Source organism: Quercus lobata, chromosome 2 (genome assembly GCF_001633185.2).
Source record: "Quercus lobata isolate SW786 chromosome 2, ValleyOak3.0 Primary Assembly, whole genome shotgun sequence".
NCBI lineage: Eukaryota > Viridiplantae > Streptophyta > Magnoliopsida > Fagales > Fagaceae > Quercus > Quercus lobata.
In genome coordinates, this window is record NC_044905.1 from 57443489 (window position 1) to 57515577 (window position 72089).

General features: G+C 35.2%; 3 protein-coding genes and 2 long non-coding RNA genes across 5 annotated transcripts; 2 read left to right on the top strand and 3 right to left on the bottom strand.

Annotated features, from left to right (window-relative positions):
• The first annotated feature begins 2267 nt into the window (after window positions 1-2267).
• Window positions 2268-3549, top strand: LOC115975946 (uncharacterized protein At4g22758-like). The gene is made up of 2 exons (XM_031097002.1): window positions 2268-3025; window positions 3150-3549. The coding sequence occupies exons 1-2, from the start codon at window positions 2722-2724 to the stop codon at window positions 3323-3325; spliced, it is 480 nt and encodes a 159-aa protein (XP_030952862.1). The 5' UTR covers window positions 2268-2721; the 3' UTR covers window positions 3326-3549.
• A 3342-nt stretch (window positions 3550-6891) lies between these two features.
• Window positions 6892-8601, bottom strand: LOC115975947. The gene is made up of 3 exons (XM_031097003.1): window positions 8524-8601; window positions 8041-8326; window positions 6892-7140 (listed from the first exon to the last, which is right to left on the bottom strand). Exons 2-3 carry the CDS (start codon window positions 8306-8308, stop codon window positions 6965-6967), a joined length of 444 nt encoding a protein of 147 aa, XP_030952863.1. The 5' UTR covers window positions 8309-8326; window positions 8524-8601; the 3' UTR covers window positions 6892-6964.
• Window positions 8602-21362: 12761 nt separating this feature from the next.
• On the top strand, window positions 21363-23196 carry LOC115961512. Its single transcript, XR_004085297.1, has 3 exons — window positions 21363-21513; window positions 22037-22411; window positions 22889-23196. It is a non-coding gene; the product is annotated as an uncharacterized LOC115961512 (long non-coding RNA).
• Window positions 23197-23969: 773 nt separating this feature from the next.
• Window positions 23970-24508, bottom strand: LOC115977703. The gene is made up of 3 exons (XR_004088588.1): window positions 24386-24508; window positions 24206-24298; window positions 23970-24096 (listed from the first exon to the last, which is right to left on the bottom strand). It is a non-coding gene; the product is annotated as an uncharacterized LOC115977703 (long non-coding RNA).
• Window positions 24509-66923: 42415 nt separating this feature from the next.
• Window positions 66924-69200, bottom strand: LOC115975948 (DELLA protein GAI-like). Its single transcript, XM_031097004.1, has one exon. It carries the CDS (start codon window positions 68950-68952, stop codon window positions 67192-67194), a length of 1761 nt encoding a protein of 586 aa, XP_030952864.1. The 5' UTR covers window positions 68953-69200; the 3' UTR covers window positions 66924-67191.
• Between the last annotated feature and the right edge of the window lie 2889 nt (window positions 69201-72089).

A 72089-nucleotide genomic window follows, 5' to 3' on the forward strand; every position in this document is an offset into this window, starting at 1 on the left:
AAATTGAGATACCAAAAAAATGAAGACCAAACAGCCCCAAGTCTTCAGGAGAGTTCACACCATTATATACACTGATTAGGTAGAGAGATTCATCTTGTAAAAAAAAAAAAAAAAAAAAAAAAAAAAAAAGATAAGGGGTTTTCTTAATCTTTTGTCTATCCTTATTCTATCCTATTTATTGTAACAATAAGTGTAATATAGCTCATAGTATTTATTGTGACAATCAGTGTAATATAGCTCATAGTATCATACACAATTACTGTCAGCGTAGGTGAGTGTATTTCACACACTTTTACTCTTTGTTGCTTGTTCCACATTGGTTAGGAATGAGTTCACTTATGTATTTATATGATATTATCCATCTATATTTATAACTTAAGATAGTGGACTTAGTATTAGACTCGGGCTTATTCATATCATACACATGTAATTTTATAGCTTTGCGTGATCTTTTTAAACTCTCCCTTTAAATTTCTACCATGAGCAAACTAAACACATCAAAATCAATTGTCACTTTTTTCTTCATCAATTTCTCAAGATACCTTACAGCTATGATCTTTTTAAACTCTCCCTTTAAATTTCTTCCATAAGCAAACTAAACACATCAAAATCAATTCACTTTTTTCTTCATCAATTTCTCAAGATACCTTACAGCTATGATCTTTTTAAACTCTCCCTTTAAATTTCTTCCATGAGCAAACTAAACACATCAAAATCAATTTTCACTTTTTTCTTCATCAGTTTCTCAAGATACCTTATAGCTATGATCCATCCCCGTTTGTTGACTAGCTCGCCAACATTTTCCCCAAATATCATTCACTAGGTTAGTTCTGTGATCATGTATCAAGCTGCAATTGTGGAAACACATGCATTGAGATTGTAGTCCGTTGAGTTCTATTCCCATTGTATTTGACTTATACAACACTCACTGCACTAATTGAATATAACTCCCTTATACAATTTTATATACGGTTGAATAATAATGCAGTTGTTTTTTTTAAACACTAATGATAATATATTGATACATACGAGGTATACCGTTCACCTACGATAAGGATTACCCTCCATATTAAAGTCGACATCTCAAGGTCAAAAGGCGCATACATCATTCAATTATGTTACTTTATCTAGATTATACTTCGATAACCTCTCTTCATACAGTTCAATAATGCATTTATTTATACCAACTTAACTTATTTTAGTACCACACTATTTGGGAAAATGATAAGACTATATAATTTTACACAATTTTGATTATAATTCGCTACATGACAAGTTGTAAATGGTAAAGTTGTAAACCCACTTATAAACCCACTACCACACACCTATTGCTCACAACTCGCCACATGGCGAGTTATGGCTAAAGTAGTGTAAAATTATGTGATCCTAGCATTGCTTCACTATTATGTGATCCTAGCATTTCTAAGTAGTTGATATTGGATAATCACTTCTACATGGATTAAACACTTTATCTCCACCACTCATAGTTTACATCAAAATTGTGGCAAAAGTTATGGTACAAAAATTGCATCCATATAATTTCTCTAATTCATAATGAGAAAGTTTGTAGGCACAAATTTGTCTCACAACTCTTTGCTCAAGTCTAATGTGGTCAACTATAAATAATGGAATTATGTGAAAGTGATTATTTATCATTCATAATTGATAACATCGGAGTTGTGATAAGAATTGTGACACAAAAGTTGTGGGAATAACTAATTCACAACAAGAGGCTTTTTTTTAAAGGAATCATCATGCCACCACTACTACCATTACCTACCCTTTGAACAAGTCTTCCTCTAAAATTATGAGTAATTTTTATATAGTCTCAGAGCACAATGATGTTATACTCCATTTTTTCACATTTATGAAGGATCCTGTTAATTAAATTTATTATGAGATCGATTATGAGTATGAGAGGATTGAATACTACATGTCTGTTTGGTAAATATTTTTTTTGCCAACTTATTTTACTATTCCGTTTATTTTTGCTACTATTAATAGGATTCACTGTACTATTTCAGCTAATTTTTACCTTTGTTTACGATACTTTTAACAAAAAAATTTTAATTTCAATAAAATAACCGAATCTCAAACCGACCTTATGCAGACCTTATGCAACGTGGACCAAAAGTACTACCAACTCTGCTACAAACTACAATGGTATTAATTATTAATATTCCCAAAAATTACACCATGAAATCAGCATAAATTGTGTACCAGTTGTGTACTACCGACTCCACAACGGTATTAACTAGGTAAAAAGGTTATACGTGGAAGACGTACCCAAATTTGCGTGAGCAACCGGATATAAAAAAGCCAACACTCTCTCAGTTGTTCAACTTGCTACACAAACCTGGGTTTTCTTTTTAAGCAGATATTCTTCTCCTTTGTACAGGCCCTAAGTCCTTGCCCTCTTTCCATCCATTCTTTGATTTTTGGATGGTAGAAACGTGTCGTTCTTTCATGCACTTTCCTCTTCTTCCTCTCTCTCAGAGCGCAACTGTGCGTTCGCTAAACGCGTTGTCCTCCTTTGGTTCCTGCAAACAAGCCTGGTATTATCGCTGCCTAGGCCTTGACCCCTGAACCCCCCACACCTCTCTCACACAATTTCTTTCCCTCTTCGAAACTCTGCATATATATATTTTGTTTGGTTCCATTTGGATAATCGAAAACCAGTGAAAGTTAGAATTCAAACAGAAAAAAGAAAAAAAGAAAGAGATGAAGAGCAACGTTGTTACTGAGAAAATGGTGCAGCAGAATCAAAAGAAGAATAATGATAGCCTAAACGTGAAGAAGAATAATAATAGTCCAAAGGCGAAGGGTGTGAAAGGTAATAGATTCTTGATCACAGTCAATGTTCTTGGAAGCGCAGGACCAATGAGGTTTGTGGTGAATGAGGATGATCTTGTTTCCGGGGTCATTGACAATTCTCTTAAAACCTATGCCCGCGAAGGCCGCCTTCCAGTTCTTGGTTCTGACGTCAACGATTTCATTCTCCATTGTGCTGATGTGGGATTCGATGGTATTATCACCAACCCTTTTCTTAACCTTTGTTCCTTTCGAATTACAATTCGATGGTTCTTAATAATTGGATTCGATTGGTTTTTGTTAATTCTGATTTCATTTTCATATGGAACATTTTGTAGCTTTAAATCCAGGGGAATCAATAGGTGCCCGTGGAGGGAGGAACTTTCTGCTGTGCAAGAAACAGAGGCAGCCACAGATGACAGAAGCGAGGTCGGAGATGATAGCTAAAAAGCGAAGTGGGAGCTGGAAAGAATGGCTTAACAAGTCCTTTAACAAAAGGATATTGACTCATTAAGCTGTGTTTATTATAGGAGCATCTACTTTCTTATGATATGTTAGGTGTGTTCCACTATGTCTGTCTCCTCACGCTTCATGATTGTGATTGTGAATGTGACCATGCTTCCTAGCTTTGATGCTTTTATAGAGCATAACGCAACAGTAAATAAAAAGAAAAAGATATGTTCTCAACTATGAATTCCAGAAAATATGCCTTAGTCGTTAGACTTTGGTTTGCGTGTGCATCTTGTTTGGCATAGAATCTTTTTCAATCTCTCATTGTCTTCTTTTGGTTTCTTGTTTCAATCTCCTTTATCTTGTGGGAAAGGAGCGTTTGATATGATTCAGAAAAGCAAATAATCAGGAAGCTAACTGGGGGAGGTGGGCCATTAAAGTAGTACTTTACGTTTTCATTGAAAAAAAAAAGGAAATTGACTTCTTGAAAATGGAGGATGTTGTTTCATCCAACATGACTAGTTTGAGACAAAATTTCTCTCCAATTTAGTTTAGAAAGAAATTTTTCAAACTTCTTATATTTTTCTATTTTTTAGTTAAGAATTTTGAAAATCTAATTGTTAAATTTTAAGTTTTTTATATTTTTAATATGCATATCAAATTTCATTTAAATTAGATGTTATTTATTATTTAATCAATAAACTTATTTTTTATACACAATTTTAGATTACAAAAACTTGAAATTTTAACATTTGTTTGATGACATAGTAATTGGTTTTTGATTTTCTGGAAATAATAAGAACATGCAATCTAACGGTTAGATTTTCAAAATTCACACTAAATACAAAGATATATGAAGAATTTGAAAGGTTTTTCTCCAAAATTTATTCACTTGGTAGCTAGTGCTAGTCACTAAAAATAAAAATAAGAAAAAAAGAAGAAGATGTGATTGGAATTGCACAAGCTTGTATCAGAATTGGGTAAATTGCTAAGCTATTTTTGATGAAATGGAGAAGTAGTTCAAGTTTTATATGAACTGGAAAAAGAAAAGAAAATTATTGTGCAATTACATAAAATTTAATATCAGTTGTTTTGATTTAGAATTAGCAGAAACACATTCACACGAAGAGTAAAATAAAACATTTATACCAAATAACAATATTTAACATAATTTAGTCAACCTCATATCTACATTCACGTACAACATCAATCAAAATCTGTTGTCAATGATACGGATTATAACCACTTAATGAAACCTTGCAACACTCGCAGCTCACACAAAAACACTCAAAAAACTCACCAACATAAACAAAACCTCTCACAAACACAAAATTCACAAACCCAAAGCCCCAATCCACCCAATAACTCTCTCACACTCACAAAACAACAAACTCTCAACACATAACCGCGAGTATCTTTCAACCTAAAAAATCTATCAAATTATTCTTCAAAGAAACACTCGCATTTGTCCATCAAATGCAATGACTAACAACATTAATTTAAACTCATAAAATCAATAGCTGAACTGAAGAAAATACCGCAATGGAGAAGTTTCATTTGTAGAGGACCCACGCTCCAAATTCAGAAAAGTTCCAAAACCAACAGAGGCAGAATATTAAGAGAGAAAGTTGTTCTCTAAATTTGTGTGCAAATGAGGGGGGGATAGTGCTATTTGTAAGCATTTGAATTTGAAAACGACCATTGATCATAATCATTATCATGTGCGCCACAAGATGATGATAAGGAGTGCATGATCATCATGAGTTTTGCATGACGATGATAAATTAAGCAACCTAAAATTCCTGACCTTAGCTCAACAAATAGAATTTTTAGCTTTCCATCTTTGAGAGCTTTGTTAGAGACCATCCTAATGTCTGATTTTGGTGTTGTCTCATTAAAAATCTCCTGAAATCTATTTTACCATACCACCAAATTTTATAATCTTTCCTAATGAAAAGAAAATTATAGCCCTTGGAAGTAGGATAGTAAATAAGAAAATTTCATTGGAAATTTCAAATTTGAATTTCTTTCCTCTTTCAAGACAAGTTTCCAGTGAGAAGGGACATCCTAGAAATTTTTTTCATATGGAATCTTTGTGGGCTTTGCTGGATATATTCCCCACCTCCGATTAAGGTGCTTTGATGTCATTGGAAAGCTCATGATATCTGCCACAGGTTTTGCAATACGGCCTAAACATTCGGAAAGTTACGGCCTTCAAAAGCAGGGTAGTGATAAGATAATTTCATTGCAAATTTAAAATGTGAATTTTTTTTTTTGAGAAAGTAAAATGTGAATTTCTTTCCACTTTGCACACAAGTTTTCCAACCAGCCAAACATCACCCTAAAAAAAAATTCTGGATCACCCATGTGCGGCTTATGTCAACTTCATGCACAAAGTTAGTACTTGGAGTTGATTTCTAAGATTTTGTGGCGTAATCTTCATTATCTTTCTATATTATATGCAAATTTTCCAGTAATCTAGACTTTAACCCACCGTCCAAATAGTGCTTAACCAAGTTATAGAGAATTTCGTAGCCTAAAAAAATTAATTATTTAAATTTTTTTTAGGTTGCAAAAAATGACATGGCATTATTTTAATCATTAGATAAACTAAACATGTATAGCAAGTTTATGTTGAACTTAATAGAAAACATGGACGAATGAGTGACTAATGCAAATAGAATATAACTTCATAAAGTAAAATACAAATTATAAAAGTTCAAAATATAAAATCCAAAAACCCCAAACTTTAAGGGTGGGTTTGTACTTTAACCTAGCTATTTCCTCAATGTAGTATTTAAACTAGCTTGGACTCCATACTTCTTATGTCATTATTGTTTAGCATAATTAATGGTACATAATGTTGGAATATAATAGTTTATAAAATTATTAATTTATTAATCCCATAAGCTTTTGGGATTAGTGGTAGGTTATCGTTGTATCGTAGTAGAGATCATACCAAAGATGTTAGATTAATGCATATATTATTAAATTTACTTTTTCTTAACAATGGAAGAAATATAAAAATAGATCCAACCCTAGCTATTTGGGTTGGATACTCCCTAATCAATTCTTTAAATCACCAGTTAAACCTTCACTGCATTTCAATCCTTTTACCTGCCAATAAAGTAGGTGCACTCTAATGTCAATCATATTCTTAGAAGTCCATAATGCACCAGTAATTTACAACCTTTATTGAACGTAATAAGCCTCCATTTTGAGAAAGTCATGTTCTTATTCTCTCATCAAAAGCAGGTTTCTTTTTCATCCACCTTCCCCAATTATCATCCTCTCCATTTTTATATCCTCTAATATGTTCCGAATCTGTATTTATCAATTTGAAAAGTAGCAAAAACATAATTGTAACTCAACACTCATGGAATTCAAAAGTTACCTTTTTTTTTTTTGGCAATATACCATTTGAGTGAAACTCATTCCATTTCATGTTTCTTATTAAAATAGTTGAATAAATGTTTTTAATAGAGATGTCTAGGAATCAAAATTCCCCCTCTTCCAACTATCAAATTAGAAAAGAAAAAACAAGTCGGATTACCAAAAGCATTAAATGATGCATTATTATTACAATTGCGATTACAGTGAAGCTTGATAACACACATTTATTTAGGCATGATCGACATGTTTTAGCTTATAGATATAACATCGATCTTCTTAGCTAATGAAAACTTTTCAAGGCACAGACATCTTAATGAGATAATACCTTGAAACTAAGGGACCTGTTAACCCAATCCTTCAATCTCCCACTTCCCTTTTGATCTATCATCTCTGACATCTCTTTCGTAATTTGCGACTCGCTCTTCTTCTTGTAGAGCCCAAAGTTCCTTTCCCCATGAGTTCCTATCCGTTCCCATGGATTCAAAGCTACAATAAGATTCCATAATAAGAATTTATTAGATTATTGTAACCCTAAAGATTTGGCTACAAGCATAGAATGGAATAAGAGCATATATATATATATATGTGTGTGTGTGTGTGTAACCTCCTCTCACATAGAGGTGAGTCTGAAGCTTGTGGACTTTACTCCTGTGTGAGAGGGTGGTTAGTTGCTAAGAACTTATTCTTAGCATCGGTTTTTGACAATTGTATCATGGTACCAATTTCTTTTAATTGATAATGGTAATTGATTACATTTATCCCCGACACAATATTCTATTAAAAAAAGAAGAAGAGGAAATTGAAAATGTTATTAAAACCAATCACAAAATTCAAAAGAATACAAACCCTCACATCAAAAAACAAAAACAAACAAACAAACCTATCAAAGAGAAAGCAAGCCATCAAAATAACCTTAAAGTTTGGAAACAGACTTTTTTTTTTTTTTTTTTTGGAGAAGTAGTTTGGCAACAAACCTAGTTGCAGCTTAATGCTACAATTTCACTTAATATTTTTTTATTGGATGTAAGATTTAACAAATTCACCATTGGCTTACATTTTCTTTTAATATCCTTAATGTTTGCAAAATTTGCACAAAATTAAAAATCAATAGTTATGTCATTAATCAAATATTTTAAGTTTTAAGTTTTTGAAATCTAAAATTATGCAATAAAAAAAAAAGTTAATGGATCAAATAGTAAATAACATCGGATTAACACAAAATTTGATATATGTATTAAAAATATAAACAATATGCAATTTAATAGTTAGATTTTCAAAATATATAATCATCCTAAGTTCTTTAATTCAAGTTGTAGTTTTAAGCTATAACTAAGTTTATAACCAAACTTAGTCATTTAAAAAAAAAAAATGAGTTGGAGATAATACTCTCGAATTTGGCTGCCGGATAGAGAAAGAAATTGTTGACATCAGAACCAAGGACCGGAAGCCTGCCTAAGCGTGCATATGATTTGAGAGTAGTGTCAATGACCCCGGCAACAAGATCATCCTCATTCACCACAAAACTTATTGGTCCTACACTTCCAACAACATTGACTGTGATCAAGAATCTGTTATTCTTCACATTTGTTTGAGCTTCTTTATTCTTCTTATGCTTCAGCAGCACTGATTTCTCTGACACGGTCCTCTTCAACATGTTTTTTGTTTCCTTCGCCTTTCCGAAGATCCAAATGAAATCAAACAAAAAGGAAGGCTTAGAAGGTGAAAGATATAGTTCCTTGAAATCTCCAATACCCCAAATAGATTTAAACAACAAAAGTGACAAAAAAGAAGAATTGGGGACTGCAAGAGAGAGTTTGAAAGAAAGGAATAGATGGGGTTTAGGGGTCGAGGCCGAGGCTGCGATAGTACCAGGATTCTTTGCAGGAACCAAAGGAGAAGAGTGCTTGTTGGGAGCGCTTGAACGCTCTGGCAGATAAAGGATGCAGAAAGAGCATCGAAGGACGAGTTTTTTCCACCGTCCAAAACTGAAGGCAGAAATTATGACGGAAAAGACAGAACGTGAAAGGGATTGTTTGGAGAAGAAGAAGAAGAATAGAATATCTTCAACACCAATGGCAAATGTTTGATTGCAGCAAAAGAGAGCACGTTTGTCTGCTTTATATTTTGAATTTTAGTTTATTTTAATCAATATTGTATTTAGTCTATTGCTTTATTCATTTATCTATGGGTATATGCAAGATTGTCAAAATCGGGATCCTATGTAGGATCGTTGAAGGTAGGTAGGATCGTGAATCGTAAGATCTTACATAGTTTCAATTTAAAGCAAAAAATACATTGATAATGGCTTTATATATTGAATAATCTCATAAATCATAAATTTATCCATAAAAAAAAACTTAGATTTGCATCATATGATGTAATTTGCATGTTATACATTGCTAAGTTTATACTAACAAAACAAATATATTTAAATTTTGACCCAATGTATTTCAATACATGTTTAATTAGCAACCAAATACCAAAATATTTATCAAAACATATAGAAAATATTTTCCAAGTTCTAAGTTCCAATTTTGAAATCCAAAATAAGTTAGCAAATGGAAATTAGCTAACTACAATATGAAATCCAAAAGTAAGATGAATATTAAGGTACATGAAGTGAACATTTAATTATTCCTGATAGGCCAATAACGTATTGACTTCTTGTGATGAATTAATTGATTAATTAGCAAAGTTTATTAATTAATCAAATTAACATGCAATGTACGTGGGAACATAAACAAATCACCAATAAACTAAAGTATGCAACAGAAATTAAATTGACACGGTAATTTGTTTACGAATGGAGAAAACCTACACGACAAAAATCCCACTGGGTGATTTTAAGGTCACTACTCCCAAGAATCCACTATTATCAAAACAAGCGATTACAAGTAAAGGAATCACAGTACCTTATACCAACCTACAATTGAACTTTTACCCCAATACCCAATTAGATTTGTTCTGTAGTGACAATCTCTCCTTTTAATGCACGGCTCCCAATACGTGACTAACCAATTGCGCGGATCCCAGTATGCAACTTCAATCTCCAACTAAAGAAGGTTATTGGTTGCAAAGTTTTTCAGTTCATCACACGATGAAGATTGAAAAGCTCCTTGGTTACAAAACATTACGATGCACAAACACAGTAGCTTCTTCATAAGAAAGATGAACTAGGACAAATTCTGTCTCCGATCACAATTTGCTTGAACAAATTTTGCTCAACACTTGTGCAACTTATGTCACATTTGACGGACTTTAAAATAATCATTTTATATGTCTAGGGTTGTGAGAAAAGAAAGTCCAAACATATATCATGAATTGGATGAAAAACAAAACAGAAAATCTGAATTTCATAAACCTCAACAGATACCTTATCTGTCGAGTTGTTGTCAAGCCATGGGTTGGAACAACTCTTCAAGGGTCGATAGATGCTAGCTGTCGAGTTTTAATGAACAACACTTTTCACACTTGAATTTTGGACAGACTTGCATGGCTTTAACACTTGAACTTGAAACCTTGTTTCTTGAAGTATTAAACATATCCTAGATCTACTCAAATACAAGTAAAGTTTGTTTTCTCAAAGGATTAGCCAATTACATAAAATAGTGATATATATTCCTAATAAGTGAATCACATATGTCCTAACGATCTCCACCTTTGGCAATCCATAACAAAATCACAATTAACAAATGAGATATGAAAGAAGTCATAAATCACTCAACTCATATTCACTTGTTGAATACAATAAAATCTATCCTAATACAAACTCTTGAAAAACTTTGCAAGAAGAAAGTCTATGTCAAGAAAGACTTTGACAACCTGTATTTCTGAAATACTTTAAACAAAACTCATCACGGCATCTTAGTGTGAAATAGAAATAATAAAGTGCATACATAATATAAGAAACATGTGTATAAAGAAAGAAAAGAAACAACATATGGAGAGATAGGTGGAAAGAAAAAAACATACATCACTATATAAGGAATGTAAGAACAATGTATGTCAATAATGGTCACAAGACCCATGTACAAGACAAAATGTATTTCAAAGAGAAAGAAAAGAAAAAGATACATCAGATCCTCACTACATCCCTCATATAAATACTCCCCCTATCAAAAATCTCCTATACTAATCCTCCCCCGAAGTATGACTACTTTGATAACCAAAACTACTTCCCCTTTTTGTCACATGTGACAAAGGGTAAGTGTATCAAGTAAACATCTTGTCAGTGCCAGAAGAGTTAGCATCTCCATCCTCATCATCATCGTCGTCGAAACCATCATCGTCCTCAGATGCCTTGGATGCCTTGAGAGGAGGAGAGGGAGACTCCACAAAGCCACCAAGGCAAGCCTGCCACCTAGCAATATAGTCATAATAGGTGTTCACCTGATACAACTTAGTAGAGAGTGTATGAAGGCAAGCATCCATGCACTGAAGTTGCGCCATGATCGCATCCAGATTCACACCTCCCGCTGAAGTAGAGGGAGCGGAGATGGATGGAGCTGAAGGAATGGGAGGAGCTGCCGTACCGAACCGCCTTGAACGAAACTGCGCCTCGCTGCATTTAACGGTACTAGCATCTATAGCACCCATGACATGGAAGGGCTCAGAAGAAGGAAAAGGAACATCAAAATGGCGTAAAAGCCTCATGATAGCTGAAGAAAAGATGAGCTTATCACGGGTCGCCGAATCCTTATACACATCTATAAGAGAAAGAATGAAATGAGAGGGAAAGTCTATACTAAGGTTCTCTAAAAGAGAAAGCAAAAATCGAACACGGGGCTCTGTAATAAAGTTATAGTGAGAGAGAGGATGAAGTACAAAAGTCATGACCATGTTAAAAAAAGAGAGCCTTTAGCAAAGCCCATACAAGAAATAAACTGACGATCGCCCCAATCAGATGGATGCTTACAGAAAGCAAAAATGAGCTTGTCTTTAGACACTGTCTTAAGACAATCACAACCAGGGTAGTTAGGATGCTCTACCCTAGGGACACGGAGCACATCAGAGACAATCTCCAGTGTGACAACAATGCGCGTAGCTTGAAGTAATGAAATGAGGTATTGAACAATCGAATCCATGCATGTTGGAGTAGAACTCCTAGATCAACACGGATCAACATGTGACTAGGACGTCACACAGTGACTCCCAACCCCGACTATAGATGACAGTGGGAAGGTCAATGCTGAAGAAGTCCGACAAGACGATGTGGATTTCCGAATGAATGCTTTGTTAGGGAAAGTTCTCAAAGAAGTCTGATCTGGCCTTCTCATCACAGAATCGAATAGAGAAAGGGGTAATGTCAGCAGAAGAAGATGCCTCGGAATGAAGAGGGTTCTGGGACAGAGCAGATTTACGTTTGGGTGCCATAGAAGCAAACTAACGTAAACGAAAAGAGGAAGAGAGAGAGAGAGAAAAGACAATCAGAAAAGCCCCAAGCAGTTCAAATATATCAAGATATATTGAAAAGAAAGAACTTATGCATGGGAATGTATGAACATGTGACATGCAATAGAAAAAGCATCATGGGCTCAGCCCAATCCAACCCTACCAGTACACAAGCAGATAACAGATATAGCACACATCTAAATGCATGAAAATACAGTTATAATGCTCATAAGATGCAATGCACGAAGTTTTTAAGATCAAATCTTCAAAACCCATCCCAAAAATTTTGCAAAAACCTCTTTGATTTTGAAAAACCCCAAATTTTTCAAAAATCCCAAAAACTTAAGTTAAAAAGCATAAAATGCATGAAAATGAGGGATTTAGACACTTACCAAGTGAAGAAAACTTGATTAGGGTCTTGGAATCCTTGAGAGAGAGGTTTAAGGTGAGAGAGAGAGATTTTAGAGGTGAAAGGACACAGATAGATCGAGAGAAATTGAGAGAAATAAGATTTGAATCGCAAGTGCCCTTTATATAGCACCTCAGTAATTCTCGACAAATCGAGAGGTGTCGAGGATCTGTCGAGCTTTAAAGGGTTCAATATAAGCTGCTATCGAGCATGTGTTAAAGGCAAGGTAAAGCTCGATGGATCAAGGTTTCTGTTGAGGTTCTATTGAGGGGATAGAAACTTTTTCAATCGATCCACCTAACTATCGAAAGGTGTCAAGATTACGATAAAAAGCAACTAAAGAGCTCAACAGATAAGCTAGGTGTCGAGCGATGTCGAGGATCTGTCAAGGTTACTTAAAAACAAATTTTCAAGAAGGAAAAAAAAACATAGATATGAATGCAATCAAGCATGCAACTCAACCAAAGATCCAAACAACATTTTAATCTCTCAAAATCATCTCTCAACAACAAAAGTTAAGCACATAGATCCCAAAAACACACACACACACACACATACACAACAAGTCTAACCAATTTTATATTTCAAAAACAAGTTAAGACAGTTTAGTGAGCATACATTAACACATGTATTCCTTGTGATGATTAAATCACATTGTACCTGCACATGTATCAAGAGTAGCAAAGAATATTGCGTGTAGCAAAGAATATTACGTGTTGTGTGTGAAAAACATCGCAAGATTGCATAAGTGTCTACATGTTATGACGATTTGAGATATGAGAAAATCACTTTAACTCACACACAATCATAACTGTTTGATGGGGATTATCACCTTCGAGATACATCCTATAACTCCCAAATCTCCTAGAATACATGCTTGCAATCATATTTAAAGCATTTTATTCTTTATTCTTTTTATTTTCTTTGCATATTTTTCTTTTTGAGCATATCATGCATGTGCATATAAAAGAGAGAAAAGAAATACTCAATTATGTTAAGCATTTGACATTTCACTTTTGCTATGCCGAAGCATACAAATGTCATTTCATGATTGGTAGACAACAATGGTGAGATGGTTGTTTATGCCTTTCTCTTAGGATTTTCTAGTCCTTCCCATCAAAAAGAGTGATACGAGTGTTAACTACAAGAGATCACTTAACCTTACTCATCACAAACATGAGCCACAAAACTCACTTGCTTAGTTGTGTATAGAGATGCTCATCTAAGCTACAAAAGATAAAAAGTTTTAAAAACTTTGTTTCAATGGCCATCCATGGTACACAAGTACCAATGTATACAAACATACACTGTTTTTATATATATTTTTTTTAATTTTTCAATTTTTTTTTATGAAAAACAAAATAAACCAAAACTGAAAAGAAAACAAACAAAAACAAATTAAACAAAGTAATGCATAAAACTAGACTAACTCAAAACAATAAAGCAAAACACACAAGTAATGCAAACAAAAACAAGAAGAGGGGAGATAAAAGTGATAGAATCACTTGGAGCCTCTTTCCTTTCACACCTTAGAAGAACCTTTCCTTTGAGTAAACCCTTGAACTGGCGGTGAAGGGGAAGAATTGAAACTGTTCAAGTTTGAAAGAAACATGAGGGCTTTGAGAAGATCTCTAAGAAGAGCAAATGAGGATGGAAACTGATTTTGGTTTCCCGACGCAATCATATGGTTGCTCTGTTGAGTGGCTAACCACTTATAGCAATTAAGTTGAGTATGACCAGCTGCTCCACAGTGATGATAGAAATGTTGCTTTTTTCTGTTTTGGCTTTTCAGAGTTAGCCTTCTTAGCCCTAGGGTTTTTAATCTCTTTCTTATCAAGCTTAGGGGGTGCTCCTAAAACAGACTTACCCTTATCTATGTTTTCACTAGCTAATTCATTTTTAACAACATTGTTCTCAGTTTCAACATTATTAGTAGGAGGAACAAAAACAGTAGCACTAGTAGAAGCAATGCTAGGAGAAGAGAGATCATACCCTAAACTGGTTCTATCGGAAGCAGATTTCTGAAAACTGAGCATCTCATCGAGCTTTGCACTTGAAGTCCTCTCCAATTGAGCTCTAACTTGAAACAACTCCGATTCAAGTTTCTTGGTCTTCTCAGCCAAGGAATTTTTCTCAAACTTCGGTACTCCAATAGTCTGATTGGCTTCATCAAACTTTGTAGAAAGCTCTTCTCGTTCCAGCTCTACATCTCTAAGCTTCTTGGTGGTCAACCTATACACCTTCTCATACTTTTCTAAGACCTTGTATAATTTTGCATAGGCTGTGTGGATGCCATCTTGTTCATTCCTCTTCTTAAACTTGGACTCCACTAATTCCTGTTCTTCATCCACATCTTCAACAATCCCTTCAGTAGGATTAACAGTGGCAGTGAAGGCATTTGGGATTTCATCATCCTCATTGTCGAAATCATCCTTAGGTTCGATGTCACTCAATGTAGCAGCAAGTGTCTTGCTCTTCCCAATAGTCTTTAGATATGTGGGGCACTCTTGTTTCATGTGATCGAAGCCTTGACACCCGAAGCTCTTTGGTCCTAAGGGAACAGTATACTGACCACCATTCCTAGCATCCTTCTTCCCTTTGTCTTGGCTTTTAAACTGAGAGGAAGTAGATTGCTTACGGTCCTTGTCGAAGCCTTTCCCATTGGCATTCTTCATGAACTTCTTGAATTGCCATGTAATATAGGACTTTATCTTAGAATCTTCATCGTCTGAAGGCTCATCAGTATCACTGCTCTTGGCCTTCAATGCCATGCTCTTGCCCCTACTCGACTTGCCAATTCTTGTTAAACCTAACTTATAGGTTTGCAGATTACCAACCAGCTCTGTCAAAGGAATCTTGTCGATGTCCTTTGATTCCTTGATCACGGTGATCTTGGCATGGAATCTCTTGGATAGAAATCTGAGTACCTTTCTCACAATCTTAGGTTCAAGAATGGTTTCCCCAAGATTGAAAGTTGAGTTCACTATGTCCTTGAGTTTGGCATATAACTCATCAAATGACTCATCCTCCTCCATCTTAATATTTTCAAAGCTTGTAGTGAGCCTTTAAAGTTTTGAATCCTTGACAGCCTTAGTTCCTTCATAGGTTGTCTAGAGGATGGTCCATACTTTCTTTACAGTTTTAGTGAAGGATATCTTATTGAATTCCTCATTAGTGATTGCACTGAACAAATCATTCAATACTCTACTGTTAAAGTTTGCCGCCTTGATCTTGGTATCATCCCAATCAGCCGACACTTCCTTGGGCTTGGTCCAACCTATCTCCACAGCTTACCACACTTTCTCATCTAGAGACTGCAAGAAAACTCTCATGCGTACTTTCCAGTATACATAATTAGTACCATCAAATAAAGAAGGTATAATGAGAGTCTGTCCTCTATCCATGACAAACAGGGGTCAATGGATCACACAGCAAAGATTAACCTTAATCAAAGTGTGCCTGCTCTGATACTACTTGATAGGCTAAGAACATATTGACCCCTTGTGATGAATTAATTGATTAATTAGCCAAGTTTATTAATTAATAAAATTAACATGCAATGTAAATGTACGTGGCAGCACAAACAAATCACTAATAAACTAAAGTATGCAGCAGAAATTAAATTGACACGGTGATTTGTTTACGAATGGGGAAATCCTACACGGCAAAAACCCCACCGGGTGATTTTAAGGTCACCACTCCAGAGAATCCACTATTATCAAAACAAGCGGTTACAAGTAAAGGAATCCCAGTACCTTATACCAACTTACAGTTGAACCCTTACCCCAATACCTAATTAGACTTGTTCTGTAGTGACAATTTCTCATTTTAATGCATGACTCTCAGTACGTGACTAACCAATCGCGCAGATCCTAGTACACAACTTTGATCACCAACTAGAAAAAGTTATTGGCTACAAAGTTCTTCAGTTTATCACACGATAAAGATCGAGAAACTCCTTGGTTACAAAACCCTATGGTGCACAAACACATCAACTTCTTCATAAGAAAGATGAACTAGGGCAAATTCTGTCTCTGGTCACAATTTGCTTGAACAAACTTTGCTCAACACTTGTGCAACTTGTGTCACCTTTGACGGCCCTTAAAATAATCCTTTTATATGTCTAGGGTTGTAAGAAAAGAAAGCCCGAACATATAATCACGGATTGGATGAAAAACAGAAGAAAAAAATCTGAATTTCATAAACCTCGACAGATACCCTATTTGTCAAGCTGCTGTCAAGCCACAGACTGGAACAGTTCTTCAAGGCTTGATAGATGCTAGCTGTCGAGTTTTAATGAACAATACTTTTCACACATGAATCTTGGATAGACTTGCATGGTTTTGACACTTGAACTTGAAATTTTGTTTCTTGAAGTATTAAACACATCCTAGATCTACCCAAATACAAGTAAAATGTGTTTTGTCAAAGGATTAGCCAATTACATAAAATAATGACATATGTTCCTAACAAGTGAATCACATATGTCCTAACAATTCCCATTCTAAGGTTCTTATAATTACCGTCCTAAATTCCTAATCATCATCATCCATTTCATCATCTATGTAAATATTATATATTTGTATACTAGAGCTGCAAAAGATATCAAGATACAATTTCATACTCAACTATTCAAGTTATACTACTCGACAATAATTAGAGAACATGCTCAAAAAAATCAATCAATCAATATATAAATACAAGCATAACTGATAAAATTATATATATATTTTTAGTAATATTAGAACACAAATTAGTATATTGGTGAAACAAATTTAACAACATTATAGCTTAAAAGGCAGCAAAGTCAACATCGAATAATGTTAGGAACCTAAAGGTTCCTAATGGGGATGGATATGAATTGTAGGGAGATTAATGGGAATTATAGGGAAATTGACTTAATTCGAAGTAGTCACCTTCCATAGAGAAAGATAGATTAAGAGAAAGAGATACACTAATGCACTTAAATAATGAATTGGTTTATTCTTCAATTGATATCTAATATTGAATTGCAATCATGTATTTATAAGAGACTAGTTCTAATGTCATTGGCCCACATGGCTCAAGATAATTGGCTAGTTAATTCAACATGTGCTCTATGAATTAAGCCATGTGTTAAATGAGCTACATGTGCTCAAATCTTAACTAACTCATCCTAATCTCAACCAACTACCTAACTACCTAACTAAAGGGATTACAACGATTATTTCATATTCCTAACATTTCCCTCCCCTTGAAAACACCTTGCCCACAAGGTGTTGTTGTAAAATGACACCTTCATTAAAGGAGATCTTCCAATGGACCAATACCTTAGTGACATTTTGATCACCATACTCATGCATTTCTCTTTGACAAGCGGTCCCATGCACAAGAAGGTTTCTTCCTCGTAGAGCTTCAAACTTTGCTCGAATTCTTAAGCCTTCAATGGTTCTTCAATCTTCAAGATCTCATTGGTTCTTTGAATCTTGGAATGTTATTGTATCCTTAAGACCTCATTTGATTCTAGAACCATTAAAATTTTTGGCGTTTGCATCTTGGATTCTTGGATCACCGACACTTGGATTGCCAATTCTAGAATCATAGACTCTTGACTGGAAGCCTCCATTGGTGCATCAAGAATTGGTTCTTCAAAGATCATCATCAACTTCTTCATTGGTTCTTTGGGCTGAACTTCAAAGGCAGCTTGTACATGGATATCATCATCCGCTTTGACACAAAAATCAATGTCCCCGCTTGCAACAATAGTAGTAGATTCTTGGAACTTAATTTGTTCTTCAAGTTCCATTGAATCAAGAGATTGTAACTCCTCTTCCATCATATTCTCAAGATCCTCTTGCAATCTTGAGAGCTCTTCTTTCATGGCCTTTTTAGATTCAACCAAGGCCTTGACTTTCTCTAAAACATCCTTGACATCCTCTAAAACTTTGTTCACTATTTTCCATATTTCTTTCCAAAGTTCTCTTGGATCACATTTGCTCGTCTCAAGATCGACAGCTCTAATACCAAATGTTAGGAGCCTAGAGGTTCCTAATGGGGATGGATATGAATTGTGGGGGGATTGATGGGAATTTTATGGAGATTGACTCAATTCAAAGTAGTCACCCTCCATAGAGAAAGAGAAAGAGAAAGATTAAGAGAGAGAGAGAGAGAGAGAGAGATGCACTAATGCACTTAAGCAATGAATTGGTTTATTCTTCAATTGATATCTAATGTTGAATTACAATCATGTATTTATAAGAGACTAGCTCTAATGTCATTGGCCCAAATGGCTCAAGATAATTGGCTAGTTAATTCAGCATGTGCTCTATGAATTAAGCCATATGTTAAATAAGCTATATGTGCTCAAATCCTAACTAACTCATCATAATCTCAACCAACTACCTAACTACCTAACTAAAGGGATTACAACAATTATTTCATATTCCTATCAAATTCTTCATTTAGAAATGATGAAGCATTCCTTAATTTTGATTATAAGTGAACTAGAAACTAGAAAACATTTGCTTAGGTTAACATAATTTTATAAAATAAAAAATAAAAAACCATACCATCACAATATGAAAAAATAAAAACCCTTAATGTTTCATCAAAACAAAAAATTTATCCCATAAAAAAAATTAAAAACAAAAATTTATGTATTTTGTAGGATCTGTAGGATCCCATACGATCCTATGATCCTACGTACGATCCTACCAATTTTACGATCCTAGTCTGATCCTAAACATTTTGGTGAGGTGAGATCGTAAAATCGTGCGATCCTACAATCAAGATCGCGATTTTGACAACTATGGGTATGTGCATGATTTTTTTTTCTTTTTTCTTTTTTCAAAATTGAAAGTGAAAGAACCGTATTGATAATTTAGGGACAAACCAGGATTCAAACTTAGGAGAGGCCAAAGTTCTTTGTTCAAAGATTTTAAAAAATTGAAATATCAATACTAGAGGTTGACAACAATGCATTATTAGAATTAATTTTTTAATTATTTGTATTTTTTATTTTGAAAAAAAAAATCACAAATGAAAATTTATAATCAAGAGTTTTGTAAGTCAATTGGCACATCCTAATATTTTCAAGGTCTAACCAAGATTAGTTCGATTCTTTATTCTATCGACATTACAAATTAAAATATATATATGTATATATATATATATATATATATATATATATATATATTTATACATGTGTATTCTTTTCACATAATCCTATAACTAATAACTTCATAATGCTATATATATATATATATATAGTTAAAAGATTCTAAAAAAAAAAAAATGCAAAAACGTATAGTTAAAAGTTCAAATCTATGTCAAGCATTATATTAATAAAACAGCTAAAATAATGGTTAATAAATATCATGCATTAATATTCAGCGAAAAAAAGGGTAAGACAATTATTGGTGTCTTGGTAAGGTTGAGATTTTTTCCTTTGAAAAATTGCATGTTTGAAAAAATAGTGTAAAAAAAAATTAAAAGAGATCTATTAAACAATCACGTGATAATGGATGGTAACTTTGAGTTTTTAACTAAGTAAATAATAAAAATTTTCCTATCATTACATTAATTTAGTTATGTCAAAAAATTTATTACCAATAGTGTAATCTCATACATGCTTTGGTGGCAGTTTAGGTAAGACACAAAACAATAGATTGTTGTTGTTTCACACATGTATTACCATTTATGCATGAATGTCAAGTGTGTCCCAAAGTTAATAAAACATTAATATATATATATATATATATATATATATCTACCATTCAAAAAATAGATAAATTTTTTCCACTTGTTGAATTAAAGACATCAACTGATCCAAGTTGTTCGTGATTAACTGGTGTGTGGATGGAGCGATTAGTGATATAAGAATTGTCTCTATGTGCTTGTGGCTATGAGGTGGAGTCATTTGAGAGGGCATAGAGCTCTCAAATAAGATGGAGAAATTGGGTAAAAGTTATTAGGTTTTTGTGATTTGTTTTGCTAGAATTTATAATTGATTTGTTGTTATTGTTTTTGCTTAGACCAGATTTATGATTAGTCCAAAAAATTTTCTTATTATCAGGATATGTGTTTTTTTTTTAAAAAAAATTCTTGTTATCTATTTTTTAGATTTATGGGTTAGCTTGTCAATTTTTTGGGGGAGGGAGGTCAACTATATAAATTTTAGAGCTAAAAGTAAATTTTTGTGTAAATATACATACTATGGAATTTTTTTTCAAAGGCTTGGGGGGGGGGGGGGCATGGCCCCCCTCAGCCCTAAGGCAGTTCCGTCCCTAGTAATAATCAACTTTGATCAATGTTTACCAGAAGGAGAAAAGAAGGACTGGTCTAAAAATTGTTTGAGTATGCACCAAGGAAGTCAATCTCGTACCAAAGGCTGTACCGATTTGGCCAACAAAACGATATATTTCGGTACCAGTCAATACCGGTATACCTTTTCGGGTTTACACTTATTTTATATATTTAATATATATATAGATGTGCTACGTCTACAATATTTTCTCAACACTTTTACAACAAATCATATGTGGCTATTTTTTATTGGTTCTAATTTGAACCTACCACTAAAATAACTTTTTTGTCCTACCAATAAAAACGCATAACAACTTAAAATTTAAAACTTAGTGTGAAAGTATTGTAAAAATATTATGAATTTTTTTTGGGGGTACACGTATCTCAATTCTCAACTACCCTCTGCCAACAAATTGTTTTTAATAACTCACTTTTTTTTCACCTCCACTCATTCTCTTTTACTTTTACAATTTATCTTTCTTTATTTTTATCTTGATTTTATCTCCTCCACATGTTTACCTCCACTGAGTCTTATCTCATTTCAAATTTCAAAAAGCTTATCTTATCTCCTTACCATTGGTCAGTCATCACGTGGGCACCCAAAGCAAAACTCTTTGAGAAACAGTAAAGACATAAAAAAGCGAAGAAGAAGCAGAAGATTAGAGGAACACAGACATTGCAGAGACCACAAAGAAAAATGGAAAGCTAAGCAGAAAAGAGACCGAGATACAAGAGAGATGCATCAGATCATGAAATTTGTGGAGAAATTATCTTAGGTGAGTGAAATATTACAAAGAAATTTGTGTTTTTATTTCGGGCCGGTATCCATTTTCCGGTCGAAATCTGGTATTTTTGCCGATATAGCCGAAATGCTTTCAGTATTGTCGGGATTTAAACTAGTACGAAATGAGGGTGTTTCTGTACCGTTTCAGGCACCAATACAGAAAATATTGGTCGTACCGTCTGGTACGGTACGGAACTGACTACCTTGCTATGCACATATATGTTTTGACAAAAATTATATATGAAACATATTTAATTAATAGGTATTAATAAATCAAAAGTTAAATTGGAGAATTCATTAAAAAAAAATACATCTTTTTTAATTAAAAGGCTAAATTGCAAAGTACACCCCTAACGTTTGGGGGTGATTGGATTTTACACCCCAACGTTTCAGAACTTTGATTTGACACCCTAACGTTTGGTTCCGTTAGCAAATCACACCCCCAATTAGATTTTGCTGTCAACTGCCAAGTCATCTTGCTGATGTGTTTTTTTTTTTTTTTTTTGCCAAATAAGCTCAAAACGACACAGTTGCAATAGAGATGATGTGATGACTTGGCACCTGCTAAACGCACCGTATTGCCCAAAGAAAAAACAAACAGAAAATCTAAAAATCCTAAATCTAAACACACGAACCATCCCTGAGCTCTTTAACCCACGAACCATCCCTTAGCTCAGCAACTCATGAAACCCAACCCTCCCTTCCTAACCCTTATGAACCCAGACCACCAATCGGCTCTGATCGCATGAACCCAACCCTCCCTTCCTAACCCTTATGAACCCAGACCACCCATCGGCTCTACAACCGGCTCCTTGCATCGTGAACCCAGACGGAGTAAGTTCATCGATGGCTCTAGGTCAGCTCCAAGGCGGTAGCAGCGGCGGCGACGGGTACAGCCAAAAATTCTCTATGGCTCTCTTTCTCTCTCTCTCTCTCTCTTTTTGGATTTTTGTTTCCATTGCTGGATTGGAAGTTTGGGTTTTTTTTTTGTTGGGTTTGCTGGAGCTTGTTGTTTAGGTTTGTTGAGGTTTTTGTTCAATTTTTTTTGTTTTGGGATTTCGTTGCTGGATGCACAGAATGTTTGGGGTTTTTGTTAATTTTTTTTGGGTGATGGATTTGTTGCTAGAACTCTCTATGTGTGTGTGATTTAAACTGATTTACTTTGCTATTGGAACTTTGAGTGTGTTTATGGGTTTTGTAGCACTTTGATACTGTTTTTTCCCATGTATTGGGATCCCATTATGTTTGATGGATCACTGAGAGAATAGGGCCTGAATTATACTATCTTATATGTATTTGTATTTGCAGTCAATTTTGAAGTCTATTTTCATTGCAAAAGAATGATAATTTTTTGTTCAAATGGACAGCAATTTCAAATGGGCAGCAATTTCTAATGCAGAAGCAAAAGCCAGTGCCTATCAAAATGCTGAAGATGAAATTTGAGGAGAAGTAATGTTCTTACTTGAGGTTAAGGAAAAAGAAAGAGCACTATGGGAAAAAGAAAGAGCAGAGAAGTGAATTGAAGTGAAGTGAATTGAATGTGGTGTTTAGGTATACATAATATTCTTGGAATTAAAGTGAATTGAAGCCTTGGAATTGGAATGAAAGGCACAATTTTGATTTTGTTGTATTATTATTGTTAACTTCAGAAATTATAAGCAAGTTTTTCCCTTCTCATATTGATTTCATTGTATTTTAAGCAACTGTCACTCACGTTCATTGCATATTTTTGAAGTGTACAAATTAGAGCCTTAAAGTGCAGCTTAATCCTAACTAGTTCAGCATTATAAGCATCCCTTTTTCCTCATTGTTTTGATACACCTCTCACTTTAAGGTTCAAAAAGGAGCATACAGTTAACTGCTCCAAGTCTTTTTCAGCAACACAAGCATTGGTCTCCTGGTATTCTCCTCACAGGCAGCATTTTACACAAACATTTGAATATTCCAAACCCGTGAGCCTTAATGTTAACACTGATGCTAGTGAATCTTCCAACTTCATATCAAAACTCTTAACAGTATCCCTATGCTCAAAACTCTTTAACAGTATCAAAATTCTTATCAAACCACTAACCATTAATACTCCCTAAGGTAAAAGAAAGAACAGTACTGATCAGACCACTGTACATAAGATCTTCACCCCCTAGCCAGAACCAACATAAAAATAATCAAAAGTTCCAGAGTTCCATAAAAATAATCAAATGTTAATCATTCTTCAATAACAACAATACAATCACAGTCATTACCTAACATATTGCCAAAACCTGATATATTCAATATATGACCAAAATACTAATAATTCTTCCATAACAGCTAACAGTTGTTCTCATAAAGTTTCTGCAAATTATTGACCAACGCAAAACAGTATCACAAATATCATATAAGCTTATGAAAAGCTTTACAAAACAGTGACCACAAAAATGTTCTAACAATTAATGGTCCTACAAACTACTTTTGTTGTTGCTCCTTAACCTTTTCCAGCTCCACTTCCAGCTCTTCCTTTTCCAGCACCAGCTCCAGCACCTTTTCTAGATCTACCAACTCCATTGCTTCCAGCAACACTTGTTTGGGTTGAGACCTTTAATAATAGAAACATGGTAAGTATGCATGCACAACAAACTAAATGACCAAATATTGGCAATTTGCAAATAATAAGCACAATGTATATAATATAGTATGGAAAGTACTATAGTTGATCGGCTTCCAGCAACACTTGATGGGCGACAATCCTCTTCCACTCTTAAGCCCATAAACACATGATTGCCTCCTGTTCTCCTAATCTACAACAAGCTTAAAAAAATTGCAATTAGCAACTATAATAAGGAGCATATACCAAAACTTAGTTAGCAATAAGCATGTACGTATACATGATTTTGTCTCTCTACAGTAGATGTTGCCCCTTGTCTCTGCTCAGTCTGGCCCTCACTTGCATCATTAGATTTGGGGGGTACTTTGCATCCTCTTTTGTTGTGACCTAATTGTCCACAATTGGTACATTTTTGAACGGCAGATGACTTTTTCAACTTATGTGAAATCCTTCGTGCCTCATCGGCAGCTTTCTTCCTCTTGTTCTCTTTTGGTCTTCCAGGCTGTACTAGCATCTTTAGAGGTAGAATCTTATCACTAGCTTCCTTTGACCAAAACTCCTCACCATTGGTAGGCTGGATAAGATGTGAGTAAGTTCTAAGGTAAGTCTCAACCTTGTAGTAGTGATGCACATAATTTTCTGCCTTTTCTTTCTTGTAAGCAATTGCTGAAACCGCATGCTTACAAGGGATGCCTGTTAAATCCCATCTATAGCAAGCACATGTATGCTTATCCAGATCAACTACAAACTGCTTTCCCTTACAATGCACTTCAAACTTTGATCCACCAGACCATGTGGATGTGCAATCTCTAGTTGCTTCCTTGTTAACTTCTAATTTATCTTGAATCCTAGGACAAATTGGGCCAGACTTCTTCAACATTGTATCCCTATTTCTTGGGATCCTTTTCATAAGATACCTCCTAATCATCTCACACATAGTCAATATGGACTTATCTCTAGCATCGATTATCTTAGAATTAAATGACTCACAAAGGTTGTTCAACAACATGTCACACTTAGGCCAAGTACTAAAAGCATGTCTACTCCAATGTGCACAGTCAATACCCATCAAATGCCCATAAGCATTGACATCTACATTTCTCATCATCTCCATCTTTGCCTCAAACCCAGATCTAGTGGTCTCTCTTGCTGCTGCCCACATTAAATCCTTCAATAGTTTACCCTTGTGCTCCTTATTGAAGTTGGCATATAAATGCCTAACACAAAACCTTGTATGTGCTTCAGGAGCAACTGTTGCAAGAGCAGGAAGTAAGCCCTACATTAAAAAAAAAAAAAAAAAAGGTTATTACGTAGATATTAAATAATTTGAACACTAAATTTAAATTTAAACAATGAATGCAACATTAAACTTACACAAAAAAGAAACACATACCTTCTGTTGGTCAGAAGTAAAGGTCCAGCCATGTTCTCTCACAGGACCAATATCAGCTAACAACAACTTTAGAAACCATGACCAACTGTCCTTGGTCTCACCCTCACAAACAGCAAATGCTATTGGGTACATCCCATCATTCCCATTAATCCCAACAGCTGCCAATAGTTGCCCCTTCAAAAACCCTCTTAAATGACAAGTGTCAAGACTAATAATTGGCCTACATTCCTCCAGAAATCCGGTTCTACAAGCAGCTAGGCACACATACATTCTCTTGAAGTGCAGTGTGGGTGTGTGTAGATTTCCAATGCAATCTGCCTAGCCCTAAAGGCTTTGTCTAGGGAAATGTCTACTTGAAACTGATTTTTTATACCTTCCTTTATCTCAGCACTTTTGATGTTAGGTCTTCCTCTAAACACCTCTAACCATGCAACTGCAATCCACCTTGCAGAAACCATCCTACTATGAAAGGCCCTAGAACATGTATGTTTTTCCCGATAGGTTTTCACAAGCAAAGAGTTTTCTTCACGGTCCCATGAAGCATAAATATACCACTCACAATTCTCACATTTGTAACTCACCTTGGGAGACTCATTCTTAACAATTAACAATGGATATCCATGCTTGATTCTATAAGACTGCACAGCCTTCTTAAACTCCTTGTGGTCACTAAACAACATCCCTTTCTCAGAGTTTACGTTCGATTGGTCATAGGCAGTGGTTTGGACAATGTGAATGGATGGAGCAATGTAAGTGGATGGGTTAATGGGGGAGGATGGTCTTTCATATCTATCAAATTCACTGTCACCTACCAAATCAGCATAGTCCTCATCAAAAAAATTGTCATCTACTCCAACTCCCTCGTCAACTTCTTTATGAAACTCATGCTCATCATCACCTTCATTACCTTGATCCTCATCAACTACATGCTCCACATATATGTGTATCAACCTTTTAGGTGCAAATTTTAACCAGTCACGTAAAACCCTAACATCATCATCTTTTTTCAATGGAAATAGGCCATCATGAAGTTCCATATGAGGAATTTGGTAAAAAAATTCTGCTACATTTGTAATACCAAGATCTTTGGCATACTTAGGCATATCAAAAACAGCAAAAGTGTCAGGATCAACATCTGAGACCCTTGATTCAATCCCTCTAGCATATTCAACATATGTATCACTATGTGTAATGAATACCCCTCCATGATGTATTGACATATCAAATGTTTGATCCATATTCAAAGCCCTGCACACACATATAAATGCATTACTAAAATATTACATTTAATTAATAAATTATTAAAATATAATTCACATACATGTGCGGACAAGAGCTATAAAGTAGAACACATGGACCACTCAGTTGGACCACAATCATTCCACTTAGTCAATTTACCAAGTAAAAATGTGCATTATTTTACACCATTCAATACCCACAACTCATCATCACAGGTTGACCCACCAAAATTAAATATCAATAAAGTAAACAGTTTCATACAAAACACAACCAAATATATCATAAACCATTGACAAAATTCTGTGCATCCAGTTTCAAGTAATAAAGTAACCGGTTTCAAGTATCAATACAATATATATCAATAAAGTATCCAGTTTCACTTTCAAGTAACCCAATCACTCTGTGCATCCAACAACGAAATCCCAAACAAAAAAAATGGAACAAAAACCTCAACAAACCCAAACAACCAAAGCCCCAGCAAACCCAACAAAAAAAACCCAAACTTCCAATCCAGCAATGGAAACAAAAATCCAAAAAGAGAGAGAGAGAAAGAGAGCCATAGAGAATTTTTGGCTGTACCCGTCGCCGCCGCTGCTACTGCCTTGGAGCTGACCTGGAGCCATCGATGAACTTACTCCGTCTGGGTTCACGATGCAAGGAGCAGGTTGCAAAGCCGATGGGTGGTCTGGGTTCATAAGGGTTAGGAAGGGAGGGTTGGGTTCATGCGGTCAGAGCCGATTGGTGGTCTGGGTTCATAAGGGTTAGGAAGGGAGGGTTGGGTTTCATGGGTTGCTGAGCTAGGGGATGGTTCGTGGGTTAGAGAGCTCAAAGATGGTTCGTGTGTTTAGATTTAGGATTTTTAGATTTTCTGTTTGTTTTTTCTTTGGGCAATACGGTGCGTTTAGCAGGTGCCAAGTCATCACATCATCTCTATTGCAACTGTGTCGTTTTGAGCTTATTTGGCAAAAAAAAAAAAAAAAAAAAAAAAAAAAAAAAAAAAAACACACACATCAGCAAGATGACTTGGCAGTTGACAGCAAAATCTAACTGGGGGTGTGATTTGCTAACGGAACCAAACGTTAGGGTGTCAAATCAAAGTTCTGAAACGTTGGGGTGTAAAATCCAATCACCCCCAAACGTTAGGGGTGTACTTTGCAATTTAGCCTAATTAAAATTATTTAGAGAATATTAAACTTGATTTAATCACAATTTGTTTGGTATTGGACTGTAAGATAGAACTTACAATACAAACTATTCTTAAACAAAGAGATGACAATTTGCAAAAATTATTATTATGAACTCAAGTGCTATTTTCTTTAAAAAGACATGCTTTATTTTATTTTATTTTAATTTATTTTAATTTTTGGGCAAAAAAGGATCTTCATTAAAGAAAACTAAAGAGCCAACAAAATTCCAAGACAAAGCCGGTTATAGTCCATACTATTAAAAAAAAAACGAATTAAAAATATTAAGCAAGTCTACATGCAGACTGTCATACAACAAAGTCAAAAGCCTAGTTTGCACTCAAATTCGTCAATCCATCGACACGTTTCTTTGTTTGTTGTGATTTTATGTGTCAGGAAGCTTTATCCAAAAAGATAGTTCTAATTAACCTAAAACCATTTTTTTTTTTTTTTTTTAAGAATCTTCTAATTAACGTAAATTAATAGTATATAACTTAGCACTATTTGTAGCTCTAAAAACCATATTATTATAACTATTTATTTTAGAATGATGACATGTTACTTGGGGGAAAAAAGTGACTTTCAAAATTTGATACAGCAATATTCTTGGAGAAAATTAACAAAGAGTCAGTCACTTTCGATTTAGGTTATTATATATGTGTGTAGGGATAAAGGTCCAGGATCATATATTGGACCTTGGGCTTAGTCCGAGGACGGTGAATCGTCTGAGGAGGAACAAATAGTCATTAGGGGTTCTAATTTAAAGTCTCATAAATAAGAAACGAATGGAAGGTGGTCCGAGGAGGAACTCCTCCTCGGATATGATGAATACAACTCAAATATCTATTTCAACAATTAGAATGACCCTCTAGAAAGCTCCAATGATAAGGACGTGCTTCATGAACATACGAGAATGAAGGAAACCCAAAAATATTTAAGGAAAAGCTGCTATTACCGTATTAAATGCACTGCAGCTACTTTTCTGGCTGCATTTATGTGGAAAAGACTTCAGAATAGTACTGCCTTGGCTACCACAACTTACAAAAAGCCAAAGAGGGTGTCTGATAGGATAGGTATTCAAGTAAGAGCTCAGACGATCAACAAGTGTAGGATCAAGATGATCCAAAGGGAGTTATATAATGTGAGAGACCCTCCATGAGAAAGGGATGGAAGAATAGAGAGAGAACACTGTAGCAATCTAAATTTTTTTTATTATTCAATTGTGATCAATTTATACAAGTGTGACCTCCTCGAACTGAAAATCCATTGATATCAGAACTTCTTATTTGTGTTTGATTGTCATTCAATTCAATACTAACCATTGTTCAACTCATTAGGGCCTAGTTCTTTGACCCACTCTCTACAAATTTATTGTATTGGGCTCATTAGACCAAAATCTCATACATCTTGGGCTTGGGCCGTAATTCGGGTCCTTACAATATATATATTCCAGAACAGTACCCGCACCAGCAAAGTTTCAAACAGAATACTATTTATACACAATACCAGAACACTGTGCATAATCACTATTCAGAAAAGTAAGGGGACAATTCACTATTCATGAACAGTGACCGTTACTGTTCATCAAACAGTGCCCCGACAGAATCATTCAGTTTACTGTTTGCTTTCGGTGGAAAAGAAATTCAACCAGAGTAAAAGTAATTCACCCTCCGTGATTCTAGCAATCTCCTGAAGAATCCAAGGCTTCCTCTAGCTATATAAGGAACCCTTTGCATCAGTCTTCAGTAGGTCCAATTGCAGTCCTCCTTCCAGAACTCAGAAACCTCCTCTCTCTTTACTTTGTAAACAGATGACTTTCTCAGTTTATTTTCTAGTTTACACTTGTAACACCATAGTCATGGCCTTCACAACTGTAACCTTTTATTTATGCTTCCGCCCCCAAATAGCCTCAGTCGACCCTCTATCCCTCTATAACCTGTAACTTTCCCCCCTTTTGGTATCAGAGCCATTTTTGGCCGATCGAAGTGTGTAAGTTACTGTAATATTTTGAAATCAAGTTGGCCGGTATTACCGCCATAGTTATCCATTATTTTGTGGTTATACATTATTTTGAACTATGTTATCTCTTACAAATATTATTTTGTTTTACATCTACTTTCTGATAGCACTTCCACTCCCATACATGATATTCTTCATCTATTTTTTCTTCTCAGTGTTTGTATATTGTACTTTCTTTTGGTGGTAGGCTGAGCCTCCCGTTTAAACATTTGTTTATTATTCTGTGATTACCTGTTCAAGCTAATCAATTGTTTCCCAGTTACCAAATTCTTCTTATCTTTGCTTTTAGCCAAAGTTTGTTACAGATGTGTACTATTGAGACGTTTCAGTCCAGATCTGTGTTGTTTGCAACCCAGTGAGTCCAGTAAATCCGATAGCTAAGTGTGTATCTGAGCCAAACAGTAATTCCCGTTAGCCAAGAGAGTGTTAGGGTATGAGCGGAAGGATTAGATCACTAGTGTAAGGATTGTGGCTGTAGGAGGTTGTAGTTTACACAAGAAAAGACATCTATCTCATTGAGAACACCCTGTTTCAGATCTAAGGTTAGATCCAGAAATTTGGACATAAAGGTTCCTAGGATATAATTGTTTATCTTAGGCTTTTAATCCAGAATGATGAATAGGATGTTTAGAAGGAGTAACTCATCCACCAGCATTAGATCTTGCAGTACAACCCTCCCTGAGATTCCTCAAGATGATGGAACGATCAATTCGGAGTCGTACCAGCTTTTAGATCTAGATCAGAAGTTAGGAGATTGGAACATACCAAAAATACCCACAAACCAAGTCTATAAGTCATCATCGTGGTCCTTGAAAAAGACTTTCAAAACAGACTACCATGTTAAGACTATAGAGCAAATTTATAGCATCAACAAGGAGTATGAAACATGCTACTTGTTATCCTCTGTAGCAGTGAAAGCTCATAGGAAAGAAGATCATAAATTCCTCCATATCGGTTTAGTCCAGGTTGGAGTAAAACCATTGATCGGAGAAGGGTTAAACAACTCAACCCTTATGGCCCTTAGAGACACTCGTCATGTTAGGTTCAATGATAGCCTCTTAGGTACCATGGAATCCAATTTAAGTGGTGGACCAGTTCATTTCAACTGTTTCCCCAATTTCACTGTAGCACTTGATGACCCTCACATCATGAAGGTCCTCACCCTCAACATCAAGACCCATGGAACTCTCATGTTACATGGAACCAGACAGTTAGCCCTTATATACCGAATGTATTATAAGTACATCAGAACAAACATGTCTATCCAAGCCATAGACAAGAGGAAGGTTGGTGAAACCACCCTTATCCAAACCACAGACGTTAGATCCAAAGTTCAGGTACCCAGAACCTTGAAATGGTCTGAAGTCACTTTCCCAGCTAATTGGACTCTAGATAATGAAAATCATCATCTACATATCCAAAACCCAGATAGGAACCCAGATCTAGATTTTGTCCAGCAATTAGCCGATGGTACGATTAGACTTAGCTTTGACCAATCTAGGTTTAGGACACCCTTAGAGTTTGATAAACCCAGGTCTAGATCCCTGATAGATCTACACCAGGAACCAAGGTCTAGATCCTCAGTAGATCTACGCCAACCCTTTAGGCAACCAACTATCCTTCTTAAAGATAGGCCTGCATCCTAGTGTAGCTCATCTAGGAACCTAGCTCCCTTCCCTAGCTCTTAAAGAGACCTAGGACCAGAATTCCAAGGTGTAAGAACCCATTCTCAGGTTAGTACCCCTTGTTACACAGCCAAGCAAGACTCAATTGCTGATCAAGAAGACAATAGCACTAGTCAAGATAGTCAAAAGCCTCCTTCACCATCAGGAACTGACATGCGAAATCTGCAAGATCCTTTTCAGCCAGAAACTGAAATTGATCATCGGCTCATGGTGATAAGGAAAGAGTTCACCCTTGATATGGATGCCTTAGGCAAAGAATTTGAATCTGAGAGAAACAGAGTCAAAAGAGAAGCCTACAGAGCCAACCATACCAGAGAACAGAAGGAAGAAGTTTTGGAAAAATGGAAAGCATTCATGAGAGAAGTATTCAGTGATTATCCTTTCTTTGAATACTTTGAGAAACATTTTAAGTGGCATAAAAAGTCTTGTGTCATCACCAAAACTAATTGGACCATAGAAGACAACAAAAAAAACAAAAGTGTTGTTAGGTCTAGTCATCCTCCCCAAGAAGCCATACTCTTTAACCACCGTGGTACTGAGAATATAGTTGCCTTTCCCTTTAAGTTTGTAACCCCTGAAGAAAAAGTTGTCAAGAAGGTTATAGAGCAAAACAACTATACCAACCAGTGTTTAGGAGTCATAGGTAAATAGCTTGATAGGATAAAAGATCGGATAAATAACAAGGTCATCCTCCAGCCAGGAAGCCCTAGCAAACCTATCCAAACCTTAGAAAAACCTTTAGTCAAGCTCCCCACAACCAGACAAGCCAGTCTCAAACCTAAGGATAAAACAACCTTAGAAATAGTTACCCAGAAGCTTGAGGAACTTATCAAGAAGGAAACAGTCACCCCTTCATCAAACACCACCTCAACCAGTAGGGAACAACCCAGAGATAACAGGCTTATCACTTTAAGAGCCCATAAAACCTCTAATAGTTCTAGTAGAACCTCTTCTAAAACTGAAAATGAGATAGAACATCTAGAAGACCAATTCCGAGAATTACAGGTAAATAGGCTTTACCAACCCAAGGTAAACCCGACCAGCCTAACCAAGAATTGGTACTCCAAACCTACACCTCCTGACCTCCAGTTCGAGGAAAGGAATAGCCAGTTCACAGTATCCACTGGTAAACTTTATGAATGGAACATAGATGGTTTATCAGAACAAGAAATCCTAAACAAGATCCAGCATATGACCATGGTAGCCAATAACTACCTAAATGATGGAATGCAAAACACACAGGTCATAGAGCTCATAACTCTAGGATTCACAGGAAAACTGTTAGCTTGGTGGAACAACTGTCTAACAGAAGAGTCTAAGGAAGACATTAAGCATGCTATCCAAAAAGATGAGAATGAGAACCCTATCTTTGATGAACACATAGAAAGAGGTGTTCCCAATGGAGTCAATACCCTGATCTATACGATCATGAAACACTTTGTAGGAAAACCCAACAACATCACATCTAGGATTTACGACTAGTTGAGTAACCTTAGATGTAAGAACCTTGGAGAATACAGGTGATATAAAGATATGTTTACCACCATAGTCATGCATAGAAGCGACTGTAACTCTCCATTTTGGAAGGAGAAGTTCATCAATGGTTTACCCACATTATTTGGACAGAATGTCAAAAAAACCCTTGCCGGTCCCTTAGGTGTCATAGATTATGATAACCTAACCTATGGAGACATCTCTAGCATAATCCGGAGTGAAGGAATGAAGATGTGTAGAGATCTCAAAATCCAAAGTCCGGCCAGCAAGAGCAAAGCCAAGTACGAAGTAGGAAACTTCTGTACACAGTATGGCTTACCTTCAGTCATCCCCAAAAGAAAATCCAAACACAAAGGAAAAGAACCCTCTGAGAAGTCCCACAGAAAGAAAACAGCCTCCAAGTACTATAGAAAACAGAAGTTCGAGACTGATGATTTCTATAAGAAAGGAAAATCCAAGTCCACAGGAAAGTTCATACCTAAAACATCAGAAAAATGTTTTACGCGTGGAAAAAGAGGACATTTCCAGAAAGAGTGTAAAGCTAAGGCAAAATCTCTTATCAATACCCTCATTAGTGACCAAACCAATAAGGAAGAAATCTTCAAACTCCTAGAACTTGACCGCTCAGAAAGTAAGTCTCCTAATAGTTCTAGTGATGAAGAGAAACACCAATTGTATAAGTCATCCTCTGAAACCTCTAGGGTCTCCTCTAGCTCCTCTAGTGGCCCGGATGAAATCCTAGCTTGCAAAGATAGTTGTTGTAGGAACAAGACTATCAATGTCCTTTCTAAGCAAGAAGAACTCCTCTTAGATCTCATAAAACAGATCGAAGACCCAGTTACCAAAGCTCAAAGACTTAGTGAGTTCCACAAAATCCTAGTTAAAGAAGCCAGTACATCCAAACCTAGGATTCAGGAACCCAAAGTTGATTTGGAGAAAATTTACAATAGGTTTACCAAGTCCAAAAAGGAAATTACCATCCAAGATCTCCAGAAAGAGATTAAGGATACCAAGTCTAATGTGAGAACCCTTAGGCAAGAGTTAATTATCCTCAAGGTAGATCACAACCTCATGGACCAGAGAGTCAAACAATTAGAAAACACTTCTCATTAAGGCAATGAGGAAGGAACCTCATTGCAGAACCCTTCTGATGAAGAAGCAAATGAAACAATTAACCCTACAGTTGATATGGTATAGGAACCATCCAGTGAGACGTTCTTACAAACTATCAGCAGGATTAACTTCCAGAAATGGCACTCTAAAGTCAGGATTGTCATCAGCAAAGATTTTGAATTTGAGGTAGTAGTCTTAATAGATTCAGGAGCTGATCTCAACTGCATTCAAGAAGGAATCATTCCCTCTAAATACTTCAGGAAAACCAAAGAAAGGTTGACTTCTGCAAGTGGAGGAAAAATGCAGATTGAATTCAAAATCCCAAAAGCACATGTTTGCCAAGACAATACGTGCTTCAAAACCACATTTGTTCTTGTCAAAAATATGACAAATAGGGTCATCCTAGGAAACCCTTTCATGTGTTTGTTATACCCTTTCATCACGGATAGTGAAGGAATCACTACCCATCCTTTTGGCCAACTAGTAAAGTTTAAGTTTTTTAGGAGCCCAAAACCTAGAGAGATTAGCAATCTCCAAGAAGTTTCTGTCTCTAAGACCCTTAACCTCATCAATGCCAAAATATTTTCATCAACATTTTCACTTGGTCCAAATCAAGCAAAGAACCTTGATCAGTTTGTACCTTCCATCTCATTTGATGATTATTTAAACCTCAATCAGTTTCATAAACTATCATCATATCCCATTGCATACATTCTAAATAAAAGTATTTGCTCTATGACATCTCATGATTTTAACAAAAATATTTTTAAAGGTAACCATTATGTTAATTCATGGCAGAAGTGGAACATGTCTTCTTCAAGTTCAAGAAGAGACAAAGGAAAGGCACCTATACAGGGATTTCCTCAAAAAATGCATGAAGGCGCTTCTTCTGGATTAGAATCCAGGAAAGCAACATCCCTTCAAAACTCTGTTCCAGCAAAAATAACATTTTCTAGTGGTTATATGGCTATCACCTTACAAGAAGTTTTATCCAAGGCTTTACAGTTCAGCAATGGAGTGTACACAGATCTCCCACCCTCCATTAAGATCATCCTTGATAACCTTCAAAGGGCCTTTACCCAAAACAACTTTAACCTCTTCAAAAGAACCTTCAGAGCACTAGAATTACACCTAGTAAACCTTGAGGTAGGAAATAAGGTTAATAAGATTCTCATTAGTCAACTCCTTGGCAAGGAGGATATCCATTCAATGGATAGAATGACAATCATGGGCACTGATTATGCTCGGTTAAGTCTTAAGACTCAAAACCAGTTAAGAAGTGTTATTGCCAACTTGCCTACCGACATACAAGTTCATATCTTGGGAAGCAAGGCTATGTTTGAATCACGTGACCGATGGTTTGAGCATTTCAAAATACTGGTCACCACTCATTTCCCAGTTTATGGTGAGGAAGTCGATCACATTGATGTTGCCTTCATCCAGTCAACCTGGGATGAGTACTTTGGAAGCAGTCATAGGATCTATGAAAAGAAACATCCTTTTCTTGGTCTAATAGTCAACTATGAAGATAGGGCAAATGATGAAGATAGAGATCCAAGCTGGCTTTCAAGAATGTTTGAATATGACTTTATCAGACTCATAAAGTTAACAAGCCATAATCAGATCAACCAATTTCCCCAAATAATTCAACAGGTTGTTACAAAGATCAAAAGTCCATTTGTTTCCATCAGATGCTGGAGCACTCTCCTACAATGGGACAGTAACAATTGGATGTCAGTTCAACCTGCTCACCACCTTGTACTCATCAATGGGTACACCCACAATGGCCTTTGGTATGATGGAGACTCCTACCTATCCTATGAAGACCCATATGCTCTTGCAGGATGTTGGAAGGACTACTTCAACAATGAACTCCTAGATGTCACTAGTGAATTATGGAAAAATTACCATTTCACAGGAAACACTGGCAGGATTTCAGTCTTTACCACTAAGCCATATTCTGAAACCTTCCTTACTCAAAGGCTTGATTATGTTAATTTCAGTCAGGCAACTACACAAAATGCGGATTATAAACCTCTCATGTATTGTGGGTTTTTTAATTTGTATGACAAATACCATGAGCATGACTATGATTACAATCCTCCACAAGATCCCTATGATGGGTACCCATCTGGTACTTCTGACTAAGAAAGTCCGATCAACCCAGAACATTTAGAGTCAGAAGAAAGGAACTCTCCTGCCTCTTCAGAAGCATCGGTTAATCGTGTCCCAGTTGATCCCTTCCAGGATTCACAAAATCCTTTTGATGGTTACAACTTGGACAATGATTAAGTAAATTCTAGAACAGCTCCAAGATGCTCCAAGATGCTCCAAAATAGCTCCAAAGCCCCAGAAAAGCTCAAGAACCACCTTTGCAAAATCTGGTTACTATTCCAGAACAGTACCCACACCAGCAAAGTTTCAGACAGAACACTATTTATACACAGTACCAGAACACTGTGCATAATCACTATTCAGAAAAGAAAGGGGACAATTCACTATTCATGAACAGTGATCGTTACTGTTCATCAAACAGTGCCCTGACAGAATCATTCAGTTTACTGTTTGCTTTCAGTGGAAAAGAAATTCACCCAGAGTTGTACTCATCAATGGGTACACCCACAATGGCCCTTGGTATGACGGAGACTCCTACCTATCCTATGAAGACCCATATGCTCTTGTAGGATGTTGGAAAGACTACTTCAACAATGAACTCCTTGATGTCACCAGTGAATTATGAAAAAATTACCATTTCACAGGAAACACTAGCAGGATTTCACTCTTTACCACTAAGCCATATTCTGAAGCCTTCCTTACTCAAAGGCTTGATTATGTTAATCTTAGTTTATTTTCTAGTTTACACTTGTAACGCCATAGTCATGGCCTTCACAACTGTAACTTTTTATTTATGCTTCTGCCCCTAGACGGCCTCAATCGACCCTTTATCCCTCTGTAACCTATAACTTTCCCCCCTTTTGGTATCAGAGCCAAACAGTAATTCCCGTTAGCCAGGAGAGCGTTAGGGTATGAGCGGAAGGATTAGATCACTAGTGTAAGGATTGTGGCTATAGGAGGTTGTAGTTTACACAAGAAGAGGCATCTGTCTCATTGAGAACACCTTGTTTCAGATCTAAGGTTAGATCCAGAAATTTGGAGATAAAGGTTCCTAGGATATAATTGTTTATCTTAGGCTTTTAATCCAAAATAATGAATAGGATGTTTAGAAGGAGTGACTTATCTACCAGCATTAGATCTTGCAGTACAACCCTCCCTGAGATTCCTCAAGATGCTGGAACGATCAATTCAGAGTCGTACCGGCTTTCAGATCTAGATCAGAAGTTAGGAGATTGGAACATACCAAAATTACCTACAAACCAAGTCTATAAGTCATCATCGTGGTCCTTGAAAAAGACTTTCAAAACAGACTACCATGTTAAGACTATAGAGCAAGTTTATAGCATCAACAAGGAGTATGAAACATGCTACTTGTTACAGAACCCTTCAGATGAAGAAGCAGATGAAACAGTTAACCCTGCAGCTGATATGATCCAAGAACCTTCCAGTGAAACGTTCTTGCAAACCATCAGTAGGATTAACTTCCAGAAATGACATTCCAAAGTCAGGATTATCATCAATAAAGATTTTGAAATTGAGGTAGTTGTCTTAATAGATTCAGGAGCTGATCTCAACTGCATTCAAGAAGGAATCATTCCCTCTAAATACTTCAGGAAAACCAAAGAAAGGTTGACTTCTAGTCAGGCAAAAAATCCTGGCCCTTTAGTACCCTTTTCTTCCAGTCCAGCAAAAGCTTTACCTGTGTCACCATCCGTTGTTGCCAACCGCTGGACTGAAACGTCTCAATAGTACACATCTGTAACAAACTTTGGCTAAAAGCAAAGATAAGAAGAATCTGGTAACTGGGAAACAATTGATTAGCTTGAACAGGTAATCACAGAATAATAAACAAATGTTTAAATGGGAGGCTCAGCCTACCACCAAAAGAAAGTACAATATACAAACACTGAGAAGAAATAATAGATGAAGAATGTCATGTATGGGAGTGGAAGTGCTATCAGAAAGTAGATGTAAAACAAAATAATGTTTGTAAGAGATAGCATAGTTCAAAATAATATATAACCACAAAATAATGGATAACTATGGCGGTAATACCGGCCAACTTGATTTCAAAATATTGCAGTAACTTACACACTTCGATTCACCAAAAATGGCTCTAATACCAAAAGGGGGGAAAGTTATAGGTTACAGAGGGATAGAGGGCCGACTGAGACCGTCTGAGGGCGGAAACATAAATAAAAGGTTACCGTTATTTGGTATCTACCATCCCAAAATCAAATTATGAAAGGCCCCAAGGACAACACAATTACAGCTCTACCTTAGCCACACCACCTCCCAAAGCAGTCACCCCATACACAGTTGAAGGACCTTTTGGCCCAATAGTGCCCAGAAAGCCTTCTTCCCTTCCTCCAAGAACAGGAAGATCTTCTTATATCAGAAAACCTTTTGTTCAGCACATCTCTCATATTGAGCCACACTTAGTTCATATAACAAATCCGCTAGCATTAGCAATGGAAGTTTTGCGTTCAGAATGACATTTCCTCCCCAAAAGCCCCGAGAAGAACATCAAATTCTACAAGGGCATTCTAACCCAAGAAAAGTCTGCCTGAGTAGAAAATATTATGGATACTAAGAACCCTTCAGAAGTCCTCTATCATAAATTCATAATTCAAAATTTTGTGAGCTGCAAAGATTAGGGACACCCTTCCTCACTCAGAGCACTTACAGTACTCAAGGGATCAGAACTATATATATATATATATATATATATATATAATTTCCACACTTTTCTATTCGCTGTAATATATTTTGTTTTGCTCTAATATTTAATTGTTTCATTAGGTATGCGTGAGAGATAGGCAATGGGAAGTATTTGTATTTGTGTCACGCACGACCGATTTCATGCCAACTGTAGGCGCAATTCATTGCTTCATGCAATGCGTGAGAGGTTAGGTAAGGCAGTGTGTGGCTGAGGGTTGGGGTCACTGATACTTTCTTCTACTAATGAATTTGCGTAATGACTCCCTCTTTTAAAACAACAAAAAATAATAAAAACAAATTGAATTATACTTGTTTAAAATTTAAAGGACCAATTTTCCATTTTGTATATTTGAATTTTGATTATTTCTTTCGTCATGTGTGGTTGATTATAAAATAAACTGCCTTCAAAGTATTGCCTCCAAAAATAGATTAAAAAAAATCTGTTTCCTTTGTCTTTCATAGAAACAAAAGCCATGGTTCATTTTGCAATGAAACTAATGTGTAACACATGATTAGTGAGTGTTGAAATCAAGACATATTATCAAGTAATTCGTCTAGTGCTTCCCATGCTCACATGGGATTCATGAGGTCTTGGGGTTCAAAACTTCTACTCAATATCGGGTCACTTTTAAAGGATTTCGTATTGTAATTACCTGGTATGAGTTAGGGCTGTCCAACCCACCCGCCCGTACCTAACCCACTACCACCCGATTTGACTGCACCGGCAATCGAATGCGGGTCTCGAGCTCCAAAACCCAACTCTAGCGAGTCGGTTTCGAGTCCCCTCCTTCAAAACCCATGAAACCCGACCCGCCCAAAGACCATCAGATTCTGGCAAATTCTCAAGCTTTCCGATGAGCTTTTTAGCTTGATTTAACGGATTTCAGCGACCAAAACAATCAAATCCGACAACAATACGCTAGATTTGGCGATTCTCAGTGCAATTTGGCGGAAAACTCACCAGATCCAATGAAATCTCCACCAGATCCGGCTAGATCACACCGAATCTTGGACAGATCGAGCGAGATCTCGCTAATTTTTGGTGTTTTTCGGTGGTTTCCAACAAGTTTCGACTTCACTCAAAATCGATGCCCATCCAACGAAAAACCAACCTGTGAAACCTAACCCTCTTGCGAGTTGGGAAGCTGCCCACCCGATCTGTTATGAGTCAATTGCGAGTTGGGCACAAACCCAATCCGCCCGACCCACACAGCCCTAGTGTGAGTGGTATAGGAAGGCTATACACATTCTACTAAATAGTCATGCTCTCATATGTAATAATGTGTTAGTGAATAATCTTGTAAATATGAAGCTTGATTTAATTATATATTATATTATATTTTTATATGTATACTTGTCTAAAAATGTATTTATGGAAACTTGAGATTGAATTATATAATTTTGTCAAGATGTTCATATGACATCAAATTATTTTTTCTAATTTATTGATAAAATAATAATCCACATGTTCTAACAATTCATTAATTTGTGAAGGGATAAAAAATTTTAGTAATTGTTTTACTATATATGAGGGAAAAAAATAAGAAGTTATTCAATTAAGTAACTCATAAATAAACTTGAGCTTGTTCAATAAGAAAGTGAACTAAGTTTAAATATGTAATCTTGTTTGATGAGGTGCTCAAGCTCAGCTTAGCTTGTATTTAAAATAAAATTAAATCAACATAAGCTTAAACCTTTAATACGCTTGGCTTGCTTACAGCCTTAGAACTATGGTTGGAATTCAAATGAGAAAAAAATTTCAAACAAGAAAATAGATGGGGTTTTTTGGGATAAATACAATAATAGCATTTCAAACCTATGGCATTCGCTCAATGTATGGATGTAGGGTGATTGAGCCACATATCTCTTATTTAATGATAAAAAACTTTACTAGTTGAATTAACTGAAACGTATTTGTTAAGAACTAAAAATATTTGCATTAGTCTTTTTTTTTTCTTTTTTTTTTTCATTTTCTTATAACAAGCTGGATTGAAACCTAGATTCTCCTCATGAGTACAACTGGATGGCATTGTTGAGCTGCACCATGAGACCATGAGCATATGGCTATCCATAACTCCCAATTTCATAACAATTTGTCAGTGTGGTTATAGTTTTATTTAAAAAGGAATCTTGTTAAACTATCTTACAAACATTAAGATAATTATATTAAAAATTAATTAGTGTCTTGATCTGATATAATAAGAACAACCATTATAGAATAAATGTCACTAGGTTGAAATCTTATCACATCTATCATCAAAATCCCCCCCCCCCCCCCACCCAAAAAAAAAAGGGGTGCTAGGCAAAGTAACCATAAGATAATAGAGAATATAGATTCATAACAAAAAGATCAATGAACAATAGGAGTACAAATCATAATCAAAGGATGGATATTAGTGTTGGGATAAATCCCTGTCTATGTGTGAATTAAATTAAATACAACCCAAGCAATAGAGGTAATAAAAATCTATGGAAGCGATAAAAAAATCAACCAACAAGAACACCAAGAAATTACGTGGAAAACCCTCCAGTGTAGAGGGAAAAACCACAAGGCAAATCCGATCAATCCACTATAATAAAATAGAGATTATCAAGTTATACCCAAAACCTGAGTTCACAATAAATTAGAAAAATACAATAATACCTCTAGGAACAAATACAACTTCACCACAAAACCCGATAGCAAGATCTTCCACTCTGAATACTTCAACTCTCTGTGGTTGTAGCACCCAAATAATCGTCCTAGAGAAAATTCCAATTTATCTTCCTTGTGTATCTTGAGCAAAAGAAAAATCACATTTTCATTTTTCTCTTAGTGCCGCACAAAGCACTAATCTTTTTCCTTCAATCAGCTTCAAATTTGTGATTTAGTCTTTAGTCTCTCTCTGAATCTCTCTCTCTCTCTCTCTCTCTTTTACACGTGAAAGTACATAATATGCTTTATATAAAGCATTCAAGCCACCTGACACTCCTAATAGTACTTGAATTAGGAGTCTTAAACCTTGTAGTCAAGTTTTCCTATTTCCCCTTGAAATAGAAGTCTAAGTGGGCTAAACTTTAGGTGCCATGCACCTCAACAATCTCCCCCTCCAGCCCATCGAGGAAAGAGATCTTCATCCCAACTCTTCAGTTAGAATTCATGCCAGTTGTTCTGGCACAAAGCTCAAGCTTCTTTTTTGTCACAACCAACTTATAAGTCTTATTCTTGTGCAAGTAATTTATCTCTTCTTGCATAGCCTTCATCTAGCTCTGCTTGTCCTTATGAGACTCTACTTCTTGAAAGCATTCTAGCTCCCCCTCATCGATAAGCAAAATATACTCAGAAGAGGAATATCTAGTCAATGGACAACACTCCCTAGTAGACCTCCTCACTTGAGGTTCTTCCATCGCTAGTGGAACAAGCTACTCCCCTTATTCAACATCTTCAATATCTTGAGCATCATCACCATCAACTCCTATTGGTTCATCACCATTAACTGCTATTGGTTTATCACCAAGATTTTCATCCTGCACCTCTTCCCTATTGTGGCATGATTGGAGGAAGAAGAGGTAGGTGTAAGGTCGGGAACACCTACAATAGCATCCTTTGTCTTTTCAATTTTCTCAAGGTCTGCCAAAGTTTCATTCACATGAAAAACCACATCTTAACTTCTGATCATCTTCTTTTTCTCAGGATCCCATAACTTTTAGCCAAATTCTGCATCTCCATATCCAACAAATATACAAGGAGTGACTTTGCTATCAAGCTTCAATCTTTGTTCTTTAGGCACATGTGCAAATGCCTTGCACCCAAATACCTTTAAGTGAGAGTAAGAAACATCTTTCCTAGTCCAAATTCTCTCTGGAATATCAAACTCCAATGGAACTGATGGAGACCGATTAATTAGGTAACACATAGTTTGAACAGCTTCACACCAGAATGACTTAGGCAAATTAGTCATTCCTAACATTCATCTGACCTTCTCAACAATAGTGCGGTTCATCCTCTCTGCCACACCATTTTGTTGTATGGTACTAGGAACCGTCTTCTCATGTCTAATACCTTTCTTGGAGCAATAACTCTTGAACTCATTAGACGTATATTCAACTCCGTTGTCAGTACAAAGACACTTTAAAGGCTTCCCTTTCTCTCTTTCCACCATGGCATGAAATTTCTTGAAGTGCTTAAATACCTGTTTTTTTTTTTTTTTTTTTTTTTTTTTAAAAAACACCCACAACTTTCATGAAGCATCATCAATAAAAGTAACAAAATACTTATTTCCACCTAAGGACTCCACACCAATGGGACCACATACATCAGAATAAACGAGATCTAACACATTGGACTTTCTAGTAGAGGGAATGCAAAAAGACACTCTATGTTGTTTTCCAAATAAACAATAATCACAAGATTTAAGTGACATACCTTTGGCAAAAGGAATGAGAGACCTCTTTTCCAAAATCTGCAACCCCTTTTCACTCATGTGAGCCAGCCGCCTATGCCACAAGTTAGGCGTAGAATCTTCCTGAGTTGCACTAACAACATCTTTGCACACCTTTACTTGTGTCTTGTAAAGTGTACAACAAATCTTCCCTCTAGCAAGCACCAATGATCCTCTAGAGAGTCTCCATCTACCATCTCCAAAATAGTTGCCATAGCCTTTTTTATCCAGAATATAAGTAGAAATCAAATTCAAACGCATATCAGGCAAATGTTGCACATCCTTCAATACCAAGGTGTATCTAGTGTTAGTCTCAACACAAACATCTCCAATTCCCACAATGTCAGCATAACTGTTATTACCCATCTTCACTCTTCCAAATTCTCCTGCTTTGTATGAAATAAAGAGCTCCTTTCTTGGAGTGACATGACAGGAAGCAGCTGAGTCAATCACCCATTCAACATAAGGATGTGAAACATTGCGGCATTCATCATCTCCTATAGAGAGCACCACATCTTCAATTGTCGAGATAGCAGTGGTATTCTATTCCTCCACCTTATTCTAATTTTTCTCATCTTTCTGTTTATTCTTCCAAGGCTTGCAGTTTCTTCTTATGTGACCTTCTTTGTCACAGTAGAAAAACTTGAATTTTCCTTTCAAATCTGATTGACTTCTGGATTTACCACGCCCCTTAGAATTTCTAGTCTCACTCCTCCCCCTGTTCTCTATGACAAGAGCTTGTGCATTATCCTTGCTCATATCTTTTCTTCTTGTTTCTTGATTGAACAAGCTATCCTTGACTATTGCAAGTTGTAGCACTCCAATTGGAGCAAAGTTGCTAAGTGACACCACCAAAGTCTCCCAACTATCAAGTAAGGAACTCAGAAGTAATAAAACTTGAAACTCATCATCAATTATTAGCTTCATTGTAAACATCTGATTCACCAAGTCTTGGAACTCACTCAATACTCAGCAACGGATCTCCCTTCCTTAAGCTTCAAATTCACAAGCTTTCTAGCCACAAAAACTTTATTTTGAGCTGTCTTTCTTTCATAGAGACCCTTCAACTTTTCCTAAAGAGCTTTTGCATTAGTCTCTTGAGATACATGATGAAACACACTCACTTCAATGTATTGTCTAATACATCCAATGGTTTTTCTATTTAACTTCTCCCAGTCTTTATCAGACATCTCACTTGGCTTAGCACTATCACCCTCAATAAGGTCATGCAAATCCTTACAGTAAAAGACATCCTCCATCATCGGCTTCCAAATCGAATAATTTGACATTGTAAGTTTAATCGTAGTGCTCATATTCATATTCATATTTTTCATTCAATTCAACACAAGATAATCACATCCAACAACTAAAGCTCTGATACCACTTGTTAGGATAAATCCCTGTCTATGTGTGAAATAAATTAAATACAACCCAAGCAACAGAGGAAATAGAAATCTACGGAAGCGATAAAAAAATCAACCAACAAGAACAACAAGAAATTACATGGAAAACCCTCTAGTGTAAAGGGAAAAACTATGAGGCAAATCCAATCAATCGACTATAATAAAATAGAGATTACAACACTCAATTTATACCTAAAATCTAAGTTCACAATAAATTGGAAAAATACAATAATACATCTAGGAACAAATACAACCTCACCACAAAACCCGATAGTAAGATCTTCCACTCTAAATACTTCAACTCTCTGTGGTTGTAGTACCTAAATAATTGTTCTAGAGAAAACCCCAATTTATCTTCCTTGTGTGTCTTGAATAAAAGAAAAATCACCTTTTATTTTTTCCCTCAATGCCGCACAAAGCACTAATCTTTTTTCTTTTAATCGGCTTCAAATTTGGGTTTCACTCTTCAATCTCTCTCTGAATCTCCCTCTCTCTCTTCTATATGTGAAGTACGTAATATGCTTTATATAAAGCATTCAAGCCACCTGATGCTCCTAATAGTGCTTGAATTAGGAGACCTAAACCTTGTAGTTAAGTTTTCCTATTTCCCCTTGAAATAGAAGTCTAAGTGGGCTGGACTCTAAGTGCCGTGCACCTCAACAATTAGAAGATTCACATTGAAATAAATGGAAAAGTTCAGAGTGGATATTATCACATTGAAATAAAAACTCCAAATTTCACAATGCAAAAATGTAATTTTCAGCCTTGACTTTGACTTTAATATAGGACGAGTACCCCTTTGAATTCAACCAAGGTGGTATTTTCTACGTAATTTTATTTTTATTAATTTTCAATTCTATCTTATGATTTTATCTTTTTGTCATGAGTTTTATAACTCAATTGATTGGAACCTTATAGTGTTTTATAAGAATGTTAATGGGCTGGTTTCCCTCTTATTGTCTTTGCTCTTTTGGGGTTTGGGCCTCCCTCCTCTTAAAAACATATATTACTTATCAAACAAAAAAATAGCTGTTAAAAAAAAAAAAAAAAAGTTGGCATATTATAGTATTTCTAATTGAGACATTTAGGGTTCAACTCCCCCCTCTTCCGTTATAAATATCAAATTATGAAGAAAAACAAAATGTCTCTCTACACCTTTATTATTAGTAATAGTTAATAACTAGTGCAATGCACTAGAAAGCTTAACATAATATGATTTTTTTTATCCTTTATTTTTTTGTTTAAATATGAAATTTTATAATATTAATTATTAATGGACATTTATTATGATTGTGTTTGTGCATAGAATTATATATTCTAGTATTAAGCATTTATTATAATTGTGTGTATATCTAAAATTATATAAACTACCATTTAATAAAAATATAATGTGCCCTGAATTTAATTGAGGATTTATATGTCAAATATAATTTAAATTCTAATGAGAAACTTTTTAGCTAATCCCAGGGTCAACCTTCTGAAAAGACCGGCTCGTCCCATATAGAGGACTCAATGCCAAATGCAACCTATCATGTCTACTCCAATGAATCGTCTGTCATCTACAAAGACGAGTAAGGACATTACAAGTCCATCATCTAGTACTCGTCTGTCACATAAAAGAATGGACAAGCAAGCACTTACAAGCTTGACTTTGGCACCCATCTGTCACCCTCATAGACGGACAAGTGAAGATAGGCATACGAAGCCTACTACACTACTATGCTCACATAGTAGCTATTACTTAAGACTTTCCTACATTCTCACAACCAATGGTAACGGAAGAACTCTCATCCCCTATCAGATGAAGGATAACCCCCAATCCCTATAATTCAACTAAGGTGGTCATCAATAGACTCCTATATAAACACTAAGACTCCGCAATTTCAAGGTACATGAAAAACACAATTCTCAAGCTCTTTCTTTTGAGTTCATTGAGAATACTATAAGTTTCTGACCTAAGCTTCGGAAAGTCTTAGGCCGGCACCACATTGATGCGCTTTGAATGTATCTTTATTCTTTCAAGTTTTTGACACTTCACCTTTTACTGACGTCAAATTCAATTAAAATATATATTAAAGTAATGAAACATAAACTTGTTTGGAAGATTGACCTAGTGAAATCAACCAAAACTCAAACATTTTTTATACAGATTATTTTATCTTTTTTATTTTTCTTATACTCAGGTTCCACTTTTTGTATTTTTGTGGTGACCCAATTGGTTGTCAATTGCAAAAAGATTTTGTCCATCTAATAAAAGAAATCAAACAATTAAACTTTTAAATATTTGAAGGCAATTCAACATAAGAACCCACTCAGTCTTACAGCTTGCTTACACCCTAAAACCCTAACTTTTAAATCTAAGGTTTTTTTTCTTTTTTCTTTTTTGAGAAAAATATAAGTGAATATAAATAGATAGATCAAATTTATTATGTCTCCTTTTTTTATAAGCAATTTATTATATCTCCTTAAAATCATATATACAAGCAGCCTAGCTAAAGTTATCTGGAAAAAATATAGCGGACCATCTTATAAGCAATAGAGTTTTGGTTCTTCACATCCCCTTGTTGAGTACAACTTTTAGTGAGAGTGTGACTTCTAATCACAATAGTAATTACTACTTAACCCAAATTATAAAGGATAAGTGATTCATCCTTTTCTTTTGTTTTTACGTTCTGGACTCTTTTTGGTTAAACCCTAAATTATTTTTCGTACTTAAGAGTACTTCAAGAGAAGGCGAAAACCCCAAAACCGCAAAACATGAACAACAGTATTTATAAAAGAAGGAGATCAGCTGCAGCAATAACTAGTGAAGAAACAAAGACTAAGGCCATGGAAGAAAACTACGAAATTGCTTTGTTTGTCTTCATCGACGGTGCTGAGGGCCTGGACTGCCCTAGTATGTATCCAAATGTTTCTAAAAGGATCTATAATGTGTGTTTTGGGTTCAGCCTGAACAAGTATACTGTACTCAGCTAGCTAGAGGCTTAGTTCCTATTTGGAAACATGAAGAGTTGTTTCCACTAGGCAAGCCTGGCGAGTTTCGTGGGTTCCTCAACTTGGAAGTGGTTAGGCACTTTCCAAGTCAGACCCAGGAACCTCTAATGGTCAAGTCGTAGTAGGCCGGGCTCAGATCCCTTTACCATGGAACCTGTACAAGAAGAAGTCTGGCCGGTATGGACTTGTGAGACTTGATGGGTCGGTGCTTAAGCTTGAAGGGCACGTATCATTGTCAATGCAGCTGAAGAAAATTAGAAGAAATTCTTATTAATTAGTTTGCTTTCTATTCTTATTTTAGTTTTTTTAGGTGTATTTCATCCAAATACTGATTGGGTTACAGTCTAATTATATTTTTTTCACAGACTTAAGTCCTATAAGTTCTTTCTTTTATATTGGTATTGATGCAACAAAGGAGGTTGCCGGTTGCTCTCTCTCTCTCTCTCTCTCTCTCTCTCTCTCTCTCTCTCTCTCTCTCTCTCTCTCTCTCTCTCTCTCTCTCTCTCTCTCTCTCTGAACATATATTAGTTTATAACCTCATGTATATATGCAAATAAACATAATTAGATGCATGTTAAATTTTATATTTAAGTTAGAGTAAACACTTGTGGACACACTATTGCACATAAAATATACACACTCAATTTTAAAGTCACGATTTGTGTAAGTTTATATGTGTAAGACATATTTTTGTATTATGTGAATATATAAGAATTACTATTTCCCTTACAACAACAAATTTTTCCTGTGATTGGACGTAGTTTGCAACATCAATGCTTGCTCATTCCACTACGACAAACTTGAGTTTTTTCAACATTTTTTTATCTACGGTCACTAAAAATGTTTAGGATATATTTGGATTGTTGTTGGTCATGACATCCGATGTCAATGTTGTTTATGAGTGTGTTAAGATGCCTTAATAGGACAGAAACAAGACCCCTACAAGTTTATTCTTAAAAAAAAGAAAACAAAAGAAAAAAAAAATGAATCAAATAAAACTGGTTTCTGTTTTTGATAAATAAAATAAAGATGGTTTCTATTTGGCAAGGAACAGAAGAAGTGCTGACATAGGAGCTTGACTAAGGTTGAAGAATATTCAATAAGCTAAGTTCGTTATTTTGAGGAGTTAATGAGTTTTAGCTTAAATGATACTTCCTCCTCCTTTAGTTAATGAGTCTATAACTTATCAAGAAACAAAAAAATTATTTTTGAGGAACAAATGAGGCATTTAGTGATGTTAAAATTCAAGGAAGAGTAGTCGCTTAGCCAGTAGCTTATTACTGTAGCAGGTTACTTAGCCTTTTATGTAACCTTCTATGATTGTCTATAGCTTAATATTTATGGTTATGGAATTTTTTAGAAGAATTACAGGCAGACTAGCCTTAAGGTGTGTTTATAGTTTATATAGTCCTTGTGGGTTTGATACTCAATAATCCTAGTTTGTACCAGGTTCGCATGTCTTCTTGTTTCTCACTCTTGTTACCTTTACTATGTTCTAACCCTTATTCAAAGCTTACCTGTCACAGAAAGCTAGTTTTCCAATTCAATTGTGACCATAGGCCACAATTGTTTGTTAATAATTGGGCATCGGGCCCAATCCACATGTGACTATCCAGCTTGGTCCTTATATGCTAAAGACCCAATATTTGTTTGTCAGATGGGCAATTGCCATGTGGCACAAAAAACGAAAAACCTACTACTTTAAGGGATTCTTCTTCTCAAAAAAAAAAAAAAAAAAAAAAAGGTTTATGGAACATACTAATGGTCCGTTTGAATTGAGCTTATTATTGCTGAAACTGAAAACTGAAAACTGAAAACACTGTAGTAAAATAATTTTTAAATGTGTGAAAAGTACCGTGGGACCTATTTTTAATATTTTTTAATGCGTGAACAGTGTTGTTACAATACATAAATAGTACTGCTACAGTGCAAAACAGTAATTTTTGTCCACCAAAGTCAACATATGCGGGCAAAAGAAAAAAAAAAAAAAAACAAAGAAAACGCAAAACCAAAACGTGGACGCAGGAAAACGGGGAATCCAAACGCCCTCCAATAGTTTATGGAACATAGTAATTAAGCAAAATGTGCTACTTTCGAATCTCCACTTGGCAGTTGAGTACAAGGTTTTAATAGCAAAATTTCTTATGTATTAACTACCAGGGCTCAAATCCCCCTTTTCCCAATTATCAAATTATAAATATATAAAGCTATGTTCTTGTCATGATGTTTAGTTATGTATCAAAAAAAAAAAAAAACACATTAGAGTTTATGATTAGTGGCAGGGAATAGGGATTAAGTGAGTTGGGTGTTGTATCTTGTTTACACTGTTTGTTCAAATTTCATTTTTAATGTAATTCTATTGACAAAATCTTACAAATTAGAAATTTTTGTTTCCTACATTACTATCTAAGAAACCCAAAATTGAATTTCTTTGTGCGTGTGAGTGTGATTCAAGCAAATAAGCGCTATATTATTATAAATGGAAAAATGTGATTCATGTGGACATTGTTGTATTCAGGTACTTCGATTGACCAAGGGATTGCATACGTGCTGATGCTTCTGGCACTGCTGCTCACATACCTCATCCTTCCACTTGATGCCTCTTCCTATGGCTTCTAGGAAGGAAATATAAGATTTTTAGATGATAGGTTAAAGCAGGAAATTGCTTTGTGCATAACATAGATATATGATATTGGTGATAATTTTCCACTCTTCAATTGATTGTTGGTGGCGTTCATTAATTTTGGCAAATTAATTGAATGGCATTATTATTTTGGTGAATGATTTTTTTGTCATGGGCCTGGCCTTCTTGTTAGGAAGTGGCACTTCTCCATAAATCTGTTATTTGAGGATAATTGATGGAGCACAGTGGTTTTTAATTTTTTTTCCTTTTAATTAGCCATTTTGAAAACTTGGAACTATTTGAATGGAGTTTAATTTGGAATTGCACAATTGTGTTTATGTTTATATTTTGAATCAGGTTATTAAATTTGAATCAAGTGAAGGACTGCATCCAAATTAGGTTTTTTTTATTTTTAATATTTTTTTTTATTTTTTAAATACTTATTTCGACGGTTACAAACTGTTGAAATTTATCTCAAAACAACATATATTTCAACAGTTTTTAATAATATTTCGACATTTAATAATTGTTGATAAAGGTGAATCACATTTTTCGACAGTCACATAGGATGTAGAAAAAAAGTTTTGACATAGTTTTTAGTGGCGGTTCTCAACGGTCACTTAAACCGTCGAAAATGCTTTTTTCGAAGGTTTCTAATACTTTTTTCGATGGTTTCAACCGTTGAAAATGACAAACTTTCTTGTAGTGTTCCTCATGTTCCCTAGGACAAGGAAAAGCCCCAAAAAAAGTGAATACGAATTACTCACAGATGTGACCATTCCATGGCACATGTACTCGAGTCTCTAAATGTTTAGGGCTAGTTTTCTATAGACTAAATTGACTAATGCCCCATCAAAAAAAAAAAAAAAAAAAAAAAAAAAAAAAAAAAGACTAATGCAAGTCACCTAACAATACAATTTTCACTTATTTGGGCATGAAAGGTTGTGGAAGGACCAACCCCCCCTGCCAAGACCAAACAAAATGGATTTTTAATCCAACTTTGATAAATAGATGAGGATAAGTATCCGCATTTTAGCATTTTGGCATTTTCAACACTGAGATCAGTGCTATTAGTGGATCCTGTGCATTGTTCACGAGACCCACAAGTTGTCTAATTCAGTAAATTTTTCTTCAAAATTGGATCCCACGATATTGTTCACACATTTAAAAATTGTAGTAAATTATTTTATTACAATATTTTCAATTTTCAATTTTCAATAATAAACGGTATCCAAACAAACTTTAAATCAAGACAACTCACTCCCCACTAAATAAAGCCTAAACTTGTCATTCACAAAGATATTGTTTGGATTGAGCCCAAATAATTATTTTTATTATATGGTCCAATTGCAAATGAAAAGGCCCAAGGGAAAAGTGTGGGAGTTGTGGCTTCACGGGCAAAAGATAGCGTCTCTCTACATATTCTTGGGCTCTATGGGAAACTTGTTTAGTGCGCTTGGAGTGTGTACCCATTAACCCCAAAAACAGTATACTAACTAGAAAGGCTTAATTCATGGGGAAGACACTTGTATTTTTTTTTTTTTTTTCCTAGATAAAAATTCTACTTTAATCTAATTTAAATGTATATATGTTGGATATAAACTTAGGTTCATGACCTCAAATATGTATTGCTTAATCACAATTAATGCTCACTATCATTAACCCATAAATTAAGAATAATTCTAAAAATACACCCAATTGCATAAGAAATTATTCACTCTTACTGGAGGACTCACACTTCTTGTGAGAGGAGAAAGAACTCCTCCATTAAGACTAAATAATTTTTCCGATCACATAATCACTCATATTGTGATTGAGTGTGGTAATGGGTACGTCAGTAGGCAGACTGTAAATATAATCCCATAGATGTCAATCCCCTTATAGCAACAAACCAAATCGAACCGGGCTAACTTTATTAGTCTACTCAGCCCCAAACAGAACTAGCTAAAACCTTTGAGTAAATTTCATTGCCCGAAGCTTGGCTTCTGCTAATTCCCACTTCTCTAAACATGAACTTATCCCCTTCAGAAGGATTTTTCACATCACCTCCCACGTATTGCTATGAAAAAAATAGAACTCCAACATTAGTTAGCTTTCACCCAGTATTTGATTACTGTAGATTAGTGGTCAAAGTTAAGTTTGCTTTCACCCTTTATTTGCAAGGCAAAGGATGCACCAGCAGCCATTGTGGCTTTCTACGCTGACCTGAGTTGCGGACTTGACCTCCAACTTGAACCTAAACCCATGCACACGCCAATCAAAACCCGACAAGTGGCAAGATAACAAAAAGAGAACCAACCATGTTCTTTCGTGCAATTATTATTTGGGAAGAGTAGCTAATTCGAGTCCAAATCTTCTGTCCCACTTTTCCTACTCTATTTTATACTCCACCAATAAAAACTTCTCACATGTTCACCTGATTAATTAAATACTACAATTATTAACTTATTAATACTACCATTATTAATTAATGGTAGTATTTAATTTATCAAGTGAATATGTGGGAAGTTTTTATTAAAGGAGTATAGAGTGGAGCAGGAAAAGTGGGATAGAAGATCTGAACTCAGTTATTGAAGTCTACAATATTGTTATTTGTGGTTAACATAACATCAAGCCGTTATTGAAATCCATACGACTGCAGTCACTGCACTACGGAATTTAGACAATGATTTAATTTGTTTATCTTAATTTTTATTTGACTGTATCTCTTCGAATTCATAATATGTAAACAGCAAAATATAAATAAAACACTTGCCAAATCATACTTCTCTTCTTATTTTTCTGGCTAGGAAAAGTCAAGAACATTTTGGAATACACTTCAATAAAGACACCAACGTAGAATTTGAATGTAAAGCAAGCCAAGACAACAAGACCAGTTGCGATATCAAATGCATCTTTGCTATATAAAGTTGTATTTCTGGCTTTCTATTGGGGAAGAGCTCGGTTCAATCTCGGATCTACATGGTATAAAACTACTTTTCAAAGCCAATTATGGGAGAATTTGAGAGTAGTAAGAATTTTATGTGGATAAGTCGAACCATGGGTCAATTTGTTGAGCCACTTAGCAATCTTTCCTTATCAATTAGGAAGCTTCCAAACAATCAAACATCGTTCTGAAAAGACAACAGTTCATTCTTTCATTCTATGGTGACTTAGATTCATTTCTTGTGCAATAAAAAAAGCATGCAGATGCAGTTTACAGAATTCGTAGGATGACCAATGAGAAAGTGACAGCACCGTTGCACTAATTATTTGCATCTCTGATTTCATTTCAAACAGACAACTTTGCTACAGTTTGCAAATTGCCCTAGCTCTTTCTTATATTTATTCAGGATAATCATAAGAGGTGGTTGAAAAAGATATGTATAAAATAAAATTCTTAGTAATGTGGGTCTTGCTTTGCTTGATTGTTTGTTCACTTTTGTTTTTTGTTTTTATTTTTGTTGTAATTGACTAATTTCCTTTTATAAGTGCAGTCCATAAAATGACGAGATATCTTTCGTTAAGTGATAGCTGGATGTAACTAATGATGGAAACCTTTCCAATTGTTTGGTAGTTTAGATCGAGCAAGGTAATTCTATCTTTTAATCCAAAGAGATCTCTTTGTTTTTTTGTTTTTTTTTTAAATGGATACTGTAAGAATAATTACTGATAATCATGGAAAAGAGTGAGTGGGAGTAGTTGTTGCAAAGCCTTTGCACTTCAAGGTGGGAAATGTATAAGTCTTTGTAATGCTTTGTGGCCCCCCATGTTTGCCCAAAGAAGAAAAAGCAATGCATCTTTGGTGGAAGTTGTCAATATGATAGGAGCCGCTGGTCATTGTCAAGAACCCTACGCCGTAGAACTTTTTACTAGGCTTATTCGAGAGATATTGATTCTTAATAAATCAATTAACGGATCTGTAGGATCAGATTAGAAGTCAATGCTTGTTAATTGTCACTAATCAATCACTGCCCTAGGTGCTAAAGCTTCAATACAAGGCTTATTAAGATCACATTGAATTGGCTTATTATTACTGAAATGCGGGGGCAGAAGTGGTTTTTGAACTTGGGGAACATTGGATTAAAAAAACCTTCATGCCAATCCAAAGTTTAAAAAAAAACAAAAAGAAGAAGCTAGTTTATAGTGATCATTAACAAAATATCAATAAAGAAAAACACAAAATAACCATTTCTTAATATGTTTCAACTATATTATTTGCTAGAGCTCGATGTTCTTTAAATTCTAAAAATTATCTATGATTGATTTTGTATTAAATTTAGCAGCAATCTCCCTTTCAGGTATATTAGAAAATCATCTTCCATAATCAAAGAGTTTTTTATGAAATTGTTTAAGAATTTTCAGAAATTAGAATATTGGCATTAGAGGTTAGAAATGTTGTATCACTAGTATTGGCTTTTTCATATTTACAAATCAAATATTGGCAATTCATTGAAAGGGCCTCAAAAATTGTAATTACCTTTCTCATAATTTACAAATCAAATGAAAGATATTTGTTCTTTCATTATATATTCAATATTTTTCTAACTTATTTTTGCAAATAAAAAAAAAATGTGTAGTTGGCAAAAAAATTTAAAATGCTAAACAACTTAACACACTTATTCCCACATCAATATACGCTTCATAGCTAGAAATAATTCTAGTTTTCTGGTTTAATTTTATTTTTAAGAAGATAGGCTCTTTATGTTTTTCATAGGGCCAACTCAATACATTTTGAAGAAACTTATTAGTTTCTTCCAATATCCCACTGATAGTTCTCGCTAAACATTTCTTCGCAAAATCATCAATTTGATATGTGTATTTTTGACAACTTTCACTTCAATTGAATTGATTTCTTTGTACTAATACGATGATAATCATGCCAAAATCTTGAAATATTAACCATGTTATTGGCATGTTAAATAGCTTTCATTCAAAATATAGCTACATTACTATTACTATGAGGATTTTCCATATGTGTAGAGTTTTTTAATTATAAAATAATTTATTTTAGATGATCTTTGTTTCATTTAGAAGCCTTATTAGAAAATGGCCTAATAGCTTGACCATTAGTTTGGTTCTATGCTCCAAGCTCCAACAGCTTGACGAAGAAGATGGTGTTGGACCGTTTTATAAAGTGATGTGTGTCTGTCCCAGCCAAAAAAAAAAAAAAAAAAGTAATGTGGTGTCAGAGATGTTTTTGCTCTAAAGTACTTATGAGCTGGCAAGCACTTTGTGGGAGCTGATTGCGCACTTCTACGAGTAAGAACACGCGATTGATGGAGAAATTATAAGATTTACATTATAGATAAGTGATGCGGTTCATCATTTTATTAAAAAATTTTACCTATTTAAAATTATTAGTTAGAAAAAAAATTTTAAACAGAAATTAATTACTAACTCAGTAATTTTAAACAAATGGAAGTTTTTTAGTAGAATGGTGAATAAATAACATACTCCGGACTCTATAATTTCTCCCACTGGTGGTGAGCTCACTTGCAACTGTAGCCCGTAGGGCTTGAGGATACTTTGGTATTTCTACCGTTCACAACTCACTCTCATTACTACTTGAATGAATTGTGGCACAAATTGTATTATTTTATGCATTTTTAGTATTCCTTAAAAAGATATGGGTTGATAACCGAACCTGCAGAGCAAAGTAATGTGAGCCAAGAACCCAACAGCTTATGAAAAATAAATAATTGAGCTGATATTTATTTGTGCGTAATATTATTTCATGTCCATAAATTGCTGATTATTTTCTCGTCCAATATAAAATTGTTGTATGGCCAAAGATAAAATAAAAATAAATTTATATTTAAAAAAGTGTGATATCAACAATCGCGATTCGTGACTAATCTTATTTTTACAAAATATTATCAAAACACTAGTAGGCTTGTAGCTTCTTCACATTGACTTTGGATTTAACATAGTGAGTTTTAGATAATCACCCACTAAACATATTCTTTTACGAAACAATGGTGGTCCATTGGAGGACGAAGATGGTTACTATCAATCTATTTGGTATTGTTTATTTTGTTGAAACTGAAAATTTTTTGCTAAAAATATGGTACATAAAAATAATAGTTAACTGAAATAGTATAATGGAACTCATTAATAGTACTAAAAAGTACAGTGAGACCTATAAATAGCAAAAATAAACTGAATGGTAAAATAAATTAGTTTTTTAAATTGGAGCCAAACGCACACTATTACTAGTGCAGAAATTTGGTCCACTATAACTACCTGGTTTAGTCTCAAAAGCAATGGTTTTTTAAAGTGGCCTTTTTAGTGTATAAAGTGGGGAAAGTCTACAAATATAAAAAAATTTCAAATCAAATTTGCTTGTGACAAATGATTAATGATACGGTGAAAAAAATGATATTAATGGTAATGATCCAAATAAGAATCAATATAGACTTATAATATTAGCGAAAGGTAACAAGTATTGTCAAATGTGTTGTGTACGCAACAATAACGTTATAAGTATAAAAGAGTAATGCTAGAATCATAACTTCTGCCATAATTTTTACTATAACTTATCATGTAAACAAGTCATAAGTAGTGAAGTTCTACCACTTAGGTTTTACCACTCATAATTTGTCAAGAAAGTAAAGTTATTGTAAAAGTTGCAGCTAGCATTTACCTGTTTAAAATGACTTCCTACGTGACAATTGATATAGCATTTACCTGTTTAAAATGACTTCCTACGTGACAATTGATATTGGGAGCTGGCAATAGGGGACAAGTGAGCCCACACCACATGCCTAGCTACCAACCTTAGCACTTCCCAACCTTTCTCTACCATCGGCTAAACTGTGACACTGCCTCTTCCAATCACCTTTTTTAGAGGAATCCTTCCAATCACTTACAGACTGTTTGGATACAGTGGCTGAGGACAGAAGATAAAGGATTAGAAAGAAAATAACTTCCTTTCATCTGTTTGGTTTCTCTGATGGAAGGGCAGCAGAGAGAAGCACAATGGAAAATGCTTCTGCCGGGCCCACAAAACTATGTCCGTCCAAAATAGAAGAAAACGGATGAGGGGGTGAAATTGTTTATAGCTGGATTAAATGAATTGCCCAAAATGCCCACGTTTACAGCTGCAAAAAATTATATACCATAAAAAAGTGGAAAAAATGTCATAAATATATAAAGCTAAAAATACACATATTTTCTTTCCCTCCCCTTTATAAACCAAATAAAGGAAAGGAATGAAATTCTGTCCTTTCTTTTCTGTACCCAAACACACTTAAGTAAGCTAATATTCTCTACCTTTTCTCTTCTCTTTCCCTTCTCTCTCTCTTTTCCTTTCTTTTCCCTTCCCCTGACTACAACCAAACGTAGTGTTAATTCACACTAACCCTATTATTGCCTAACCATAGCTATAATAATTAGTGTTAATTAATAACAGATAATATCTTCACAATTGGATCACAGCTTGAATTTTCCCTTTTTTTTTCCTAGGCATCTTCATGATTAGGTGATAGACGACAATTAATTGGACAAAACTAATTTCAATGAATACTTTTCTTCCTTCCTTCACAATTATCATTACTAGTTAAATTAAAACTGTTTCGGAGTGGATATCTATGCCGTGGGGCACATTCCCACACTCTCATATCCATGTGAGTGTGGGGGCATGCGTGACCAAGATACAATATAATTAATTCCGAACTTCATGGGAGGATAAGGCTTTAGATCAGATCTACAGATCTACCGAGGTAAACCCACTCTATCAACTAGTCTCCAATCTAAAAAAAGTAAAAAGTCTATCACATTTTATGCTTGTGAAAAAAGTTTCATATCATAAAATAAGAATACAGCATACGCATGAGTTGTACAATACACAAATGTGTAGAAATATATTGTATCCTATAATATATAGACATGTAAGTTTAAACTTGATGTTTTTTTTATAATTTATGCTTTGATTTGTGTTCAACAAGTTGTTATAATTCCTATCAAAAAAAAAAAAAAGTTGTTATAATTGTTTTTTATAACTATAAAATTTTGGACTATATACTTGACAGTTTATATACTTTAATGTTTGCAAATTTCTTTTCTGTACTATGAACAAGATATTACATGACAATATATTTGATTTTTTCTTTCATATTTTATTATGAGGAAGAAAATTTCAATAAAAATAATAATTTTGCAAGATGATAGATATAATGATAACATTGACACAGATAGAGTTGATTAGGTAAGATTATGAAAATGACGAGAAAGAAATTATTATTTTGTCTCATCTATTACACTTTTTGGTTTAATCCATTTGAATGTGGATGTTATAAACACATGTTAATTTGATGTAATTCAACTAGTTTTGTTAAATATTATTACAAAAGTGATAAATAAATTATTATTAGTTTAATATGTTCCAAATTCAAAATGAATTTACCTTTTACATATGTATATCTATAATTTTATTTATAAATTCTAATAGGTGTTTTTATATCTTACAATACACGAAAGGATACTGTAAGGACCAAGTTTGAATCCCTAACCCAAAGAATGAACAAGCTCAAGCACAAAAAACCCAAAACAATAAATTTATAGAGAGTGGGTTGGAAAACTGGGTTAGAATGAGTTAGATGGCAAACAAAGTGGATTCAAATGAAAAGAACAGAAAGATAGATGGATTTCAATTAAAGAAAATCATCCTCGAACAGGTTAGAGGAGATCAGTTCTTGTATCTTTATCTTAAGTATGATTACAAGTTTATTTCCTGATTGCGACAATGTTTCTCTATAGATTTCTCTCCCCTCCTCCATGCAGGGTCTCTTACATTATATAGTCCCCTTTGAACGATCTTAGTCCTACATTTGTTGATCATCTAAGCCACTACTTGAGTGTTTGTCCCGTCGGACACTCCTTTAGGCCATTTGTGAGTTGGGGTAGCTAAGGTAGCACTATTTAGGGGTCTTCTCCTATTAGTGGAATTTCCTGGAAGGTCACCTTGAATGATAGGATATACATTTGATTTGTGATTTGTTCATCCGATGAGATACTCCTCCTGGGGCCAATTTCTCCAACCTTTCTATTTTGCAACTTACTCACGGGACTCTGAGCTCAGCACTCTCACCATTGTTTATTAGTTCTCGGACCAACCTACGTCGGCCAAGACCCAAGGCCCAATATATAATTTTGGGCCCCTATCCCTACAAATACGATATACAATACCAAAAAAAAAAATCAAAATTAAATTTATAATATTATTCACATTTTGAGAACTACACTGGTTAGATACATGAATTTCCCTTAAAATATATCAAAAAGAATCAAAGGTAATGTTGAACTTAGTGCATGTTTGATATGTTATTATAGATCCTGTAATGGAATAGATACTCATTTGGAATAACTATTCAACTAATATCACAAAAGCCTAAAAAAAAACATACATGATGCTGTCTTTGATTGACAGAAACTAAACTGTTAGTTTCTAGGAGTAAAACTTGAATCCACAAGTGGTTCCTTGAATCCACAAAGTGATAAACTAGAATCCATTAGAGAAATAATTTGACAAAACATCTGTATTTTAATTGATAATAATTTAATTTGCCATTGACGGCTACAAAACATATAAATACTGAGAAATTAAAACCCTAGGACGATTAGGAAACGTCTAAAACCCTAATTTGCATTAATTATGAAATTAGGTGGCAAAATAACAAATTTTACTAAAAATGGTAAAATTGAGTTAAATGTAAAATCATAAACTACTAACCTTAAGAGTTGTCCCAAAACATGCGAGGCTTTATTTTGACTTTTGAGTAAAAAGTTATTAAGAAAACAGAAATTGCTAAAAACAGCAAAATCACAGTTTTAGAGGCTAAACGGAGGAATTCACCAAACTCAGGGAGTACCTTGTGGCAAAGCAACGACTATTACTTAGAAGGCCGTTTCCCTTTAGCTTGCCAAATTTCAAGCGATTCCAATTCCATCGCCTAAATGATTTCTACTAGTGCACCCATTTTACACTTACCTCTTTAAACTATTACCCATATCACACTTTGCATCATATCTCATGGGTCATTGTTTAGGGGGGGTAGCATTCTCATACTTTAGGAGGGGTAAGTGTAAATTGAGATATAGTTTAGGGGAGTAAAATGTGATTGCCCCTCCATATTTATTACAAGTAATAGTTTTTTTAATGAGAATTACAAGTAATAGTTATTCCTTATTCCTTAAGAATAGTTATTTATCTATAACGGGACGGGACCGCAATAGCTATTTCTTAATAGGTATAATAACTTATAAAATTAATATATTTCAAAAAATACAAACTTTCAATAGACACAACCATTATATATATATATATATATATATATATATGTCATATATACAACTCTTGAGTTTTATTCGTATGTTACATCCAAAACTATGAATAAGTTTAATTATTTCATTACAACATTCTTTATTCATAATAATAAAGGTTATTGTTCTTATTGTTATCCCTATTCAAGGTACCAAACATGCCCTTAGCAATGAAGCAAAAAAATGTAGGAGAGAAAGTTCTATGAATTACTCAAAAGTTTCACTTTTACCCTTGGTTGTAAGTCATCTAATACTCAGAAAGTTTTACCCTTTGTCGTAACCCAATTTGTTTGTGGTCTTTGACCATGGGAAGTAGCATCATAATTTGAGTTGAAAACAATTTTTTGGGGAGAAAGTCCAAAACAAATCAAGATTTTGTCTGGTTGAAATATTCAAGAGTAATTAGTGTCGTTAGTCAATTGAATTACAGTAGAAAGAGTGACTTCAGGAATGAGACTAGCCTTTATTTATTGCTAACAACATAATATAAATAAAAGAAAAGACATAATAAATTATTTATAGACACATTTTAGCACAATTATATATGAAAACGTATCACATCAGTCAGTTAATGAGTGAGTCTTTGGTTTATAAGTCTCGCTAGTACTTACAAAGGTTAGGCCCTTTTGTAAGTGCTAGTGTAACATTTATAAGTACTAGTGTTGTAAGTCTTGTCTTCCCACTCCCTCTTTCCCCATCCCTTATGTCTTCCGTCTATATCATCTCAAAAAAAAAAACAAATATATATATATATATGAAAACGTAACAAAAATATGTTGCGATTTATTTTAGAGTCACCTAATTGGCTAATTCCAAATAGGGGAAAAAACATTTAGAATTTTTTTTTTAAAAAAAAAAATGAAGAATTGATGACTATGACTGTGATGATGGCCATAAAATTGACAATGAGAGAAAAAAAAATATATATGAATTTAAGAAATGTGAAAACCAAATAATTTGAGAAGAAAATAGCACTTCTAGTTTTACTCTATTGAAACTACTTAATGTTATGTCTATAAGGACGCGATTCGTGGCGGACCGTAACAGTGTCGGGTTCGCACGTAAAAAGGCCCCTAACAATATCATTTGTAGAGCGTGGGTTTGAAAGGCTAGGCCCAGGTTGACAGGCGGTGGGTTTTTCGCGGTGTTCGTACAAGTTTAAGTTTTCCTTCACCCCTGGAGTCTTTCTCCTGGAGGTGGGTTAGGAGGCTCTGGTTTTTGGCCATTTTTCCCCAACCCCCCCTTTAGGTTACTTGTTTTTCCTTTTATATTCGCTTGCGTTCATTGTCCTTCGTCCACGTATAGGGTCAACATTTCCAAGATTGATACTTGTCCCATCAGCCCATATTCAAAGTCGTTGGGGGTGGTTGTAAAAGCCAAAGAATGCGGCTCTGTCAGGTTCAGAGCATTGAATGGCAGTAAGGGCAGCTTTCCCTGGATATTTTAGATCTTTCTTCCTGGTTTTAGTCCTATACCATTTTTACCCTTCTTTCAGGGGGGGAACTTTGGGTTTGCCGAGGACTGAGCTGTCCTCGGCGATATCCACAGGCTATTTTGTCAAGCTTGGGCCATAGCCCTCCTCGGCTTGGGCCTTCGGATTCTCCCCGGGTAGATGGGCCTAGCCCATAAATCATTTGGGCCCCACAATGTCTTACTCACAAAAAAATTAAAAAAAAAAAAAAAAAAAAAAGATGAGTTTCAAAGCATAATTTTTTTTTTTTTTTTTCATTTTCTTAACTATATCAACATTCAAGCATAGGACATAGTTAGCGTATACTTTCTTTTTTTCTTATAACAAAAATTAGTAAAATAACTAATAATAAATAAATAAATATTTCCATTCTCAAAGGGGGCACCTCATGGTATTGGGGCCCTAACTAGGGCTATCTATGGACCCATCAGACTTGCCTCACCCGAGCATTTTGACCAAACCTAAACCGAACCAAACTCGATCTAATGTGGTGGCTGTAGTGATCGACAGCAGATCTCTTGCTTTCAACATCCGACGATGATGGGACAAGTGGGCGGTTCCCTCGTCCAAAACATAACCACTCGATCGAACTAATGAGGAACTCAAAATCCACCAGATCTAGCGAGATCTCACTATATCTTTGCTATTTTAAGCATTTTACCATCTCTCTCCACCATTAGTCACATGTTGCCAATGCTAACTGATCTGCCTGCCACTTATGGAGAGCCCGATCCGTCCAATCTTCAGCACTTTGCTGGTCAAAGGCAAGTTTCTCCACCCAATCAGTGCAAAATAGGCACAAACCTAACTCGTGAACACCCCATGTCCTAACAACAATTCTTGATATGGTTGACATCTTTAATATGACAATATCACACGTCTTCAATACAACAATATCACTTAAATTTATGTCCTTATTAACTTTTTTTTTTCTTTTTCTTTTTTTAAGGAGTCATGGGTGTGGGTTAGTCACTTTCATTTTTTTTTTTTTTTTTAGTCTTTTTGCAATAACTTAATTCTTGAGAGGGGTTGTTAGGTGTAAATGCATCATAATTTTTGGGATAAGGTCCCTCCCATTGAATCCTCCAAATTCCCTCTTATTTTTATTTAGATATAAGATATGACATTTAAAATTCAATTAAATGTCACGTGTCTCTACATTAGTCTAAAATGTGAGTGAATTAGGGAAATCCTATCTCATATTATATATATATATATATATATATAAATAATTACAATATCAACAAAATATATTATAGGGAAAAAAGTTTGAAGGCTAAGGGGCCATGACCCCCCTTGGTCTAAATGTGGTTTGGGTTGATATCACATTGTTGGACCCAAACCCATTGACGTAACATTTAGGTTTAGTGGTGTTCTTAGCATCCCTATATGTTATATAAATTTTTCAAAGGGAGTTTTTCCATGGTATTATCTTCCCAACAAGTGGTATCAAAATTTATATTAGTGATGAACTAATTAGTCACAAGTCTCAACTTTGAAACTTGTTTTCTTTATCTTTTTTATTATTATTATTATTATTATTATTATTATTATTATTATTTTAGTTTTGCCCATTTTTGTATTTAGCGATTAGACTTTACGTTGAAAATTATAATTGAGAGAGAAAGAGAAAGGAGAAGCACAATGTTCGTGGTGGGAAACTGCAATTGTACTAGCGATAAATTTCAGTTAAGGTTTAACTCAAAAAGAAAATTGCAGTTAGGGGAAAAGTGACCTTATTTTTCTTTTGAGCTTACGGCTGAAGTGTGGCTGTCCAGAAGTCACAAAGTAAAGAGGACAAGAAAGGCAAAGCCCATTTAAGGTTAGATGGATGCACAACCAACAACACGCATCGGGGACCCATCATCCATCTCAGCCTTTATCAATTATAGAGATGCAAAATGTAAAATACAAAAAGGAAAAATGAGTAACAAGGAAAGAAGGAAACCCCTATAAAAGGATTTAATTGCTAAGTTAGATATGTGCAAGTCATTATTCTAAGCAAAATAAGAGAAATTAAACAGAAAATAAAAGAAATAGCTAGTGCAATAATGTGAATGAACATCTTCTGTGCCATAAAGTGTGTACCACTAATAAAAAATTGACATTTGGCTGTTTCGTTTTGTTTTCCTTCTCAACCAACAGGAGACGCAACCCGCAAACGTTATCCCATTTTTACGGTTTAGGCCCGCTCTCATTTCGCTCGCCGATACTTGGGGAATCGTTTTTGCTTTATTTTCCTCAGTCACGTTAATGTATTTTAACGTCAGGTAATATGATAGTTGTGGGTCACGTGGCTCACTTAATGCACTTACTACCTCATGTGAGTAACTTCAGTAGATTTCTTTTTTTTTTTTTTTTAAATTATATTCTTTTTCCCCTCTTTGTTTAGTGTTCCTCATGTTTGGTCCTCACCAAATTGCTCTGCCGCCGCTGTTTTTTCTTTTGATTTATAGTTCATGTTGATTTTGAAAGAAGCATAACAAGGCAGGCAGGCTAAATATTGCTGTAAAACACTCACAGTGAGTTCTCTCTCTTTCAATAATAAAAAAGAAAAAGACACAATCTACTCCAAAAAGATTCAAGCATCGTAGAAAAAATCGTCAACACCCACACGGCCACACCCCAAAATCTACAAAAGAGAAGAAATTGATTAAATCAGAAAGGGCTTCCTTCGTGGTGGAGCAGCGATTGAGAGAAAAAGAGAGGGAGAGTTCAGACTTCAGAGTTGGTAGAGAGGGATATGGGGGTGCCTCATTTTCAGAACTGTAACCGTGAGGCATTAACGTTAATAACGTTTGCCTCTCCAGAAGGAAAAAAACAAAAAACAAAAACCAAAGCAGCCTAGTGTCAATTTTTTATTAATGGTATAGGGAGTGATACACACTTTATAGTACAGAAGATGTTCATTCCAATAATGTGTGTCAAAAACAAAACAAAATAAGAGATAGAAAACAAAACTAATGTAGTGCACCTATAAATTGTGTAATTGTAAAATTTGAACATCCTTTTTTAGAAAGATTGTTAGAACTTAGAATAGTTTTATACTATTTTAGTATAACTCACCATTTTTCTCCGATAAAGCAACCCAATAATAAGCAAATTTTTATTAAACTAGATTTAATCTTCCTCAAATTTTATTTTATTTTTTGAGAATCAATCTTCGTCAATTAAATAAGTTACTTTCTACAAATTCTCTAATTTTAATTTTTATTTACCAATACGTATTATTTATATATGTGTACCATATATAAATAATGTTCTTATCAAATTTTCATGTACATAAAAAATAAAAATAAAAAAGAGTTTTTTTTTTAATATTTTATTTTATATTAAACCAGTTAGTGACCAGCATCAAATGTAATTACATACCAGCAACTAATAAGACTGCATGCAATGTATGTGTATACAATTGGATGTATGCCATTTTTCCCTCTTTAATGAACTAAATGTATATTTTTTCCCCTTTGATAAGCAAAAGATAGCTATATGCAAAAGATAGCTATATGTAGTAGGGGTGAGAAAAGCCCCATCAAACCAACCCATCATCCACTCCAATCCAAACCGAAAGCTTAAAGGTAGATTCAACAAACGGGCAATCAAGTAATAGGATTAAGGATTAAAAACATTAGTTATTCAAGTGAGGAGTTTTTTATATTTTTTATTTTATGGGAAGCCACAGAGACAAATTTCATTTGCTCTAGCAAAACAAAAATTACATCATATGTTATTTCAGCTTCCATAATAGGTGGAGTTCCCATTTGGTAAGCTGTTTAAACAACGAAAACTATTGTTTAAGTATCACAACAAGTATTTTTACCTATTTTTTCACCCACACGTATTTTCACAAAACTTAAATTTGGCATGTTTCTTGTATGGGGTAGGTGATCTCAGTACAACGAAAAGTTTGCAGCTGCTCGAAATGGAAGATGAAGCAATTATCTTTCCTTGTAACTTGGTAGTGAGTCAGTTTCGAAGATCACATCCTAAATGCAAACATCACAAGCTAAAAGGACTACTATTTCCACTGCCTTTAGCTTCAATCTCGAGTACATCAAGTTTTTTACTCATCGCTGCCAACACATTGCCTTTCTCACTGCGAATAATCACTTCAATCCCTGAGCAGCGATGTTCAGTGAAGACAACACCATCTATATTCACCCATTTTGAGGGGAGGTTGCTGCACTTGAACGTAACAGGCTTGGAATTCTTCAAGCAAATATTAGATTATGTCTAATATGTTGTTTTGGTGTGTTTAGTGTTTGTGTTTTTTTCTTTGATTTTTCTTTTGAGATTAAATGTTTCCAAGATTTGTTTTCGATTTCTATTGTAGCGTTTTTGTTGGATTTGAATTTTCAAGTTCATGGAAAGATAATATGTGAACCCATTGACATTAAACTTAATCCAACTCAATCCATTCGCACCCGCTACTATATGTCAAAAACCATTCACAGAATCACATTCACCTAGGAGAGATGCCAAACTTAACCCTGAATTATGATTCTGCTTAACAGATTGAAAGAATTTAATTCAATTTTCAGCATATCTTTTTTGGGTAAAGAATACACCAAATCCAAACTTTGCAGGCAATAGGAATAAGAATAACAAAACAAACATAGAAACACAAAGGGGAAGCCCCTCTAGTTGAGAATGATGCTCACCATTTATTAAAGTTAATTATAGATACATATTCTCATTGATCCAACCCCCCCAAAGAAAAAATATTTTAAACAAAAAAAAGGAAAAAAGAAAAAAGAAAACTAGGAGAGCTAAAATTTGAATTACACACTTGGATTGGTTTTAACTCACTCGCTCACTCGATTCACTCGTCTAAACTCGGCTACAGCATTTCGACAATTTTCTCATCTATTGCTCACTAAAAAAACACTCACTGAACCGAGTTGACTCATTATAAATCGGTGGAAGCGAGTTGCCAAGCAGAGGTTGCAATGAGAGGCCTAGTATGCCACCCAAGCATGAGACACCCATTGTTCTCCTCCACCCTATACCCATCTCCTCCTGCAAATAACGCCAACAACATACTAGCTTGCTTGAACGCGTTGGAGCCGAGGTGAACCGGTTCGAACCCGGCCGATCCCAACCGACTCCTCCACTGAGCCAATGTCTCGTGTCGCTCAACTCGGTCAACACCTTCACAAGCCACCACGTTACATATCTGTTTCCCAAGATACATCTCCGACATAACCAGGTCTTGACTCTGTGGCACCAACCCGGATGACCCTTCCAAAGAATCAAACAAACTCGAGTAGTAATGCAAAGCTTCGTTAAACCGGTCCACGAAAAGGGTTCCATTGTGATTAGCTTCTTGCTCAACCAAAGTGACAATCTTGGGCTTTATGGCCTTAATCGTAGACAACACCTTCTCGATCGAGCCGGGTCGAGCCAACATGTTGTGAAGCTCGAAAACTGAGTTCACAGCAACAGCCTCGGCTGGGCGGATATCAAGCATGGATAGCTCGATATCCGCCAAACTATTGGCGACTAATCCTCGGAAATGGAATTGGACGCCAATAGTTTCGGCCAATTGCTTCAACTTCAAACCCACTTGCTGTAAAGCATCGGTGTTATCCAATTGAGGTGGGCCAATTCCTGTTAATCGAAAAACCGGTGGCCCACCAGGCCTTAATGCAAGCGCTTGTATCAGTGCTGGCCATTGCATCCCTTGCTTCAACCCAAAATCGATAACGTGTACGCTGCTAGCAGTAGTGAATGCCTCGAGTATCGCTTGGTTAGCTGTGAAATGAGCGAATTTGAGGTAAGGACAGGTCTCGTAAAAGTGCATCTGCAACACATCGAGCATGGAAGCATCGAGGCAATCTTGTGGGTAAAGTCTGTAAATTCGAAAAGCTAGAGCTTCCGCAAAATAAGTAGCGACTTTTCTCATAGCACCAGCTTGAGACGCCGCGAGTAAACTGATGTGCTTGACGAGAGCACCCGCGAGCTCCAAGTTTTCATTTTGGACTGCTTCGGCACAAGCCATGAGTGTGTGCACGAGTCGAACACCGGTCTCTTGCGAATCCACAAGAACCACTGGCCGGGTCTGCTCACACACATTCGACGAGGACAAAGATGAAGAAGAAGGTAACAGCGAACAAGACCCAGTTGAAGATTTGAATCGCTTTCGACTTCCTTCACTGATATCCGTTTGCGGGTACACAGCGGAACCAGGAATAGCTCTCAGATCGTACTCGGAATCGTCAACCTGGGAATTGGAAAAACCAGCAACGTTGTTGATTGCCGAGGAATCAGCAGCAGTAGTAGTAGGAGGAGGAGGAACAAGAACTGGGCTTTCAACAATTGGTTGTAAAGGGTCGAGGTTTGGGTTTGGGTTATTAAGCTCAGAAAGCATACTTTGAACCCATCCGGAAAGATCAGAAGGGTTGTAATGAACGGTCGAATCACATGAAAGATTTGGAGTTGTACCCATAACCATCTCGAGCTGCTCGAGTTTCTCAGCCACGTTAGCCATCTCAGAAGCCTTCACCTTGTAACCCAGCACAGCCAATAGTTCATCCATGCCTCCACTTGCGTCTTGCTCTTCATCCCACATCTTTGCTTTAACACTTGAACTCGATGATGAACACTCACCGCTACCTTTCACTCCAAACCCACCTCCAGAAGAGGCCTCTCCGTGATTCCTCTTGTTCATTTTTGCTTTCTTCCTCGATTCACCAAAAAAAAAAAAAAAAAAACCAACTAGAATTGGTTCATTTTGGCCAAATGGGTTTCTTTCTTCTTCTTTTTTTTTCCTGATTTTGGTTTTACTTCAACATTTGTTGAAATTTTTTTTTTTTTTTAATTTATAGAAAGGAAAAATAGAAAGGAGGGGATGAGAATTCAGATGGGTGAGAGGTCGAATGAAGGAACAGGAAAAGAAAAGAGTGAAAGAGATAAGGAACAATGGAGGCCATAATAATAATAATAATAATGGGGACAGTTTTTATTTTATTTTTTTAGGTAATTGGAATTATTCTTTTTTTTTGGGGGGACAGTACGATTTGGATTTTGATTGGGATGTCTAAAATTTAGCCCAGTTTAAGTAGTGATAAAAAAAGCATCAGAGAGCCGTGGGAGCACCACAATTCTAAACAAAAGATGATGATCAAGGCTGTTTGGTATATATATTTAAATATATATTTATAATTTTTAAATAATATATATATATTTTTTTTTTACTCACTCGTATTTTTGAAAATTACAAATAACCAAACTTCTCTTTAACAGTGTACATGTCTCGTGTATACCCACGTCTATGCACTACGAAATCAGGTGGCCGTACAAGGCTCAACTGGGGTTTTTGGTTTTGGGACCGAGGATGAAATTGTGGGGTCCAGCTATGAACGGAGAGATTTTGTTTATGACTGCATCATATTCATAACCCACGGACTTTCATGGGCGCGTGCTTTACACGCTCTTTTGGAGGGTGGATTTATTTTTAAAAATTATCCAACGTCATTTCATTTTACTTTTTTGATTTTTTTTGCTCCAAGTTCTACCTTCTAGTAGCTTCAAGTTGTGAGCCGCCTGATTTCCCTTTTGTGCTTGGATGGTTCCATTGTTTTAATAAATTGACTCTTTTGATGGATACATTGTTTTAATAAATTGGTCTTATTTTCATTTTACTCCCTATTTTTTTTATTTTACTATTTTTAGTCCTTAAAATAAAAAAAATACATTCTATTTTAGTCTCTAACATCATCTCACTAACAGAAATTGTCTACATGACAAACGGAGTGCACTGTTGGCACACTAAAAGCTAATGGGGCTATTAAAATAATAATAATAATAATTTTATTTGACATTTTTAAAATGCCACGTCAAATCCATGTCAACATATAAATTAAAAACATTAATTCATCTATTTTAACTAAATAAAAAAATTAAAAACCAAAAATAATATGAATTAAGATCTAGGTTGAACAAGAGCATGAAGAACAGAAACCCAAAAACACATTATCTTTAAAAAATAAAAAATAAACATTGTCAAAATTGTTGGTAGCTTCTTTAATCTCAATGAGTGAAAAGTAACGATACAAACTTAAATCCAAAATAAAACTCCCACACGGCCACACTTTCATTTTCCAATTTATGTATCTCTCTCTCTCTCTACTGAAACTTTTTCTCTCAAAGGTTTTGGATCTTGATTTCATGGGTTTGATCTGGGTTAGAGATAGAGAAAGGCTGAGATCGGTTTGATCTAGGTTAGAGAGAGATGTTGAGATTGGTTGCTGGCGACAGTATGGCTAGCGACGGCTATGGGCTGTTGTATGTGGGTTTTGTTGTATTGGGAGTGGTGGTTTTTTGTTCCGCCGATCTTGTTGTTGTGGCCCATATTTTGTGGGAATTTTCTGGGTTTGTGTTAATTGTGTTAATTTTTTGGGTTTGTATTCTTTAAGGTTTGAAAATTTTGGACGTCAGAGTTTAGCTAGAGAGATGGATATTAGGAAGAACAATGTGGTTTTAGTTGCAAAGTTTGTTATTCAAAATGCCAATCTGGTTTTTATTTTTCTACTCAATATTGGTTTTTCCCCTCATCTCACATTCAGATTTTTTTTTTTAAATCTTTTGTTGTAACTAATCTATGTGATTTATGGGTTTTGGCTTTGCGTGTGTGTGTTTAAATGATTCTACAGAACCAATTTGTTTGATTTTTTTACTTGGTTTCCACTATTCATTAAATGCTCTAGCTAGTTTGATTCTAGAAACACTCATTCTGATAGTTAAATTGTTACACTCTAGGTTCCAATACTTGAAACTGGAAGGTTGATCAGTTAGTGTTATATAGCTTAATACTATTGCCAACTGCCATTGCAAGATTGCAAGTTGTCTATTGTGCGTGTTTGAATCTGCGTGTGTTTTAGAATTTAGGTACTTTTTTTTTTTCTTTTCTTACTTTTGTGTTCTTCAAACGATTCTAAAGTCCACCCAGATCTCAAGTTTGGGTTTTGAATTTTTTAGGTCTTGCCCTTGTTGTTCTTGTTCAAGATAATCTTAGATCTCAATTCATGTGATTTTTGGTTTTTAATTATGTTTTAATTTTTTTTATTTAGTTAAAATTGATAAATTAATATTTTTAATTTATATGCTGACGTGGATCTGGCATGGCATTTTAAAAATGTCAAATAATTTTTTTATTTTATTTTAATGGCCATGTCAGCAGTTAGTATGCCAACAGTGTACTCTGTCTGCCACGTAAACAATTTCCATTAGTGAGATGATGCTAGGGACTAAAATAGAATGTGTTTTTTTCATTTTAAAAACTAAAAATAGTAAAATGAAAAAATAGGGACCAAAATGAGAATGAGGCCAAAATGTAGGGATGAAAATAGTATTTTCGCTAATAATTAAATTCTCAATATATTTAGGGACACACAAGCTAAAGGAGTTAACCATGAGTAAGGTTGTTTAAAAAAAATCAATATAATCTAGTTTCCTAAGAGATTCGGTTTCAAAGGTCTGTTCAAATTTCGCCTGCAGCTAACAAAACTGATTTCACTGACCCGAATCACACCCAACAGAGCTCTACCAAAGGTGTATGGCATAGTGGTCGAATGTAATTTGTGAATACTGTCAACAGCCGATATAGAGAGCAATTATGGGTTTTGCATTCTAACGAGTAACCGAAATAACCGTCATGTGTGTGTGTGCGCGCGCACATGCGCGTGTGTGTATATATGATCCTGTTTCAATTTTAAAATACAAGAAATTTTTATAGAGAGAGAGAGAGAGAGAGAGAGAGAGTACCAAACTACCAGTGCAGCGTGAAAAGTGAGAGAGGTAAAGAAG

Bases quoted from the DNA above. Each gene is read 5' to 3' on its own strand.
- LOC115975946 (XM_031097002.1), top strand. From the start codon at position 2,722: ATGAAGAGCAACGTTGTTACTGAGAAAATGGTGCAGCAGAATCAAAAG. The intron at 3,026-3,149 runs GTATTATCACCA...AACATTTTGTAG, and splicing joins TGCTGATGTGGGATTCGATG to CTTTAAATCCAGGGGAATCA.
- LOC115975948 (XM_031097004.1), bottom strand. From the start codon at position 68,952: ATGAACAAGAGGAATCACGGAGAGGCCTCTTCTGGAGGTGGGTTTGGA.
- LOC115975947 (XM_031097003.1), bottom strand. From the start codon at position 8,308: ATGTTGAAGAGGACCGTGTCAGAGAAATCAGTGCTGCTGAAGCATAAG. The intron at 7,141-8,040 runs GTATTATCTCCA...ATCTTATTGTAG, and splicing joins TCCGGCAGCCAAATTCGAGA to CTTTGAATCCATGGGAACGG.